This window comes from Bombina bombina, chromosome 4, assembly GCF_027579735.1.
Source record: "Bombina bombina isolate aBomBom1 chromosome 4, aBomBom1.pri, whole genome shotgun sequence".
Taxonomy (NCBI): Eukaryota; Metazoa; Chordata; class Amphibia; order Anura; family Bombinatoridae; genus Bombina; species Bombina bombina.
This window is the reverse complement of record NC_069502.1, coordinates 752,712,275-752,784,363: the sequence shown is the minus strand read 5'-3', so window position 1 is coordinate 752,784,363 and position 72,089 is coordinate 752,712,275.

Sequence of the window (72,089 nt, the reverse complement as noted above, 5' to 3'; positions counted from 1 at the left end):
AGTGGTTCTAAAAGAGCGTCTTACTGCTGACGCGTTTCGCCCAGTTTGGGCGAAACGCGTCAGCAGTAAGACGCTCTTTTAGAACCATTCAGTTAAAATTTAGTAAAAATAATGATAACTATAATTCTAAATATATTAGTCTAACAGGACACGCGGGGGTAACTCGCTAAATTACTCGGCAATTACAGCCTGCTAACCTATAACGCTGAACCGAAGTCAGCGGTAACACATTGTTTAGTTAAGTAAAGAGACGTGACAATCTCCAATATAGTAAATGGTTATTTAACTAAGTACACAATATTATTAAGAAACGACACTATCAGTCGACGTACCATTCCTAGATTACTAGGCACTATACCGTACCTATCATTGTGTTAATACCGGGATACTATATCTAACTCGAGGGGAGATCCATTAGTCTCTCAGTTACACATAGCGGTATTCTATATAACATTTACCTGATAGAAATCCGTCAGATATCTGCAATACCCATCCAGGAGTACCGACGTTCTTTAAAGTTAATCTATCCAACAATATAGTTGGACTAATGTGATTCAAAACCGTAGCTGATTTAAAAGCAATATTGTTGCACAAAGAGGTTTATGAAAATATTGTAAGCACTTTTATTTTTCTATACAGAATTTGGATCATAGATGGAGATAGGTTAATATTTAGGCATCAATCATACCAAGAAGTTTTAGCGCTCTGACCGCCACTGATATATGACTCTATCAAGATATTGTAGAACTATAATAAACATATTACTGTCTAGAAACCATCTGATAAAGTAATCCAATTCTCTTATAGCTATTTAGAAAGGCTCAGTGCTCATAAAAGAAACCCTTAACTGAGATACAATATATCACTAAGGAGTTTGAATCATACGAAAGATACTGACAGATAGATACGGATAGATACTGTGATCATACACAGACAAGGCACACAATTAGTCCTGTGTTTCTGAGAATCAATATATTAACAGGGACTCTCCTATGTAGGTACCAAACTAAGTTAATAGATATGAATCATTGATGTAAAACCTATAACCTGTGTACATATATTAACAGGGACTTTCCTATGTCGGTACCAAACTAAGTTAATAGATATGAATCATTGATGTAAAACCTATAACCTGTGTTCATAAACAGGAAAATATTATATGATCGAAGAATCTGAGTGGGTGTTAAACAGAATCAACTCTGTGCAAAAAAGATGCAAAACTTATAACCTGTATACATAAACAGGAATATAGTATATGATCTAAGAATCTGAGTGGGTATTAAACAGAATCAACTCTGTGCAACAAAGACTTTATTGTATTTCTGGCATGTGATGAGATATCATATTACTAAGTACCGTTTACCTAGAAGGTACAACGAAAACACAATCCTTTTAGATTCTCACACACACAACATTACAAATATTGAATCAATCTAACCCAGATAACCCCTAACAACCAGAATAATATTCTTTATCCATTCAGAGTGAAACCAATGGTCACCCATTGAATGTATTAACTTAGGAAGCTGACTCAATCTTAATGTGCACAATAATTTTCAGTGGATCATCACAAGTTACCCCATACTGAATGGTATAGGTGCCAATACATATACTTATTTACTTAAGGTGTCTGGTACCAGGGTATCCCAAACTCACAGAATTACCAGTTAGAGATACTTAATCTATTACAATATTTAGCATTGGTTTTTCTGTGAGACCCACTGTGACAGATATTGTGTACATCACATTACTGACAGGCATCTACATGTTGGGGAGCTGAGCTAAAACTTAGCATATATAAATATACATTTGATATTTTTAATATTAGTAAGTAAGGTCTGTCTCTCTCCACCATAGTTACCTGATTTTAGGTGACCAGTGGGAGTCCCCCAATTTACTAAATTTTCAATATTATATTTCTATAGGTGACGGCATTACATATCTTAGGCCCATATTAGTACTAGATAGCCATCACCCTTATATAGAATCATCAAACTGAGTGGTTATTTTAATATATGTTTGTATGTTTGTGCGTATTTTAACAATTTATTAATAAAAGTTATGTTTTAACTATATCCGGATCGCACGCCTTCCAGCCTAGGCATAGAGTGCTACTTGCATTCTGTCAGTGGATCTCTATCCACTTTTTGTTTGCTATAATCTTGATTTCTGTACATAACTTTTGCCTTGCTATAATAATATATTTAAAGGGACATTTTACTCAAAATTTTTCTCCCCTTTAATTTGTTCCCAATGATCTACTTTACCTGCTGGAGTGTATTCAATTGTTTACAAGTAGCTCCTTTATCCTTATATTGGTATTTGAAATAGTTGATTTAGCATGTGGTATCCCCACCTATTCTGAAAGTTTGTGGCCGCAGGTCCAAGCTATAGATAAGCTGTGTAAGCACAGCCAGCATAATAAATTACACTCCCAGTAGGATATAGCAGATATAAGGTAATAAAATGTTGATTTTCCATTCTCTCCAAGTACTGGTGATTGGTTTACGGACAGATATAAGATAAAAAAAAATGTATATGTAAGACAATGTAATACAGTAATGAGATCTGATTATACCTACAAGTTCGACCCATTTTATTAGGTTGTGGCTTCAACACACAAAGTCAGAGCTTTAATATACGCAAATAACCCTTAAAAGCTAATGTTCATAAATTTTTTACTCTGCAATTGGTAAAAAAATGCAATTTTAAACACATTAATGGAAAAACTATTTTACAGTATACTGTCTCTTTAAAAGTGTACAGTTAGCAATATTTATGGGAAGTTTAGAAGCAGAGCAATGGAGAACTGCTTTTAATGAGAAAGGAGATATCAAGTTAGATTTAATGTTCGCAAAAGAAACATACTGTTTCTCTGTACTCCAGTCGAACACAAATTTGCAGAGACAGATAGTTATAAAATTGTATATTTGGAAATATCAACCCATCATAGGCTTTAGGGAGTGAGAGAGTAAAAAGTGAAATTCGAGGTTTCTTCCCTTGCCATATAAAATTCAGACAATTTTTTTTTATGGAGGGCAGCAATATCCTTTTTATGTAATATTAATAGTAGATTCTGAAGAAGATACAGTATTTTTGGAAATAACATGGGTTTAATTAACATGATTCGTGCTGATATTGAAATAGGGAGATTGCTGCTAAGCTGCAACTTGTTCTTACATTTTTCTAAACAATTATAGAAATTCAGGTTGTACCAGAGGGAGGGATTTTTACTGATAACAATACCCAAATATTTAACATGAGTGGGTTCTTTAAAAGGGTGTGAGATTTGTTTTGAAGATTTCTGAATCCGTAATAGCTCAGATTTCTCTGTGTTGATTTTGTACCTGGAAAAGGAACTATATATTTTAATAATCTAAAGGGCCTGGGGAATAGTTTTTTTTGTGTTACTTAAAAATAACAATTGGTCATCTGCAAATAATGATAAGACCACTTCCTCTTCTCCCACTCTTATCCCTTTCAGCTCTTTCCGTAGGAAAATTGCCAGTGGTTCCAGAGCTAGGTTAAAAAGTAATAGTGAGAGAGAAGGCACCCCTGACGTGTTCCTCAATTCAAAATTAATTGATCCGTAATATCTCTATTAAAAATAATCGAGGAAGCTGGGGACTGATATATTAGAATAAACTGATCAAATTGGCCTGTAAACCCAAAAACCTTCAAGAGAGGAGAATAGGTGGTCTCAGACTATCGAGTCAAATGCCTTTCCCCGCATCAACAGTGAGTAAGGCTAGATCCGTTTTGAGAAAGGACTTTTTTTTTTTTTTTTTAAATTCACGCAATACAAATAAAAGTATTACAGAGCATGTAGCTTCAAACAAGTTATGTTCAATTCTATGTCCATGCAACACTAAATCAGTTCTTGATAGTAAGTATTCACTCTGAATTATCCATTTTCAATAATAAAAAAAAAAGATAAAATCAAAACTTAACAAAGAAACACCAGATCTATTTGCTTAGGAGTAAAAAACTTAATATTTCACCACTTCAGTCATGTGTCAAATTAGCATATATGTTATGAGATTCATTGGGTTGAGAAGGGAGAGAAGGGATGGGAAGGAAGGGAATGGGGGGGTGGGTGGTGGAGACAAGATCATAACTCTTTTCATAGTTTCTGTTAATGAAATAAGAAGATATGGGGGACCCTCATGTAATACTAGAATCTTGTGAAAACGTCTTAAGTTGTGTGTCTTCCTATATGAATTTCATGTCATGAAAAAAATGTTAGATTGTTGGATCTAAAGTAACTATTTTCTTCCATTACAAGTGTATTTTCCATATGTGTAAGCCATTTGTTAAAAGTGGGGCTTAATTGGGACTTTCAAGCCTTAGCGATCAAAGATCTGGCAGAATTCAGAGTCATTTGAATTAATCTGAGTCTTAAGTTACAATTGCGTTTAGTTAGTGAGTTAAGGAGTGCCGTCGGTTTTAATGTGAAATGTACGTCTAGGCCTATTAAGTTTTTTATAATGTTTTGTATATTTTCCCAGAAAGCTTTCAGTTTGGGGCAGTCCCACCAAATGTGCATTAATGTGCATTTTTTTCCCAAACCCCCTCCAGCACATATCTGAGGAAGTTGGGAAGATACTTTTTAATCTAGTTGGGGTAAGGTACAACCTTGTAAGGAGTATGAAGTTGGTTTCTAGGAATTCGGTGGATGAGGAATAACTCCTCATGTTATTAAAAATGTTTTTCCACTCTGTATTCTTAAGTGTCTTGCCCATTTCTCTGTGCCATCTTTCTATGTAGTCTGGGTGGTTAGGATTTTGAACTATCATTAGTATTTTCTGGCCTATGATAGGGTATGACGAGCCGGAAGCTCTGTAAGGCATATCCGTTCGAAAGGAGTCGAGTTTCTTGTTAGTGCCTCTCTATAGGGATGTGTGTTAATAAAATGGTGTATCTGACTATAATGCAACAATTTTGAAAAGGCCCCCCCAAATACATCTGTGAGGTCATGTCTTTAAGTTTACCTTCTCTAAACAATGTGTAAATCGGGACCGTATATCCCATTTCCCATTAATTCAAGTTCAATACCCCCTTGGAGTTCAGCGTTCGGAGATATAGGGGACATAGGAGACCTCAACGTTGAGATATCCTTATCTTTTCTCACAATGGTATCCCATAACTCAGAGATGTGAGTATATGGGGTATGCTTTTATCCACGGCAGTCTATTTTATTTCGCTACCCAACACAAAGCCCCAGGTGATGGAGTCTGTAATAAGTGAGAATCCATTGGGATCCATGCTTTTGTGTCACTCTTTCTGTGCCAATCAATAATTCTTTGTAGACAGGTAGCTTGCTAATGTTTCTATGTTGAGTAATCCTAACCCGCCTTCCCTGACTGGTCTATACATAGTCAGTTTCTTTACTCTAGGCTTTATGGTTCCCCACACAAATGAGTTTAATGTCTTTTGTGTTTGTAGAATGAAAGAATGTGGTAAGTAGATCGGAGTTGCCTGAATTGCGTATAAAAGTCTAGGGAGGATATTCATGTTCAAGATTTGTAATCGACAAATAAACGATCTTTATTGATCCTTTGGAGTAGATTAGAAAAAATTAAATCCAGAAGTGTTTTTGGATGCGGAGTAAGAAATATTGCAAGGTATTTTATCGCTTTAGGTTGATGTTTAAACTGGTAATATTGTAAAAGAGATTGGAATTCCGCTTTTGGAAGGGTAATGTTTAATATTTCAGATTTTTGTTCGCTTATCAAAAAGTTGGAAAGGATGCCAAATTGTGTCAGCTCCTTTTGTACTGCCGGTATTGAAGTTTTGGGGGGAAGAAAGGGTAAAAAGACGTCATTGGAATAAAGGGAGAGCTTGTATTCTAAAGGCCCTAAATTTATTCCTAAAATTTGTGGGTTAGATCTAATTTTTTGGGCTAATACCTCCATGCTAATAATAAATAAAATGGGAGAGAGAGGGCAGCCCTGTCTCGTGCCATTATGGATCGAGAAGGGCTCAGATAGCATACTGTTAACTCAGACTTTCCGCTGTGGGCATTATATATAAACTTTGGATTCTACAGATCATTTTTTCTACTATTCCTACTTTTTTTAGGGTAGCAAATAAAAACTTCCAATTTAGTCGATCAAATGCCTTTTCGGCATCGGTTAAGATTACCATCTCAGTTTTAGTAAATTTGACATGGTCTATTAACTAAAGTGTTCTAATTGTATTGTCTCTGGCTTCACTACCAGGTACAAAGCCTGCTTGATCTGAATGGATGATTTGCAGTACAGTTTTATTGAGCCTATTTGCTAATATTTTGGTATAAATGTTCAAATCCGTATTTAACAGAGAGATGGGTCTACAGTTGCTAGTGAGATTAGGGGGTTTACCTGGCTTGGGTATTACTGACACATGGGCTTCAAGACATTCAGGTGGGAGTTGGCTAGTTTCATTTATTTGTGTGTAGACTGCTAAGAGTTGTGGGGCTAACGTTTCTCTATATAATTTATAGTATTTGTTAGAGAAACCGCCTGGGCCCGGGCTTTTTTTTCAAAGGTAGATCATTTATAGCTTTTTGTATCTCTTGTAAAAAAGATGGGTTCCTCCAAGGCTTCCATATCACTTATTTGGATTTTGTTTAAATCTGTATTCTGCAGGTATAGGTCTAGTTTGTGAACTTGTGTTGGAGTGTCTCGTCCTGGGAGATCATATAGATCCCCATAATAATCCTTAAAGGATTTAGCTATTAATTCGGATTCTGAGGCTTCCTGTCCTTGAGTGTCTGTTTTATTGAAAATATAGTTATTTTAAAAATTGCATTTCAATGCTCTAGCAAGCAAATGTTCTTGCTATGTTGCCCCCATGATAATAAATTTTGTTAAGGTAAAGTGCTTTTTTGCAAGCTTCTTTGTGCAAATGTTCTCTTAGAAGTTCTCTCGATTTTCTTAGCGCCTGTAACAGATCTCTCCTTTGGGGATTATTTCTGTAGGTTTTGTATGAGTGTTATATTTTGCTGTTATTCTACGTTTGTGTATAGCTTTCTGTTTCAGTAGGATACCCCTAATTACCACTTTATGTGCTCGCCAAGTTATTGGGGCTTTGATTGAAGTGTTGGAGTTTAGATGAAAATATTCTGAGATGGCGTTTTGGATCTGTTCCTTATTAATGGGGTCATGTAACATTGCTTCATCTATTCTCCACAAGAATGGGAGAATGGGGGTCGAAGGCCATGCTAATTTAATTGATACTGAGGAGTGATCCAACCAAGATATTGTTGAAATATAGGAATTTTTTTATCAGGGGTAAATTACTATGGTCTATAAACCAATAGTCAATACGCAAATAAGAATGGGCAGGATTAGAATAAAATGAATAATTACGTGTTGTGGGATGATATGTATGCAATGTATTCATAAGGGTGAGACTTCCTAGGGTGTTCGCAATTGAATTTCTTGTACTAGGTGTAACCAAACTAAGTCCCTGGGAACAGGTCTCATCCTAATTATAAGATTCCCTTCTTTACTTCTAACAATTTATTACACACTCTCTTCAAAAACTGTGCTTGACCTGTGTTTGGGACATAAATGTTAGCAAGTGTGACTGGTCTATTAAATAATAATGCCACTAAAATGAGAAACCTACCCTCTTTATCAACATGTTTTTCTAAAAGTTGAAATTGTGTGTGCCTATCTAGTAAAATGCCACCCCCATTGTTTTTTTTTTTTTGGTGTGGGAGTACAGAAAAGATGTGAGGAAGTCTTGAGAATGAAAAGTAGGTTCTTTGTTATTAAGAAAATGTGTCTCCTGTATAAATATGTTAGCCCTCTTTCAGTAACCAATTTAGTGCAATTGTTCGCTTAGTGGGGGAGTTTAATCCTTTACAGTTTTGGGAGATCAGTATTAGATCTTTAAATGATGTACCCATTAGAGTAGATGTTGGTGTAATCGCTTACCCTGTGAGTCCATGAGTAATCTAAAGTGCATACTTGGTATGATTCTTTTATATTCTATTAAACCCGTTATTAACATAGGGTCTGTGGAAGCCTCGCCTCCATCCGGGGAGAAATATAGGAAGGTGGGATAGGAAGTCACAAGCATATATAATGACTGGTGTACCTTTAAATCACAATGAAGAGAGAAAAACATATTAATGATCTAAATATAACATATAAAACATTTTACAAACAAAATAACATAGCCAAAACAAAAAAGTCTCCAATTTGGAGAAGGGAATCATGAGGCTGTTGCCTAAACCAAAAAGGGGTTAGATTGCAACTAGGGAGTAAAGAAAAATTAAGTGGAGAGATACACTGTGCATACTTCACATTTAGCTTTGAACATTGCTTGATACCTGAGTTCTCAAAACACCTGAGAACATCTGAATCTAGCGTAATTAACAAAACAGAGCTATGACCCACCACCTAAGGAGAAAGTGAAAATTATATATACAAGGTAACCTCTTATACCTTTCATAGTTGGCATTAGTGATAGTTTGATCGTTGGATTCTCAGACGACCTGAAAACAGAACAAACATTGTATAATATACAACAACATAACTCAACAAACCAGTATAAAGGGTAGTCCTGTTTTGCAGGTTTTCCCTGAGGAGGCCTGCAGAGGCAGCTCTCACTACCATTATAGTTCCTTGAAAAGTGGATCGCTGTGTCATTAAATCAGCCTAAATCAAGATTGGTTGTTACAGTTTGCTTAGTAGGTGGAGTGTCTCTTGCTTTTTTCTTAGCTGCTTTTATCCAATGTGAGCATTGGGTTCTTGGTTGACTGTCTGCCCCATGTGGGTCGCATCTTCGGAAGTGTCCAAGGAGGATAGTGATGGGGTGGGGATGTCCAATAGGTGACATATTTTCTAGGTCATCTGGGAGCGGTAAGTCATGTCAGGGTATCTGTGAATGTTCTTAAATAATATATTTTTATATATACATATATATAATATTTAATATATATATGGCTGTCTACACCAAATGATTAATTTATTTAGGAAACTAGTTAAAGCAGTTATATTTACTCTGCCAAATGATTCTTGGCTGTGTAAACCAACCCCCCTCTCTCATTCATAAATGAAATTGTTTGCATAGTTATCTCAAAAAGAACAAAGAAATAAACATTTATTTCAATTAGAAAAAGGCAAGTTATTTCAAAGAGAAGCATATGCCAAGAGACATGATGTCTGAGGATTTCTTTTGATGAATTATCAGATTCAGAAAGGCCAGTTTGGAAGAAATGACTAAGTGTCACCTAGGTGTTATATTGCCCTTGCCGTGTTGAATCCACAAATTCTAGACGTTATGTTTAGATGAAAAAAACAATAATAGCTAAACAGAAACACATGTTACATTGTAGCTGTTTAAATTCATTTTTGAAATGTCAGAGTATATGAATATTATGATGAATATTACATATGTATACATATATATGTATATATATATGTATATTTTATACACTGTATATATTAAATGAGACATCAGAATTAATTGAACATGAATTTGTTGAACACAGCTTCTAATCCACAGGTGGTCCCATCCCCCTACCAGATGGGAGCTGGGTGACAACACGTTTATCAGGATTGAGGATCAGCCTAGCTTTTGAAGCATGACTTCCTGCTGTGTAAGCACGCAGACAAATTTTCCTAAAAGCAACTAACTCAGTGACCATGCTCATTTGACTATATGCAGAGTTTTATGACTCTTAGACATTTGGTCTACCCAATTTAAGACCATCACTTAAAAGGATAAAATCTAAAATAGTTGGATAAGCATAGTACTTACAGGAAATGTGCTGTATTAAGACTTTTACAACTACTCGTGGATTGACCCCATGTGGGTCAATGAAGGCCTTGGGAAACAAAAGACAGATGCTGAGGTGTGACTCTGAAACTCATTAAAACAGATAACAAATAAACATTTTTTTTTCTCTCTCTTTGAATGCATGCCCCAGAATGTATTAAATATAGAAATTTGGGGAATTGTCTAATCCTCTATTATTTGCTAAGCTGGGAGGTAACTGTTTTAGTCAGTCAAAAATATTTAATAACCTCTGTGTTTTTAAAAATATAAATAGATGTTTGTGGACCTAAAAGTAAATGATTAATAATACTTAATTTTATTTCAGATGGACCATAGACATATGAAATGCTTGGATCCCTTCTAATAATTATTTCTATTTTTATTGCAGACAACCATTGGTCATGAGCATCAATCTATGCACTTAGAAAGAGATGGAATGCCTGCATGAAATGAAATGTCATATCATATGAATGTGCAATAAATGTTTATAAAGTTTTAAATACATCTCTTAAAATATAGTGAGATGAAGATATGGAAGTTACTTTGATGTGATATGACTATGAGATATAAATTTTCTGTTAGGCTAAATGAAATATAAATTATTTTAATATAATGTTAGATATATGTGATGTTTCATATCAAAATGATCAGAAAATTCATTAAGATATAACTTATCTAAAGCAAATATTGTGAATAGTTGTTGCAGTAAATTATGGTAAAATGAATAACCATTTCATAGAAATACTGATTTAAGTTGTTTCAAATGTTGCTGTGTCTGTTTGTGATGCCACCCGGTGTTGCCATGAGAGAGCTACAGCCAGAAAGCTTTTTGGCTTTTGGAAATGGGATATTCAGATTATCCAATAGAGGGACAAGGTTTTGAAGGGCCACCCATATTTCACACCTATGATTAGACAATACGTTGTATGCAGAAGGAAGAAGAGACACACTGGCTGCAGAGTTTTGTAACTGACTGAAACTGTTTTGCGTGTGACACAGTCAAACTATAAAAACAAAGTGGGCCATACTTCTCCTATTCCATTGCAATTACACTTATTTTATATGAGGTGTGAAAAAATCTTGAAGTTGGATATCATTTTGGTAACGTATATATATATAGAGTATAAGAAAAGGGCTGCTAATTACATGTGATATTTTAAAGTCACTGCAGTTTAAAGATACAGTTTTCTGGGTTTTGTAAGATAAGTCATATGCATAGCCTTTACAGTTAATAGATTTAAAGAGCAGATTATACTTTTAAACTGTGTGTCATTGTCCTAGATAGATCTTAGCCTACCTATTTGTATGCAAGCATTTAAAATAAACAATTACTATTGCTGGGCCTGGCAGAGTCAAATAAATAAATTGTATTTTAAATTGGTAATCCCAGCCTAGGTATTATTTAAATTTGTATCTGGTAGACTAAGTGATTTATCTGTGAAAGTTCTGGTGTTTTAAGTCAATATTGTATTAGGATAAATTGCAGTTAAATAGCAGAATATATATATTATCCTATTGTTTAAGAACACTGTAAAATTGTATTGCTTGGATGTTAAAGGTTATTTATAAATAAGGTGAGTTTTTAAGATAAGCGTGTATGAATTTTGCATAGCATATTTAAATAGTTTTCAAGCGCATAAAAAGTTATTTCATTTCCTTTTATTGCAAATATACTTCAATATGTTCATGGATATTATCTAAATAAAAGAGTTCAGGTATTTATATTAATTGTATGGTCTAGTAGATGCATGGTTGATTAGGGTTTCTATTTTTAAGGAAAATTATTATAAGATTGTGTTTATAACCCTGCCATAAACTGATATATTATTTGGATAGCACTACTAAGATTTTCATAAATATACTGACAGAAATACAACTGGTATAATTTTAAATACTGTATAAAAATGTATAATTCTCAAACATTTAATATGTGCCTCAGACTATGAAATAATAGGTTCAAAACAATGGATATGAAATTATCTATTTGTATAACATTAAATATGAATACTTGCTGAATTTAATAAGTAGCAATACAGTCAATGTCCAATTTTAATAACCTATTTCTTTATATTTTTCAGGCATCTAATAAGTACATATATAATTGGTATTTTAAATAATATCCTATGTTTTATACACTCAAAAAGAAATATACAGATATGAAATATAAATCTGTATGGGATAGTCATCCAATGTAGATATAATTATATGAAAATTACATCTGTTTGCTGATCTCAAGGTATGTATGTCATATTAAGATGGTAACTGAAAAAGTAATTAAATCCATGATGAAGATATTATAATCCTTTTAAATCGTTCCATAGAAAATATGATTTTAAATGCATTTTAATATATTATAAGTGGAATATATTCACATTTGGTCTTAAAATGATGAGAGAAGATGACACTGTGCTGACCATATATGAAACATAATTTATTAATACAAGAGATTATAATATGTTGGATAAAGATTTTAAGGTTAAATAATTAGACTGTTAGAAATATTTGATGATGGGGCTGCATTCCAGGGTGTCTGTTGCCACCTATAGATCAGAAACGGTATTACAGCCAAAAGACATTTGGCTGCTCAGGGAGGCGTTTCCCAAAATGAGATGTTCAGATCCAAGGGCGAATTAGGGACAAGCTCCGCAAGGGCGAATCACAGACAAGCTTCCGAAGGGCCTATCATATCTTTTCACTGATGATTTAAAGAAGATGGAATGCAAAAGGATAAAAACTGGCTGGCTGACTTTGCTGAACTGGTGACTGAATAACTTGCTGCGTTGGGACACAGTCACTATAAGCAACATTTTGCTACCTTTTTATTATCCATATTGCAATACCCTTTCATATGAGGTGAAACAAGAAGTTCTGGAAGCTGAATTATCGATTTGGTTATTTTGGTGAAGTATACGCGATTGATAAATCTATATTTTAATTTTTAAATCACAGATATTTGGTAACTATAACTAAATTGCAGTTAGAAATTTTAGTTTGCATTCATAGTCCTGTGTAGTCATAACTAGTCACTCTTGTATGCTAAGCAATTTATTTGCTAGATAAATATTCTTTGTGTTGCATATTCCTTAGTCAGGCCCATTATTGTAAGTACTACAATGTACGTAGGGGTCTCCCCATAGTGAATATAGGGCAGATAAGAGATGCTCCAGCCCCAAAAATAAGGCTCCTAGGAAAGCCAGAGATACGTCTAATATGGTATATGACACCCCTAAAATCTTTAAAAAAAAATTTTGTTGAAATAATTTTTATTTATGGAGTAACATAGCATATTCAATGACATCTTTTGTAAACATAAAAAAAGAACAGATATGACATAACATTTTGGTTTCACAGAGATTGCAATACAACCATGCTGGACCACTAGACTTATATCGGTCTCACATATCATATATAACAACCCCCTTCATTGGCATTATGCTGTCCGTCATGACTGGGAAGTATCCCCAGACAATATAAATCATGGAGAATGCAAACCTTTTTTCTATACTAGTATATTTTTTATATAAAGAAGTAATGAGATTAAGAAAGAATAGATAAGATAGAGACAAGAAATCTCAGAGTTAGTATAGAGTAAATAAGAAGAAGAATGAAGAACATGTGTCACTCGTGGTTACCCCCTCTCTGTCTTATGTCATCCGTGTGCCCTATTTATGTGGATTGGATGCTACGCCTGTTAGCCATCTGTTGCTTATCTGTCCAAACTATCCAGTCTTCCCAGACCTGAAGAAACTCTATTCCAGTACTAAGCAAAGCAGAGGAAATCTCCGCCATTTTATAATAATATTTGATTTTTATTAAGTATTAAATCGTAGCTTGGTACCGAGGATTTCCAAAACCTTGCGATTGTGGTCTTAACAGCTGTGCAAATCATTCCCACTAACTTTAATTTAGCTTTGGTGAGGCCCTCAATCGGGAAGTGTAATAGTGCCTGTAATCTGGTTAAAATAATTTGCTTGCTAAATATCTCGGAAAGGAGATTGTTAGTTTGGAACCAAAGTTTTTGCACCTCTGCACATTACCACCACATATGTGTGTAGGAACCAATGTCTCTGCATCCTTGATAACAATTCTTGGGGGTTTTGTCTGACCATTGTGTTCTGCTTGGGTGCAGGTACCACCTATATGCTACTTTGATATAGCTTTCTTTTAAATTTGCACTAATAGAACATGCCTGTCCCTTTTTCAGAGTATCTGCCCATTCTACCTGATCCTTTACAAATTGCCCCTCATCCTCCCATTTCTTCATATAATGCAATTTGTCTTCTGAGCTATTTGTATTCAGAAAAGTGTACAAAATTGTTATAGCTCCCTTAGTTCTTGATTTTGATGTGCATAGTTTCTCAAAGGGAGTATGTTCTGAGTATGTAGGTGGCCTGCCTATCTCCCGCAACCTAGATTTTAACTGAATGTATTAGAACCAAGAGTCCGGTGACACCGGATGTAAAGAGTTATATTTCTCAAAGGGAATAATCTTTGAGTCTATCCAAATATCTGCAATTCGATATAGCCCTTTATTCGCCCAGATGTTACTTATTGTTTTTGAGATCTGAACAGATGGCAAGAGAAGTGGTGTCGCCACAGAGCTAGCAGTGTGAAGGTTGGACCTCATCTGTATATTGTCCCATATTTTAATAGTGTGTGTTATTTTGATGGTCTCTCTCTTTTGGCTGTCCATAGGATTTGCTATATTGGATACAGTTGCAGCATATCACTTTCCAATTTTACCCATACGATATCGTCCCCCGCAAGACTCCATAGTGAGGTTTGCGCTAATCTGGCTGCCCAGAAATAATTTTGTAAATTTGGTACCCCTAATCCCCCTCGCTCTTTATTTTGTAGTAGTGTTTTCCTATTGATTCTGGCCTTTTTATTAACCCAGATAAACTTTAGCATGTATCTTTGCATGTCATTCAGATCTTCCTTGGGGACAGTGATAGGCAATGCTCTAAACAGATAGAGCAGTTTGGGTAAAATTATCATTTTTGTGACAACCATTCTCCCATAAAAGGACATTATAAGATGACCAAGTCATCATTTTTTTTTTAAGATTTGCAAATATTTTTTTATAGTTTAGTCTATATAGGTTATCTAAATTGTTTGGTATGGCGATGCCTAAATATGTAGTTGCTGGGGAAGCCCATTTAAAGTCAAAGTTTATCTCAAGTAGTTTTTTTGTTGCGTCGGGAAGGTGAGTCCCAAGGGCCTCGCATTTGTCGTTATTTATCTTATAGCCGGATAGCTTTCCAAAGTCTGATAATAGGTCATAAAGTGGAGGGAGGGACAACATGGGTTTAGTAATAGTCATTATAACATCATCAGCAAACAACGCAAGTTTATGTATCGTGTTGCCAATTTGAATTCCTGATATATCTGTCTTGTTCCTGATGGTTGCTGCTAACGGCTCTATACAAAGGGCAAATAGTAATGGGGAAAGGGGACACCCCTGTCTTGTTCCATTTCGAATTTTGATTGTTTTGGATTGATAACCAGAAAGTCTGATAAATGCTAATGGGGTTGTGTATAATACTTGGATTGCCTTTAAAAACTTTCCCTTAATCTCAAACTGTTGCAGCGTCAGGAACATATAGTCCCAATATATCCTATCAAACGCCTTCTCTGCGTCCAACAAGAGGAACAGAGAAGGCATTCTTTCTTTGTGTTCATAGTTCAGTAAATCTATTATTTTTCTAACATTATCAGGAGCTTCCCTCCCTCTTATAAAACCTACCTGGTCAGGCTTAATCAATTTGGTCAGAAGCGGATTTAATCTGTTGGCCAGTATTTTAGTGAAAAGTTTCAAATCTAAATTTATTAATGATATGGGTCTATAGTTTTTGCAATGGAATTTATCTTTACCTGGTTTGGGTACCACACAGATTCTTGCCGATAGGAGTTCTGGTGGAATATAGCCTCCCTGAAGTATATAGTTAAAGGAGTCAACCAAGTGTGGGACCAAGTGTACCGAAAACTTTTTATAAAATCCACCCGAGTACCCATCTGGCCCTGGGGCTTTATTGCTTTTAACCTGTTTAATTGCAGTCATAACCTCCCTGGGCGAGATTGGGGCCTCTAGCTGGCATGAATGTTCCTCAGATAGTTGTGGGACGTTGCTTTCCTTCAGAAAGGTTCTAATTTGTGTGTCTCTATGTGGGGTCTGATCTATTTTAAGATTATACAGGGACTGGTAAAAGTCAGCAAAAGCATTGGCTATTTGTGATGGGTCATTAAGAATATGTCCCTCTGGCGCTTGGAGTTGGGGGACAGAGGAGGATCTGGTTATGTTTCTAATTTTTCTAGCCAGCATACGGTCAGGCTTATTAGCGTATATAAAGTAATGCGCTTCTAAAATTCTTAAAGAAGACAGTGCCTCTTCTTTCAGCAAATTGTCTATTTCTGCTTTTTTAGCTATGATTGCTTTACCCCCCTCCTCTGATCTATTTTTAATATGGAGCCTCTGGAGCCTCTCTAGTTCTGATTTTTTTTGCTGGAGGATATCTTTCTTCTTTTTTGCTATAACAGCCTTTTCTCTAATGAGTATACCTCGAAGATATGATTTAAAAGCTCCCCAAGCAAATAATGGATTATCTGTGGATCCTTTATTTATTCGCCAAAAGTCTTTAATGGACTCGGACACTTTCTGTGAGATTAATTCATCTTTTAACAAATGTAAATCTAATGTCCAGTTTCTCTGTCTTGAGGGGTCAAAAAACCCCTGTAGGGAGATCTCTACAATGGAGTGATCAGACCAGGATGTTTGTGATATGTTTGTATTTACTAATAAGGGGCATAAAATTTGGCTAATAAAGATGTAGTCAATCCTAGAGTAGGACTGGTGTACAGCTGAATAATAAGTAAAGCATTTTGCTGTTCGATTACAAATGCGCCAGACGTCTATTAGGTTATGATCTAATATTAAGTCACTTAGGATTTTAGAAGAAGCTTTGTGTGGCGCTGGGATCTGTCTACTTGGTCATTAACGGTAAGATTAAAGTCCCCTCCGAGAATTATCTTATATTTCTTCCATGAAGTTAAAATTTTGCTGATTTTAGCTATGAATCTTCCCTGGTCTTCATTGGGGGCATAGATATTACCTAGAACTATTGAACTACCCTGAATCTTACCTTTTAAGATCAGGAATCTCCCCTCTGGGTCCCTAATCACTTCCTCCTCCTGGAACCCAAGGGTAGCTTGCATTAAGATGGAAACCCCTTTTTGTTTTTTTGCTCCTACTGCGTGATATTGGATTGGAAAAGCTGCGTCCCAATATTTTGGTGTTGTAGTGCTAGTGAAGTGTGTTTCCTGAAGCATAATCACCTGAGCCTTTAGTGACTTGTATTCTGCTATAGCTTTTTTCCTTTTAATGTGCGAGTGTAGGCCTCTTACATTGTGGGATATTATTTTAAAAGACATTGTCTATTTTGTGTGTTGTAATATGATAAAATGTACTTATCTGTATCCATCTGTTTATGCTGTTTGTACTCCTGGGAAAATCATAATGAGTGAAAGCTTTTGTAATTACACCAGGGCTCTCAGACCCGGATGACTCACGAGTGACCATGGAAGGAAAGAACCATAGAAAGAAAAGAAGAGATTGAAAGGTTAAAACAGAACAACAACAAAGACAAAACAATTGTATCTGTAAGTGATACATAACCAACAGTGATTTAGAACATTTCCCCTCCCCAGGGGGTGCATCTTGTTTTCTGATATATTCATATCAGCATATAATCAAGTAAAACCTAACTGTTACTAGGCAGGACTAGTAATACATCTCAAAGCATTGCGACAAACTTAACTTTTGATTAAAGCATTCTCTTAATCCAATGTCGACCCATTTTGAGGGAACAATAACCTAGTTTTAATTAAAAACATTTTTTTTTATAACTAGCTCATTCATTACCTATTATAGCAAACTTCATGAGTTTCTATCAGACCATCGGGTTAAATAGACTTATACACATTACTAATCAATATTAAACCAATCAGTAACTTTTATAGCATCTATATCTTTCTTTGGACCTCCCAAGTCCCGAGAGAGTCAATTTGTATGTGTGAGTTCATGTATTCCCCGAATCCCTTGGGTTAGACCAGGGGGGGAATATAGAGTAATGTGTGATTAAGGACTTACATTTTAATTAGCCAGGATCATCATTACCATTTAACTGTGAGCGCTTTCTTGGGGTTTGTGGTCTTATTTCTTTGTCCCAGATCCTCTGGGTTCTTTTCTTCTGTTCTCTTTGAGGTAGCGGCTCTTCTTGATCTTCTATCGATAAATTCATATGTTTCACCATCTTTATTCCTTCCTCCAGATTGGTGCAAGAGTACGTTGTGTTATGGTGTATGCATACGAGCCTGAAAGAGAAAGACCATCTGTACTTCAACTTAGCTTTCTGTAATGCTATAATAACTGGCTTTAGATCCCTACGTTTCCTTAGGGTAGTAGGTGAAAGGTCTGAATAGAATTTTGTGACCCTCAAATTCAAATTGCAGGAGCTTCCTAGAGGCCTGGACTATCTTCTCTTTGGTAGAGTAGTAATGGAATTTGATAATGATATCTCTAGGTATGCCGGTATTTTGAGGCTTGTTTAGGGCTCTGTGTGCTCTATCCATCAGCAAGAGATTTTCTTCTATGTCAGGGATGAGTTTCCGGAAAACAGCGGGTAGTACTTCTGGAAGGTTGTCAAATGACTCTGGTAGATTTCGGATCCTGATATTAGATCTCCTAGATCTATTCTCCAAGTCTTCAATTTGAGATTCTAGTACTGAGATCTGCTTTTCCTGCGCTGACATAGTGGAATGAACTTCTGTCAGATCCTCTATAACTTCATCCACTTTGTCCTCAATTACCGAGGTTCTGTTACCAATACTCAGGATATCTGACTTCAGCTCTGCTATCGCCGATCTCAGTTCTGTTTGAAATACCTCCCTTATTTGTCCCACTAAAGTAGAAGAGGGAGCATCTATTTGATCTCCTTGGGAGTCTTCAGATAGGTTTTCTTGATCTGCAGTTGATGTCATAGCCGCCAAATGTGCAGCTTTACGATTTTTTTTTGCTTGTGCTCTAGATAGACAGTCCTTGACTGTTTGATGTTATCCTTCCATATTGAAGCATAAACTGATACAAAGCTAATCTCCGGTAAACTCACTTGAAGGCTGTTACTGTGCAATCTCTTACAGGTTATATTGTATTAATGCAAACGTGCTTCTGTATTGTAGCCCCACATTAGGTACTTAACTTTTATTATAGAAATTACTTGTAGGTGATCATTCTGCACCCCCACAGGTTGGGACCCTTATTCAAAAGGCATGTTTCCTAATTTGTTGGTTTGAGAAAAGCAACAGGATTCTCTCCCTCTAGAGCAGTTCTCCGCTTTTGTACCTCAAGCTCTAAGCATCTTCCGCTATGGGAGATCAAGAAAGGGCTCATGCTCCAGAAAAATGGTAATGTGAGAGTTCAGTCGCAAAGTAGTGTTAAGTAAATCACATTAACCCATTGTAATTTTATAAGGCAATAGGAAAGTGCCCAAGAGAAAGAGAAATATGTACAATTTTTACTATATTTGGCTATATTCTACTACTTTATATATGATTACATTCCTGAATTGGTCACCACTAGTCTAAGAGGCTACCTCTCAGCTTGGGGAAAGGGGATACGACTCAAAGGAAGGGGAAAATGGAAGTGGAAGTGACCGACCTAGACTAGCTAGGCCGGAAAGGGAGAGCCTTGAGGAGCAGCTACTAACGTAAATGCTGATTTAGATTTTAGCATAAAACACTTTTGCAACAGTGACCTGTGAAGAAAAGAGTAATTGGTTAAAGCAGCAGGAAAACAAAATAACACAACACTCCACTTTGGATTAGTAACCCAAAGGTACATATGCTGTCGCAGCAGCAGTGAACCAAACTGTAACAGTAATCACAATAAAGACTGCTTGTTAATTGTTCCTGATATTTAGTATGGAGAGATGCTGGCCCAAAGATAATACAGTGGCGCTTGTGAATAAAGACTCTGTAATATCTCTATAAACCACTAAGTTCCAGAGATTTCCAGCTTATGCCAGAGGGAAAATATAGTAAAATCTCTCACATATCCTGCAGAGAGTGTATATCCTTCACATTGCTCTTATTTATCTGTCCTCAAGCATGCATGATGTCGAAAAGGAGCTATGTAGGTGTCAGTTTATTTTGCAAGAGCTCCTTTAAATAGCTGCAAGGATTAAGGCAAGATTGCAAAACTATGAAATGTCCTGCTGTATAATCCCAGACCAGATAAAGGCCAGGACCGTACAGCTGACAGAGTTTGTAGTTGTGATTAACAGAGTATTTGTATGAATACTGATCTCTGCAGCAGTGCTGATGACTATAATGCTTTGTATATATGTCAAGCCTGGACAGAGCTTTAGTGGGATTTGTTTGCAGTATTATTTTCCTACAGCCTTAGTTATGGGGCCGGTCACACCAGTCCAATAGTCCAGATCCAAGGGCCCCATAGAGCTTTTTATACTATAGTGGGTTGCGTATATAGGTCAGATCGGCTTATGAAGTGGCCGCTTTAGAGTCCCCACACTGAATTTTCAATGTTAAATCAATCCCCTAATTGGTGGTCAGTGTTTGCAGTGTTCCGGAGCAGAGCCCCGACCCTCCGGAACAAGCTGTGTAGTGTGCTGCTTGCGTGTGTCACCTTACCCAAGAGCCGACTAAGTACCAGTTTGACCACAGGCTCCTCCAACTGACCTGGCGGGGTGTCTGCTGATGAAGGGCAACTCACCCTAGTGCTCCGGTAAGCAGTCTTCTGTTACCACTGTCCAGAACGGAGGGCGCCTTCTTTACCGCCGATGTCCGATGACGTCACCCGGCATTGGCGGGTTTTCGCGCTCTTTCGTCCCGGTTCTGGGTTTAAAGTTGCGACTACTGAAGGAAGCCTCCCTAGCTCCCAGTATCGCACCCCAACTTGTCTCCAATGTGTTCTGGGTCTCGCAGCGGTCCCTCCGTCTTGCTCATGAGAATCCTTGAGCCAGGCCGATGCAGTTCTCAATCGCCTCTTCTCCTATGCCAGTACCTTTAGTGGGGGAAATAATGGTCAAATCCTCAGGATGATGGTAGGACCAAGCTTCTCCCTCCTCCACAGGTTTAGCGGCTTGGTGGAGGATATATTTTTAGGAAGGAAAATGTCTATTATAGCTATTTTGAGTAATAGTATGCAGGAGCTCTGAACAGTTGCAGCCGCTCGCTACTCAGGCTAGCTCCGCCCCCCAAATCTTTAAATTTTTAAGTTATGCAGTTCCTAAGTTCTCCAACAAGGGAACCAATTCTATAATTGACCACTTAGAGGCTTTTGAAAATGCTTTATCCATAATGAATGTTACAAGTGAGCAGTCAAAATTTTTAAGGTAAATATCACAAATTCTTTGCTTCACTAAAGGATATGAATATTCATTCCTGGAATGAAACAAAAAGACAGTGCAGAAAAGAATTTGGGCAATATAACACTAAAACTGCTGCAAAAATAGCTGTATACGGTTTAAAATGTAGTGCGAATCAAAGCCCTATAGAATTCCTTTCTGTACTGAAAAGTGCGTACAGTATGGCCAAAGACTACCCCATATTTGAAAGCCCAGAATTTGTGAATTTATTTTTCGAAGCATTGCCCGCGCACATCAAAGTTAATTTAGCTAGAGATTTTAATGAGCACTGCTCATTGGACTGGCTGATCAAAGAGAGTACAAAATTATATTCTATTCAGCAGTCTGGTGAACAGGGGGTTAAAAGGGAACCAAAACCTAGTCCCAATATTGTGGCAGAAACTAGGGTGTCACCTAGCCCCCTCAATTTGGAGTCTAAAAGTAAAACCTATGCGGAGGTGGCCGGAGAAAACAGGCCATCCCCACAAAGTTTTAACTCTGCCCCTCCCCCAACACGGGTTGAGGCGCAGAGAGACTATACCCAATATGGGGGGCATACCCAGGTAAATAATTATCCCCAAAGAGATGAAAATCCACAAAATAATTGGTATCCCCGTAAAAATAAATACCAAAAATGGTGAAAATACTCTCAGGGTAACCAGACATCCCAAGTAAATAGTGCTCCCCAAAATAATAACGCTGAACAAGTTGAAGACAAGCACGTCAAAATTGGAGAAATAGCTATGATTCTGAGGGATCTGAAGGATCCAGGAATCAATACCCTGGGACATAAAAAAATCGGTCCATGGGTAAAGATAGCTTGTCCATTCAAGAGGGCCAACTCAGCACACAAGTTAGTCAACTATGTACACTATTTACTAATATGAGTCAAACTTTTATGGCTCATCAACCTAACAATACCTTTTTAGGGGTACAGCTAGTAGCCAGCAGTGGGCCACAGGAAAAGTCATAAATACTGCAGTATTACCTGAGAGAGGGGGGAGAGATATACCAAATTAAATGATAAATGTCAATAATGGTACTAATCATATTCTCTCCCTACAGACTGGAAATGGACGATTTAGCTGTGATGACGAGCAACCTCGGCCTGAAAGCTCTAACCAATCTCTTCCTTTGCAGTATTCTCTTAACCTTATTTCTACAGACGCAGTACACAAGAACCCAGTCGACCCTATTATAGAGGGAACCGGTAAGAATGAAGTTTCTTCTGCATTAGGTAACGGGGCAGATTCAGGTAACACGTGGTGAATGCCAATTTTATGTGTGAAATGGTAGAAACTGCAGGGGGATATTATGTATTAGCTGAGCTCCAGGATTCTGTTTTCAACCCTATCATGGGATTAATTGATACTGGATCTCAGGCAACTATTTTATCCCACAGGTACTACACACAGCTACATGAGCTAACACCCCACAAATCTAATATAAAATAATATGATGGTTCACTAATAGGTGTTGGGGGTGACTCTCTAAAAGTCTACGGTACTGCATGGGTAAAATTTAAACTGGGGAACAGGGTAGTAAGACACCCTGTCATTATAGTGGATCTGCCAACTGATCTTTTAATAATTAGTAGTGATCTCCTGAAGCGATTAAGCACCATAATTGATTGCATAAATAATGTAATTTTGTCACAAGTAAAAAGACCTATTAATTATGAGCGATCCGATATGTCTCGCACCCGACATAACTATCACGTGGTGGAAGAGAAGCCAGATGCTATGGAGATTCATTTCAGGAATGACTCTATACCTGAAATCACTATCCTACAAATGGATGATCAGACTCCTTTAAGGGGCTCTGATGGTAATAATTTTAAAATTTCGTCTGAAAAGATAGCAATTATTTCCTTAGACGTGATGTATTAACCATATCTCTCCACAAGGGGGACCCTAAATCCCCTAAAGGGGAGGCCACACTTAATACCTCGCAGGAATTGAGAGAGTTAAGGATGATCTATTTATCCCTATGCAAGTACATGACCTTGGGAAAACCAAATATGCCAAATTGAACTTAAAACAGGAAGCTAGCTACATAAGCGAAGGCTTATTGGCGCAAATAGCTGAACCTAAAGTGATTAAATATCTTTTTACCCAAGACCACTGTGTCCACGTCCTGGATGACAGGTCTGAAAGCTATAATATCACGGCTAAGTGTCTATTATCTTTCTCTATAGGTAATAAATCAGCAAAACACTTGTTTTTAGTTTTAAATACTCCCCATTGCCATACAAATTTATTTGATTAACTCTAAAGGGGGATCCTGAAGTAATTATTATCCCTGCTGGGGTTGACAGTTTCCTCTTACCCTTACAGGTAAAAAGAGGTCAGAAAAAAAACCTTCTGAAACACTAATATGCATCTCCCATAGAATGCAAAATCTGGGTATAACAATGACCCATACTCCTACGTTAAATATTGGAACTATTCCAATACATGTTATTGTGCATAACATGACCACACAGGATATAACCTTATTCAAGGGAATTACCATAGGATATGTGCTGGAATCAAGTTATTACACTTTTGGATTCCAAAATAATGTAATTGGGCTAATACCTGAAGGATACTTAACTGAAGAACAATTAATAGAACAATCCTTTGCATCTATACAGCCTCCCTGGTGTTTGATAAACCGATCAAACAGCAAAACTACCCTAATACCCAGAGTCATGGGGGCAATATAAATAATAATCAAGGGGACCTCACCTCTAGGTTGGAAGAAGCCTATGAAATAGGTCAGCCTGAAATCTTTCCAGGATAGTCGAAGAGCAAATATCTTAAGCTAATATCTGTTCCAGCGATGATGAACGCCAACAGCTACAAGAACTTCTGATGGAGTACAAGGATATTTTTGCTAGGGATTCTTATGACTGTGGGACTACAGACTTGCACATTGCAAGAATCCAAACAGATCCCAATGCATCACCTGTCTTTGTTAAACAAAACAGGAAGAAAAGAGGTATTATCAGACAGGTGCATAGCTTAATCCTATTCTAGGTGTTCTTAAGCCCAATGGACAATGGCGTTTGTGTGCTGACAGCTAAACAAACGAGTGTCCGTGTCTGGCTGGCCTGTGCCATAAATTGACTAGTGTCTAGCGCAGATGCAGGGATCCAAAATATTCACTGCCATTGATTGTGCACAGGGATATTGGACCATAAAGGTACATGAGGAGGACCAGTATAAGCTGGTATTCTCATTCCAAAAGGTCCAATGTGCATTCCAGAGATTCCCGTTTGGATACATAAATTCAGGACATGAATTTGCAGTATTCATGCTTAAGGCTATGCCTGATGCACTGGAAAGGGGGTCCTTATCTTATGTTGATGATGTTTTAATCAAAAGCACAGACTTTGAAAAACACATCACAGAGCTTAAACATGTCCTCAGCCAACTTAAAAGGGCAGGTGTCAAATTATCCCTACAAAAAGCTCAATGGTGCCGCTCTCCTGTAAACTTCTTGAGACATGAAGTTACTTCTGAAGGGTTAAATCCTCAGAATAAAAAGGTGGAAGCTATAATAAATTCTAAGAACACAACTAACTTAAAGGAATTAAGATAATTCCTGAATATGACAAATTACTCTCTCAATTACTCTCTCAAATGACGAATTACTCTCTCAAATTTATGCAGAATTAGCTAAACCACTTCTACTAAAGAAGGATATGAAATGGCACTGGAGTGAAGCTCAAGAGACAGCCATCAAGGAACTGAAGAGAAAACTCACTCAAGCACCTTGCTTAGCATACCCTGAGGGTGATAAACCTTTCTACTTAGAAACAGGTTACACAGATATAAGCATGAGTGCTGTTTTATACCAAAAGCATGATAATTTAAGCAAAGTCATTGCTTATGCGAGCAAAACTCTATCCCCAGTAGAAATAGAATTTAGCGATTGCGAAAAAGCCCTCTTATCTACTGTATGGGCGCTACAAAATTTCCGCAGCTATATACAGGGCGAGAAAATTATTGTAGAAAAGGCCCACCAGCCTTTGCTATATCTGCAAAGTGAGAGAATAAGAGATGGGAATTTGTCTAATAGCCGCATAACAGCTTGGACTTTCCTTACAAGGCTGGCCTTTAGAAATTTGCTACAAGCAGAATAAAAAGAATCCAGTCGCACAGGGGCTTGCTAAGCTCCACGACTGTACTGCTAAGGATCATGGGGAAGAGTTATTAGAAGATGATTTCCTGGAGGAACAATTGCTTTCCCCATATAAAATATATAAGGACCATTGTCAGACATTACCATGGGTATATATTGAAGGTTGTTCCTACCATGCCACTATTGATAATGAGCGCAGATTGGTCGCTGGCATTGGTATAACTTGGGCAAGCGGATTCCCAAATAATTCTGTAGGTTTCAACATTGGACCAAGATCCAGTCAAGTTGCAGACGTAACTGGCTATTGAACATGGTATTTATGAATTTGTGATCATTACTGACTCAAATTATGTGCTTAACAGTTTTGTTGAATACCTGCCAACTTGGAAAAGAAATTGCATGGAGAAAACTAACAACAAACCAGTCAAACATGGCAAGTTGTTCGGCGAAATTAATAATCTAGTGGTATTCAATGATTTAACCATACACTGGAAGAAAACCAAGGGTTATTCCAGAGTTCTAGGTCCTGAAAAGGAAGGCAATGATCTTGCGGATTCATTAGCCAAACAAGGAGCCATAACTGGAGAACTCCTTATTATCGACCACTTAATGGGTATAATTCAGGTAGAAGCCATTACCAGAATCCAGGCTAAACAACAGAGTGAGCCTAAGTTGGTACAATGGAGTCAGGATTCTCCTAGTGAGGACCTGATCACTAGTCAAAAAGAGGACCCCATTGTAGGCATCTTTTATAAACACATAGAAGATCCTGAAAACAACCCCATCTCAAAAGATGATTGTATTGGCAAGGAAGATCTTAGAATCTTAATGAAATCCAGTTCACAATTCAAGTTACAGGATGGTTTGTTAATTAGAACTTCCAAAACTGGCATCCAGCAATGGGTGGTACCCACCAAGTTCAGAGGTCTCATGCTTCAACATGACCATGATGCCCCCACATCTGGTCACCGTGGCTCCAAATTAACGTATGAAATATTGCGTGATTACACCTTTTGGCCACACATGTTGAAAGATGTTCAAACTTACTGTCAAAGTTGTTTAATCTGTCCACAGTTCCAACCCATTGCACCAACGCATAGAGCGCTATTGCAAAAAAAAAAAGGGGGATGGTAATGCCATGGTCAGATATACAAATTGATTTTATTGGTCCAGTGACTAGGTCATCAAAAGATAACAAATACATGTTGACAGTAACATGCCTTCTCACCAAATGGGTAGAGTGCATCAGTGCACCTAACAATAGTGCTGAAACATGCGCAGCATTGCTCTTTAACCACGTTTTCCAGATTTGGTTTGCCCCAAACAATCGAATCCGATCGGGGAACCCACTTCACTAGCGAAGTGATGACCAAAATGTGGAAAATACTAGGGGTCAAAAGAAAGCTCCATATTGCATATAGAGCTGCCTCAAGTGGTGGTGTAGAGCGTTACAACCAGTACATCGTGAAAATCCTCAAAAAGTTTATGAGTGAAACGGGTAAAGACTGGTAGAGGAATGGTTCTACCTCATCTACTGTACCGTACATTTTATCCAGAATTTGATAAAACGCCGCCAATACGCATCAATATGTGGAGAACCTAAGAAAGCACCTGCAATATGCCTTTGGATTTGCTCAAAGGAACTTAGAAAAGGCTGCAACTGCCACTAGAACCTATTATGATCTCAAAACGTCCAAAAAGGAATATGAAATAAATGATAAAGTTTATCTTTATATCTTCGGAAGAGATCAGGTTAAAGGGACAGTATACTATAACATTGTTTTTCCCTTAATGTGTTGCCAATTACATTTTTACCAGCTGCAGAGTATACAATGTATAAGATTTTCTTTTTTAAGGCTTATTTGTGTATATGAATGAGCTGATTTTGTGTTTTGAAGCCACAACCTAATAAAATGGGTTGAGCTTGTAGGCATAATCGGATCTCATTACGTTATCACATTGTGTACACATAACTGCTTCTTTATCTTATATCTGTCCATAAACCAATCAACAATACTTGTAGGGAACAATGGAAAATTAACATTTTATTACCTTATCTCTTCTATAACCCACTGGGAGTGTAATTTCTTCTACTGGCTGTGTTAACACAGCTTGCCCTCGAGCCCGAAAACTTTCCGGATGGGTGGGGATACCACAGGCTAATATAAGGGTAATGGAAATACTTGTAAACAATTTAATACTGATTAATATGGACCCATTTATCCATAAAATTATCATTTTTGGGTATCCTAATTTTATAGCCGACTGGAGATATTTTGTCAGTAACGACAAAAGGACCAGCAGATAAAGTGGATCATTGGGACAAATTAAAGTGGATCATTTTTTGAGTAAACTGTCCCTTTAAGGAGAAGAAATTTCTTCCATCATGGAAGGGTCCTTTTGTCGTTACTGACAAAATATCTCCAGTCGGCTATAAAATTAGGATACCCAAAAATGATACTTTTATGGATAAATGGGTCCATATTAATCAGTTGCGAGCGTGCCATCCTAGATCCCAACTACAAGTCATAGAGGGAGAATGAAGTGTCATATCCCCAAATGCACTAAAGAAATATTGTAGTTTAAAGATACCTAGCCAATGAGCATGAGGGCTCAAAAATAACGGACTCTCTTCATAGAAGCCTATGATGCATACTGTCAATACACCAAGTACCACTGACTTTAAGCCAATTCAAATACAGATGGCCCTAGGTTTACGCTGGTTCAATATGCGCAGTTTCAGAATAACAACCTTTTTTTCAGTCGTGACTGCTATTGAAAAACTTTGGAAAGCAAAGTGCACTAATTAAAATAGCCTGTAGTTGGAGATGTCCGCTTGTTTTGCAGCAAAGTTATGTAACTTAACAGACTGAAATTGATCTGTGTACACAGAGCAGACATTAGCTATCGAGCAACAAAATTTAGCACCCACTTCCCTATTATCTTCCTGTCCAGCTGCTTGAGGTGAGGGTGCCTAACTGCCTATTAATCACTGCAGATTGAAATGCATAGAATAGGTGCAGACCCAATATTATTTAACACGCTAACAATGCAGAGAACTGATTGCCGAAAAATGCAAGTAAAAAATTTTTTTTGTTCATTAAACTTAGTTTGATGATGATGTATTCTGTTGTGTGATTATTTAATTAGGTACTGTTAGCAAATGTTTTTGTTCATTAAACTTAGTTTGATGATGATACAATCTATATTATTAGGTATATAATGCTGTGTTTAGCAGTCTTCATTTCAAAGCTTTAAAATAATGTGCTAGGTGTTACTTATGACAATTTTGAGAGGGGCCTGGAACCTAATCCCCTAACTTCCCATTGACTTACATTATAAACTGGGTTTCAATTTACAACGGTTTCGATTTACAACCATTCATCCTGGAACCTAACCCCAGCATAAACTGAGGGCTACCTCAGGTGGCCCTCGGTTTACCACGGTTCAATTTGCACCTTTTCAGAAGAACAACCTTTTTTTTCAGTCACTTGACTGCTATTGAAAAGCATTGAGAAGCAGTGCATTGATTAAAATAGCCAGTAGGTGGAGCTGTCCGCTTATGTTGCAGCTAAGATATGCAAGCCAAGCCAGCTAAAATTAATCATTTTAACCAGACCTGAGCTATCGAGCAGCTTGCAAAGGAACACGATCTGTCTGTAAATCAGTCCAGATTGGAATGCATAGAAAGAACTGTTTGCAGAAAAATGCACGTAAAGTCTGTGTTGTGTGATTATTTTAGTAGGTTTATAATGCTGTTTAGCATTTCAAGTGATGGTAAACTCTCCCCTTTTTAAAATCAGATCTGGAATGTAAGCGCTATTTTAGATGGAGTTTAATTCATTAGCTGTAATGAAGATGCAGTATAATTTACTTTTTAATATAGATATGAAATTCAAATACTGCATGCTCCTCCGCCCACTTCAAAAGTCAAATTTTCTGTGAGCTAACAGATTGAATTGTTGTCCAATCAGCGCTTTCCCCATATGGCACTTTTGTTGTAGCTAGAGCATTGATTGGAGAGTAGTTCAATCATTTAGCTGACAGGAAAATTGACTTTTGAAGTGGGCGGAGGAGCATGCAGTATTTGAATTTCATATCTATATTAAAAAGTAAATTATACTGCATCTTCATTACAGCTAATGAATTAAACTCCATCTAAAATAGCGCTTACATTCCAGATCTGATTTTAAAAAGGGGAGAGTTTACCATCACTTGAAATGCTAAACAGCATTATAAACCTAATAAAATAATTGAATTGTTGTCCAATCAGCGCTCTCCCCATATGGCACTTTTGTTGTAGCTAGAGCATTGATTGGAGAGTAGTTCAATCATTTAGCTGACAGGAAAATTGACTTTTGAAGTGGGTGGTGTAACGTGGGGTATTTGAATTTCATATCTATATTAATAACTAAGTTATAGCGCATCTTCATTACAGCTAATGAATTAAACTCCATCTAAAATATTGCTTACATTCCGGACTACCTGTATTCACATTTGGTCTTAAAATGATTACACTGCGGACCATATATAAAACATATGATTTATTAATACAAGAGATTATAATATGCTGGATAAACATTTTAAGGTTAATTAATTAGACTGTTAGAAATATTTGATGGTGTGGCTGCATTCCTGGATGTCTGCTGCCACCTATAGATCAGAAACAATATTACAGCCAAAAAACATTTGGTTGCTCAGGGAGGCGTTTCCCAAAATAACCTATGAGATGTTGAGATCCAAGGGCGAATCAGGGACAAGCTCCGCAAGGGGCGAATCAGAGACAAGCTTCCGAAGGGCCTATCATATCGTTTTACTGATGATTAAAGGAAGATGGAATGCAAAAGGATAAAAACTGGCTGACTGACTTTTTGCTGAACTGGTGACTGAATAACTTGCTGCGTTGGGACACAGTCACTATAAGCAAAATTGGGCTACCTTTTTATTATCAATATTGCAATACCCTTATTTCATATGAGGTGAAACAAGAAGTTCTGGAAGCTGAATTATCGATTTGGTTATTTTGGTGAAGTATACGCAATTGATAAATCTATATTTTAATATTTAAATCAAAGGTATTTGGTAACTATAACTAAATTGCAGTTAGAAATTTTAAAAGGGCACTTTGTATTTTAGCTTGCATTCATAGTCCTGTGTAGTCTTAACTAGTCACTTTTGTATGTTAAGTAATTAATTTATTTGCTAAATAAATATCCTTTGTGTTGCATATTCCTTAGTCAGGCCCATTATTGTAAGTAAATCTTTCTGGTGTGCATTAAGTTATTGGTAACTATATTATATTTTAGAACTTGCCTTAAATAAGAGTTGATTTCAGCTCAGAGAAATGTACTGCTAAAGCATCTTGTTATATCGTTTAACTAGGCACTTTTAGGTTGGTGACCCATATTGTGGTATTTCATAGTGGTGATGTAATGCAATTCAATTGTGAATATGGTTAATTCTAAAGATATATTTGGTTTGCTTTGAAAAGAATATTGCAACAGTTTACGGTTGTGTAGTTTGATTCATAACCTGGTTCCTATAAATATAATTCAATGTGTCTATGAATTTTAACTAATATAAAAAAATTAGGAATTTTAATTGTTTGTATATGCATTTTATTGGGGGTTTGTTTAAAGTATAATTATTAAATATATTGTATTATAACCCGGCCATATACTGACAGTCACCATCTTGTTATTCTTCATCACTTTCACGCAGAAAGGGAATCCCCCCTGTATTTACCTTTATCCCATAGATGTTGAGTGAGAAATCTCACCTTTTCCGTTTTGTAACGTTAGTGGACTAAGGTCTGCAAAAAATTGTAATTTGACTTAATCAATTTTAAAGGATTGTTGTGCCCTTGTCGCAGTCATGATCTTTTCTTCCCTGGGAGGTTCATTGGTTCTGGGAATGGGCCTCAATGCCCTTTGTGCCTTATCCATTTCTATTTCTGTTAATTGTTGGTCATTCATTAGTTGTTTGAATATTTTTTGAATAAAAGGTTGGAGGTTGTAGGAAGATATGTGTTCAGGAATACTCCTGACGCGTAAGTTTTGCCTCCTGCGCCTATTATCCAGGTCCTCCAATTTTCATTGTAGAAATTCAATTTGAGACTCTTGGGTTTCCATTGTTCTGCACATAGCAGAATATGTTCTATGTATTTCTAAATAGATATTCATATATATATATATATCTGTATATATCTATATAGATAGATATATATTGTACAAAAATACCATCAGATATAAATAAAAATATGAATTTATGAATAAATAGAACATATTCTGCTATGTGAAGAACATATGAATATTATATTCTAACTTTGGCTTTTTGCGCTCGTCAAGTTAGCACGAGAGTGAAAAAGTTTACTTTCAACTCATAATACGAGCGCAAAAATCTAACTTCTAGCGCAATTAATGCTCACGCAAACCAGGATTCTTTGAACTGGGAGAACTTCCGAGGATTGGAAGGGATTGATTGTAGTGAAGAGTGGAGAGGGATGAAACCACTTTTCAATAAGTCTTCATGATTAGTTGGTAACTGAAACCAAACAAAACGTTAATAATGAGAAACAATAAGGGAGGTTACATACAGAGGTGGGAAAATACTCATCTCTGTGTCTTTAATAAAATCTAGATTATACCTTCACAAGCTAGGATAATCGGAATTTTATTACAAGACCAGAGACTCCTATTTTGCTAGTTTAAAGCAAATATTAAATAAGTAAATTGTTAGCTGGATGAAGAATGGGTTTGAAATAAAATTGTTTGAAAATAGAGTCTGAAGACCAATCTGCAGAAAATAAAATTTGTTGTAATGGGGCCGCTTTAAGGAAGGCTTTAGAAGCAGCGTAACCTCTAACCGACTGAGCAGAAAAAATTGAAATATCAATACCAGCTTCTTTCATAACCCACTTCACCCAGCGGGAAATAGAAGTATTAGTGACAGGAGCATGAGGAGGAGCAAAAGAGATAAAAAGTTGATTAGAAGATGGAGATCTGAAAAGAGAAGTTCTAGATTCATACTCTTGGAGACATTTAACCACACAAATGGAAGTTTCAGAAGGTAAATAAGGGTAGAAAATAGAAGAAGAAAAAGTTTTTGTTCTACGAGATGAGAAAACCTTAGAATTAAAATCTAAAGCACCAACATCAGAAACCCTACGAAAAGAAATAGTAAAGTAGCTAATTTAGCAGAAAGTTGTTTCAGGGAAAGAAGGTTATTATAAGGCCAAGAAAGAATTATATTTAGGAGTAGGACGTTGTTTCAGTCTAATGGCTTTTAAAAGTCTACAAATAAGGGTATGTTGTCCAATAGAAAAATTATTTAATGAAGTGTGTTTAGCCGAAATAGCAGATCGATATAAATTTATAGATCTGTATGCTAAACCTGATTCAAAAAGAGAGGTCAAGAAATTGATAATATGATTTATATCAGCTGAAAGGGGATCCAAGTTCCTAGCCAAGCACCAGCAAGACCACTTTGTCCATGCGTAAAAATAAGATTTTCGGGTGCCTGGGGCCCAAGATTCTTGCATGAGAGATTTAGCTCCTTCAGAAAGTCCTTCGAGAGGACAGGAATCCCCGAAATTGACCAAGCGATGAGACGGAGTGAGTCTTGAAGAATGAGTTTGTGAAAATCTCCTTCCGGATTGGACAGCAAATGAGGAAGATGAGGAAGGAGAATAGGAAGTTTGAATGACATTTCCAGAAGAGAAGGGTACCACGGTTGAGTTGGGGAAAGGGGGGGTTATTAGCAGGAGAGAAATTTTGTCCCTGCGAACCACAGAAATTGTTCTCAAAATCATCGAGAAAGGAGGGAAGGCATATGCTCCTTGAGGAGGCCAGAGTTGGAGAAAGGCATCTACTGCTTCTGGATCCGGTCTCCAACTGTAATAAGGGAGAATCTGAAAATGTAGACGAGATGCAAAAAGATCGAGATTGAAGGGACCTCTGAGGTGAGAAAGAGAAAAACTTTCTTGTAGAGTCTCCAGTTGCTGTAATCCATCAGAAAACGGGAACCCCAGTCCGCCGCTGTGCTTGAGAGACCCGGAATGTATTCTGCTTTCACAGAAATATTCCTGTCTAAACACAAATGGATGAATTCTTTGGTAATATTGGAAAGATCTCTGGATTTCGTACCTCCCAAATGGTTCAGATAACGAACTGCAGAGATATTGTGCATGCGAAGTAAAATGGTAACTGGAGAAGAGTTTTTTTTACAAGACTCTTGACAGCGAAAGAACCGCTAGCAGTTCTAGACAATTTATATGGAATCGCTTTTTTCTGACAGAGACCATTTTCCTCCTGTGATGGAAGGACCGCAGCAAGCACCCCAGCTGGACCTGCTGGCGTCTGATTCGATGATAAGGTCTAGGGAGTTGCCAAAAATAGCTCTCCCATTCCATACTTCCATATGAGAGAACCACCAGGAGAGTTCCTCCTTGGCTTCTGGTGAGAGTTGAATTAAGTGAGAGTACGAAAATCCTTTTTGTAAATGGCAAATTTTGAGACGTTGTTATTCCCGATAGTGTAGAGGAGCAGGAAATATAGCCTGAATGGAGGATGAAAGTAACCCTACTATCCTGGCTATATTCTTGATAGGAATAAATTGAGCTGAAAGGGTACGAGATATTTCTTTCTTGATGTTCTTTATTTTGTCTGGAGGTAAACTGAGGGTAGATTTGGAAGTATCTATGGAGAAACCCAGAAAAATTAGAGATTGGGTAGGAGTCAGGACAGATTTCTGTTTGTTTATTATAAAACCTAGATTCTCCAGAAGATGAATGGTAAGGGATAATTGATTTTGAAGAGAAATGAAACTCTGGTTCATAATCCGAATGTCGTCTAAGTAAATAATTAGATGGACTCCTTTGAGTCTTAACCAGGCCATAACTGGTTTTAACAATTTTTTTAAATATCCAAGGAGCTGAAGAAAGACCAAAAGGAAGACAAGTAAAACTCCAAAATTGGTCTTTCCAAGGAAAAGTTAGGAATTTCCGATGTTCCGGGGCAATTGGAACGGTGAGGTAAGCATCTGTAAGGTATAAACGAATTAACCAATCGTTTTCTCTGAGACAGTCTCTTAACAGATGAATTCCTTCCATCTTGAAATGATGATAGGAAACAAAGGAGTTTAATTCTCTTAAGTTTATGACAGGACGGAATTGTCCGTTTTTCTTTTTTACAAGGAAAAGATTTCTGATGAATAAATCCTGAGAAAATTTTGTGCTTTGTATGGCTTGTTTTTGAAAAAGACTTAAAACCTCTGATTGAACCAGATTTTGATCCTCTATTGAAAATTGAATGGGACGAGGTCTTAAGATCTGAACAGGAGGGGTAGAAAATTCTATCAGAACACCTTGAACCGATTGAAGAATCCAAGGGTCTGATGTTATTAGATTCTAATTTTGAACAAAGAGAGAGAGTCTGCCACCAAGATTTTCTGGGAAAGAAGGAAGAAAAGAAGGAAAAAGTGGACTTACTTGTAGGGGGGCGAGATCTTGCTCTGGAACGCTGACCCCCTTGGAACCATGGTCTGGATCGGGATGGAAAGAACTGTGAGGTGGAAGGATCTTGAAAAGATTGATGGAAGGGTTGTTGAAATTGCTGCTGATGCTGGATTTGATGTCTTGTCTGATAGTTTGTGTGGCCAGGAAAGCGACCTCTGCCTTTCCCGGCCCTGTCGGAAAAACTATTAGGGTAAAAAATTTTACGAACTGAAGTTCTGACTTAATTGAGATTAGAAAAAGTGTTAATATAGTTATTAAGGTCCTTTAGGAAAATGTCCCCTAAAAGAAGACCATTAGCATCAGAGTCTAATTCGTTATTAGCATTGTCACAAATCTTGGGATCGATTTTTCGTAATTTTTTTTTTCTACGTTCGAAGATAATTGCTGAATTAGCATTTCCAATAAATGAAAGGATTCTTTGAACCCATTCCCTGACTAAAAAGGGATCTAGAGGGGAATTATCTAATACAGCCTGCTCTGAAATTTCGAAAAGTTTGGAAATTGGGCCAACTGAGTCTAAAAGTTTATCTTGGCATGTTTTCCATGCCCGATCCATGCCCTTCTTGACTTTATAACCAGGGGAACCTATAAATTTTATAATTTTGGAGTCAGTTTCAGGAGTTATGCAGGAATCCTTAGGAAGAAGAGGACGAGGGCATTCAGCTCTCATTTTGTTGCGAGAGTCTTTTTTGAGGGGAAATTTTAATTGGAAATCAATAAAATTGGCTATGTCTAAAGAAGGGCACCATTCGGAGGATCTCGGGTGGTGTAGGTCATTTGCACAAAATCTTGGGTTACCAAGACAATCAAAAAATTTTGAACTCTCATTTTTTGAGGATTTAGATTTTTTAAGAGATTTTTTACATTTTTTAGCTTTAGGGGAATCTGATAAATTATCCGATATATCCTCAAAATCAGAGTTGGAAACTTCTTCTGTAGAAGAATCAGAGTTTGAAGATAAGACCACTTTTTTAGATTTTTTCATAGATAAAGTCTCAGAAATTTTTTATCCCATTTGTAACCCCTTGGGATTAGGGGAAGGTTTAGCGGATTTTTTCCTTCCTTTGCCGCCAGGAGTTGAAGAGTCAGTTAAAGTCTGACGAGACTTAGACAGTAATTTTTTGCTTGCTAAAACAGAGGCAGAAAAGGGTCTTTTCCTTTTAAAAATTGCTTTAGGATTAGGCTGTTGGGATAGGAGTTTAGTCATATGAGACATCATTTTTCCCATAGAATTGTCAATCATAGATTGAACAGATTGTGCAGTAAGAGCTTCATTAGGTTCAGATATTTGTGACATGTTAAATAAAATTTATTTAAAATATTGAAAATATTTTTTTAAAAAAAATAGCTATAGACAGAACTTCAGTTAATAAAATAAACACCTCAATATTGTAGGCAAAAAACGTTATATGTTTAAAATTCAATTCCTACAAACTTGCTGAGAAAATAGAAAATAAATGCAATACTATTACAATAGTATAACAGCATCTAGTGGCAATAAATGTATAATCACTTTGACAAAATGGATACTAAATTAGCCAGAGTATCCGGTGTATTACTCGTTGAGACAGGAGCCCAGCTGAAGTGAAGTGAGAGGAGACGGTTACGTCAGAGGGCGGGAAACCAGGAGGCGGGAACATAGAAGGGAGAGATGACGCAGCAAGATGGCGAACGACTGCACGAGCCGACAACTGAAATTCAAATAATGAAGCAAAAGGTAAACTGAAAGTTACGATAGAGGGGAAAATGAAAATACCGGGTAGTGTGGCGGTAGCGAAAATGAAGGGATAAACAAAGGAAAAATATAATAAGTAAAAGGATATAAAAATTAAATGAAATTGGTCATAAAAATGCACAATAAGGGGAATAATATAGTGAAAAGAATACAAATATAAAGGGGAATAATTTATATAAGAATATAAAACGAATATCAACAGTAATGGGTATCTTAATAAGAGCAAACTTATCAGAAACTTATCTTGCAATGAGAAGCAAAAGAAAGAGGAAGTTGGGGAACGTATTGGACAGTTTATGGAAGCTATGACACATCCTATTGGTCCATTTTTTCTGTTTTCTCAAAAGTACCCATTTCATTGGCTACTTATGTTTACCATGTTTTATCTGTGTTGTTTTAATGTTTTATTCACTTCTGTATCATCACTTTAAAATGCTGCATTGAGTAGTATAAAGAAAGAGAAGGCAAAATAGTAGTCTCTGGTCTTGTAATAAAATCTGGAAGAAGATAAAGTGCTGATTCGCAAACTTGGATTTTTTTTATTATTCTCGGATGCAGTGATCTTGTTTATCCAGGGTCACAGCCCAACGCTGCTATGCACAAAGATCAGGTTATACACTGTCCCCTAGGGATATTCTTCATGTGGGTTTCAGGGATTTCCCTATATGATAAAGGCTTTAATATCCCTATGAGGAAGGTTGTGGCTTGTCTAATATGGATTTCAGTCCCGGCCTGTAATGGTGGGCTTTGTGTTTAGTTATTTTCTTATTTATATATTTATCTTTATTTAGCTGTTGGTTGTCCTCCCCCTCTTGTCTGTTATTTGCAAGAGTTCTGATAGGGGTTTTATAAAGCTGTAAGCTAGTTGGAAATGCCTCTTTTAGTGGTTGAGACTCCTGTTTTATTTGACACTGTGGTGATATTGTGCGTATTAGAAAGTTGCTTACCTCCTCAAGCTGACAGCCCACTGGGAAAAAGGTAGAATCTGCAGTGTCAGGTAGTTTTCCCTGTGCCCACCTGTGTGATTCCTTGTCCTTGGTGATCCGACATCCACTCTTATGAAACAAGTAGTGCCCTTGGCCTCTGCTGCATTAGAAAGCTACGCAGCACAAAATCCACTTACGGGGTTCCCTGGGCCGAGCAGCAGGGGTGCGATTAATAAAAGTATATATATGCGCTATTTTAGCTCCATTCTCAGGGTATTTTGACGTTTTGATGTCTTCATATGTTTAGGTGTACCATACTTCGGTTTAAGTAGTTCTCATCCCTGTGAGACCGATATAATTCCCCTGTGGTGCAGGAATAGATACGGAGCATTAAGTACAAGTGGCCATTTCAAGAAATGGTCGGCTCCGCCCCCCAAGATAGGACTTTTTACTTGTTTCCAGAAATAATTATTGTATTAGCATAACTTTGTGTAGGTTTCTAAACGGATTTCTCCCTGGCATAAACCCAATTCAAACAAGATGTAAGTCTTTTAGAAATGATAGATGTTAGTAGTTTAGTAGTCTGTTAGTAGTTTATAGTCTTGGTTTAATAGAGATATTGATCTATATGATGTAGTAGATTTTGGGTTTTGTCTTTTTTAATTATCAGAACAGTATTAGAAGATGTAAAATATAGGGACTGAAATATCCATTGAAAACGGGAGGAGTATATGTAAAAGTTGGTCATGTAAGAGTTTAGAAAATTCAGCCAGGAGAGCGTCTGGGCCTGGGGTCTTATTTCGTTTTTAATTTTTAATGGCTTCAGTTATCTTGGATAAGGTGATTGGCTCATTTAACCGTAGGAGGTCATCGTGCGCAATCTGCGGGAGATTTAAGTTTGCCAAAATGTCTCTTTGTTTATGACATTCATTTTACCTGGCGAGTAAACTTCCTGGAAAAATTCTAAAAATGCTTGTCTTTAGCATTAGTGAATATTTTATTTCCACATCTCACTGTGGCTATATAATTCTTCTGATTTCTATTCCTAACTATTCTAGAGAGAAATTTTGCTGATTTCCCAAATTGTCCACTATAGAAGGCTTTTTGTTTCTGTTCCTCTATGGACACAGATTGTTTAAAAAAAAGATCTCTTGTTAGTCTAGCGCTATGGTAACTATTCCATAATTGCTGTGATGGATTATTAATATAATTTTTGAAGCTATTTATAATAGAGTTAGACAACTGTTCTTCCCGGTATTGGCTTTTCTTCAATTTGAACACATAGGCCTTAATTTCACCTCTAAGGACAGACTGCTGATTTCCACCAAAAATTCTGGTTTACTAACGCATTAATTGTTAAAGCCATAGAACTCCTATTTACTTTGTAACAATTTTTTGAATTTAAAATTGTGTATAATATATTGTGGAAAGAAAAACCTTAACTTATTTACCTGGAAAAAAAATATTAGCCTTAAACTCTGGGGAGATAATATCCAATTTGATCTAGCTACCTCTTCTATGTATGCCTAATTTCCAATCCCAGCATGTTGCTGGAGATTAAGAAAAAGTCTATTCTTGAGAACAATTTACAGGATTTAAACTCAAATGTAAATTTCCTAGAGTCTGGGTTCTGTAAACGCCATATATCCATTTATGCAAGCTTGCAACAGCAATTCTGAAGGATTTTCCTACCATAACTTAATAACCACAATTATGATAATGGTATATGTTCATAAATTAATTGATATGTCTGATTTCATTAAATGTTTGAAATCTAGGTTTGATCCTTTTATTTGTAAATTTGAATTCCAATTTAATTTAATAACAATTATGCTTTTTTATCTTGCTATTCCTATTTTCATTACAATCCTAGGTAGGCTCACATGCTATTTTTTTAGATTTTGTAAGTCTGCCTCTTATGTTAAAGGAACAGTCTAGTCAAAATTAATCTTTCATGATTCAGATAGGGAATGCAATTGTAAACAACTTTCAAATTTGCTTTGTTCTCTTGGTATTCTTTGTTGAAAGCTAAACGTAGGTTGCCTCATATGCTAATATCTAATCCTTAAAGTCCACATTTGGCAGTATTTCACAGCTAGTGGGCGTAAATTCTTGTGTGCTATTCAGATAACGTGACCACGCCCGTGGATTTACAAGTGAGAGCACTGATTGGTTAAAGGTAAGTCTGTCAAAAGAAAAGAACTGGGATAAGAGGACAGTCTGCAAAGGCTTAGATACACGGTAATCACAGAGGTGAAAGGTGTATTATTATAAATGTTTGGTTTATGCAAAACAGTGTAATTTGAATTAAAGGGATCATCTATATTTTTTACATACAAAATGATGTTGACTGCCCCTTTAGGTAATTTTATATATACTTGCATTGACATCAATTGTTAGAGATTTTGCTGTCATTATTTAATTGTCTATTCCTAGTATAGATCATTTTAGTTTTAATCTTTAAAATCCTGATACTGTATTTTTAAATATTCTAATCAAAATTAATTTATACATTTGAGCAACATGTAGAAAGTAATGCCACTGTAACATTTAACTCATGTTCAGGTATCAGCGCAATTATGTTCTCTATGAGCATTGCCCAATAATTACAATCGTAATTGCGCATCCGTGATTGTAAATTTCTTTGGATTTAGTGGTGTATTGATTATATTCTAGCTATGTTTTTAATATATTAACAATTGTGTGAATTCCGAATTTTATATATAATGTTTCAAAAAAATTAAATATGCAAAAAATTGATTACAAGTTAGGTAGTAATTATAGAGGGATCAGTAATCGGGAAATATTGAACTTCTTCACAAGTTCTGTTAATCAATCAGAAATGCCAGGTTAGGTCTGACGTAGTTTTAATCCCGCCTTGAGATGCTTAATTATGCTGATTAAGCAAAACAGACCAACATCAGTACATAGTTGCGTGTTGAATATTTATATGCCAAGCAACTTTGCATAAATGGCCGACTTAAAAATGAAACAATATGTCACAGTCTCTTTTATGTACAGCAATATCCGTGAATCCAGGTCCTTATAAGCACATCAATTATAGAAAAACAATTGCAGCTACAAAAAAAACCTCCGTAATTTTAGGAGGATATCCTCTATTTCATAATCTCCTCAGTGAAACACGAAGCTGCCGCCTACTCACGTTTCATCCCCTTCTTTGCCAGGGACTTCCTTAGGCCTAACGTCACTGAGTATTAGGAAGCCTTTAATAGGCTTAAAACCAAAACGCCCATGGGAATGATGAAAGTTTCTTAATAGCATTCACAATATATACAAATTCAACTATTGCCTCAACAATATGCCTAAATAGGAAAAACCTAAAATAACCATCATAACGATTGTAAAGGCAATTGAAAATGAAAAATATTTTAAAATACAAAGTATTTATGAGCGGAACAAATTGAGCGAGAGTCCCCCCTCCAAAACTTCATAATCCTAAAAAGTTTCAATATATTGTTAGAGTTGCTTTTTACACCTGAGTCTTTTATGTCTCTATATCTCAACTGTGTTTTTATAAACATCATTATCAGTTACAAAAACTCTACATTTAGCTAATATTTCTAGAAGCTAAATTAGGTTTTGAACCTGAGGATCTAAAATCAACCTATGCTTGTTATCTTAACCAGGCACTAACCACCTGCACTACAATAGAAGCACCACATATGGTAACTATTGAAAAAGGCAGGATATCCCTAAAAAATTATAATGTCTTAATACATTATTTAAACACTCAGTTAATTTATTAGACATGATTTCCATCTAAACCATTATCCCTACCCTAAAAAGTTAGAATTAAAAAATAAATAAAAATAAAAAGCAACAGATTAAATCTGTAAACACATTACATAGTCTGCAGAAAGGGGGCAAATTGCAGTTTCTCATTTAAACCACCAGGGGTACATGTACGTAGACAATAAATCCACCCTGCTTCCTTTTGAAGGAGATATTTATCTTGGTCTCCTCCTCTCTTGTGGGTAAGCCCTAAATCTATCCCAATAAATTTAAGCAACTCAGGATTTGCATCATGACTTGCTTTAAAATGTCGGGCAACAGTACTAGTCATTTTAAGATTTTTTTACATCATCCCTATGTTCTCTTACCCTATCCAGAAGCTGTCTTTTTGTTTTCCCAACATAGTACATGGGACATGGACAAAATAGAAAATATATAACTCCAAATGTTTGACAATTTATCTTGTGATTAATGCGGAATGTTTTCTCTCCTGTTGTAAAAGTATCAGTTTTAACAATAAAGCTACATGTGACACATTTTCCACATGGAGAGCTTCCTTTCTGTGATTGATGCATAGTAAACCAATTTTGTTTTGGGGTCTTATGAAATGGCTTCTCACAAGACAATCTTTAAGACATAAAGCTTTCCTAGCAGTAAGGAGAGGTCGCTCTCTTAGTCTATCTGCAATTTTCTTATCTGCTGATAAAAAATGTGAATTCTTAGTTAGAATATGGCCAACTTTATCCCAATGACAGCTGTATTGTGTAATAAATCTTAAATTAGCTTCTCTTTATTTAGTTCTCTGTGAATAAAGGAGTCCACTCCTTCATGAGGCAAACTTTTTTACGCAAGTGCAACCTCATATCTCTGAATCTCCTGCTCATTTGCAAGGGTGTCCTCTGGATGTCTGCAACTTCATTAACTGAGATAGTGACAGACATCCAGATGGCATTTTTGTGGGCCACAGTCGTTAACCTCCTTCGAGCCCCATAAAGCTGCAGATAATGCTCCTCCACCGCGTAGACCAGTGCCGCACTTTCCTCTCTGGTGAACCTGGGAAGCACCATGTTGCCACACACGGTTAAGAGAACTGACAAAAATGGCTACGTGCAATGGACCTTTATATAAGGATGTAAACATTTGTAATACTCTGTATTGTTTCTTTAAGACTGGCACCTCCTTTTCATCTCCCTATTAAAGGTCTCTTCCTCTTACCAACGTTGCTTGCTTATTTTATTCCCTATAAATCTCTTCGGATTAACTTTAAAGCCTTGTGTTCTTTGCATTAGTTTTGCTACTCCTGTCCGGAGTTAATATAATTTTATTCTGCTGTTTTCACCTTCCACTCATTGCTGTACTTTTGTTACCTGTGTGCTGATATTTGTATATTCATCCTCTGTTGTTATCACGACTTACCAAGTAATCCAGATTTGCAACTTCTTCTTACATGCTGCTTCACTTCTCTGCTCACCTATCACGCTGTTTACACAGCCTCATTAGTTCCTCTCACCTGACACGCTGTTCAGACAGTGACCGGAGCACCACTCAGCTAACCACGCTGTTCATACTGCTACAATCCTCTCAGCTGACACCCTGCTCATACGGCCTTCCAGACGCCAGTCAGATATTGGAACACATCTACTCAGAAAAACTGCAAGTATACCTGCAGTCTGCAGAGTATTGTTCTATTCAACTACCGTCTCTCTTTTAAGTATACAAATGACCGTTACCTTGAACTATGCTTACTAATCATTGCTTACTAAGTTTATAATCAAGAACTTTATCATAAGTACTGCTTATAATACCTTTTAACAACTATCATATTTATTAACAAAGAATCAACATTAACAGTGAATTTTCTCATATTTGAATACTTTGTTACAATCCTCTCCAGTCTGGTTTACTTCATATTTAAAGCCACATACACTTAACAAATACTTCTGTGTATGTAAACTTTCTCATGTAACAAATGCTTATAACAATTTATACTCATTTAATCCATCTCTATTATTTTGGTTTATGTTATTAGCAACAAAACACAAATTTTGCTCGAGGTCTTTAATCAAGACCTTACAACATTAGATACACCATGGGAGATGATATCTGTACATCTCATGTCTGTGAGGCCATACTGACTAAAGCCATGTTTGTGTGAGAAACTCTTATTGGCCGTTACTTAATGGTTCATGGATTAATATCTTTGTAGCTTACATACACATATTTCATAGGGGTGCCATGATTAAATTGGGAAAGTAGATATTTCTTTATATTTATGATTATGTAATGCGTATGCGATGCATAAATAATTTATTGCATCCGTTAACTATTATGCTATTTTGTTTACATTTGACTTTAAATGATATATTATTGAATATTTATCAAATAAATATTAACCAATCACATTAGTAAAAGTTTATTTAAACATGTATGGTATAATTTTACATTTTAAAGTTAAAGATTGATTAATAGATGTGTAACATTGTTTAATACATTTTGGACTATGTTGATAATTTATTCAAATCCTGAATGTTAATATTGTATGTAATCATTTTTTATTCTATAAAAAAATATCGTGACTCATTGTCAAGTGGTGACAGTGCTTTGTTTTTAATGTTATTACAATTCCAGCAATACACATCGATTGTGTGCTAAGTGACTGTGTGTGAAGTTATATTAAAAATATTTCGAAATGCTAATCAACATTTTTTTTTTGATGATTCAAATAGAGCATGTGTTTTTAATAAGATTTCAAATTTACTTATTTTATCCAATTTGCTTCATTCTCATGGTATTATTTTGTTAAGGAGCAGCTATGCACTACTGGGAGCTATCTAAGGACATCTGAAGAACCAATTAAAATAGGCATTTTTGGGCACCCAGAAATCAGCAGCTACTTCCCAGTAATGCTTTTCTGCTCATGAGCTTATCTAGATATGCTTTTCAATGAAGGATACCAAGAGAATGAAGCAATTTAGATAATAGAAGCACATTTTAATCTTTTTATAAATAATATGCTCTGTCTGAATCATGAACGATATAAATTTTGGGTTTCATGTCCCTTTAAAATAAAATATAATTAATAAATGCGAATCTCCTGCGATTTACATAAACACATGAAAACCAAAAAATAAAATGTTATTAAAATTACATTATTGTAATTATCACTGATTAATGCATGTAATACACACTATTCTAAATGTAAATATGCATAGGTAATGTTTGGGAAAAAAAGATTTATATGAACTCATGTATTAAAATCAACCAAAAAGGAGTTAGAAGCAACAGTCGAGTGAAATAAAACTTAAACTTTTATTTAGGTAAAATATAAAAATCCATGGAGGATGCGTGTACAAAAATAGAACACAGTATACGCGTTTCGGCTGAATGCCGTACTCACTACTGTTTAAAAACTATTGCACATATGATCATTTAAAAAGGGTGTACTCTACACCCATTGGTAAAACAAAACACACCTTTGTAATGACATTGCACTAAGTACCGGGCTATAGAACGCCTCGTAACTTAAACTCCCTATTACCTGGTGATTCAGATTAACCCTTTTCTTGACCCTTAAGATTATAGGTAGTTTAATTCACAAATGGCTTTGCCAAATAAATGAATTAAGTACAAGACATAATATCATAAGTAATGTACAAAGAGCACAGAACAATTGTGGAGCTAAGCATAGTAATGTAAGGACACAAAATATGTTTTTTGCACATACACGAACAGAGACTGAATGGGTTAAATGTCACGTGTATGGACAGGATATTGATTGGATAACACTTGACCATCCCAATATTTGGGTTTTCAAATGCTATCATAATGAATCTATGTTTACATTATCAACCATCAGATAAGTATATAAACCACAAGCGCAAAGTCCGTGAATTATAGTTGCTTAACCAGAGCTCAGAGTATTAAAAAATCTCTCCAATCCACAAAAAATATGCAATCTGTAGCAATTGAGATAAAGATATGTACATGCAAAATATTCTAACTTTAAATTTAAAATCACTGTAAGCCTATATGAACCTAAATGAACACATGTAACTTAGGTTTCAATCTCAAGGGCAATGGCTAAAGTGTGTTATGGCTCACTAATTTAATCAAAATGAAAAAGCTGGTATCCATTCAGGATGTTAATCCTGAGTATGCAATGGTAAACATTAAATCTGGAATGAAAAACTGCAGTAAAAACTAAAGATAATTAAAGTAACAGTAAACATAAATCTGATGTTACAATTAAGTTGCAAAATGTACTTTTGCACTAAATGTATGTTGTGGAAGTGAAACCAAAAATGACATACATGACCAAAGCCTAATCCCAAAAATGTATGAGATCAAACTCTGCATTAAGGCCTAAAGGAATTTTGGTTGACAATTTGAAAATCCAAAGCATTGTTCGCTTTTCTAAAAGTCTCTGCCTATCTCCACCCCTCTTGGGGTATGGAATATGATCTATCGCTAACCATCTAAATGAGGACACATCTTTCAGATGTTTAGTTACAAAGTGTTGTACTATTGGTGAAGTGGATTTGCCTACATTGATGGTAGACAAATGTTCCCTGATGTCTCTGGTGGTGAGACCCACATATTGGACATTGCAAAGAAATCAAGTATATTACATGATGTGAGGTACAATTTAGACAATAATTGATGTCATACGATTTATGTGTGACAGCTGAGGTAAAGGTATTGGCGATGGTGATATAGTCACAGGCTTTACATCTGTTGCTCCCACATCTAAACATACCCTTGTTTGTGAGCCAAGAACTAGCTATGGCTCTAGGATTGTTTAAAACAGTGAGTGATAAATAATTAGACAGGGTCTTGTTTCGACGATAGGAGCACCTTATGCCCTCTGAGACACAGTCAACCAATTTGTCATCTGCCACAAGTAACTTAAAGTGTTTCTTTACTATTTCACAGATGGATTGATAATCAGAACTGAAGTCAGTAACAAAGGTAACCTGACTCTTATTTTGATGAGTGTGGTTACTCTTCTTATCTTCTAATAAGTACATTCGTTCAATGGTCTTTACCTCTCTAACTGCTCTGTTCAACACTTTTTTCGGGTATCCCCTTTTTTTTAGACGATCTAAAAGATCTTCCTGATGTTCCACAAATATTTTATTTGTGGAGCAATTTTTCTTGGCCCTGATCAATTGACCCTTTGCTATGGAGTATGTCACATTTTCTGGGTGACAACTACGGACATGTAGTACCGAATTTCCCGAAATGGGTTTTCTGTAATTACTACTCTCTATCTTTCTTGATTTAGTACCTGTTAGCGAAATTTCTAAGAAATTGATGGTGGTCTTCTGTACTTCAGAAGTGAATTGAAGATTAAGACTATTCTGATTGATGTAAACCAGGATCTCAGAGATATCTTCAACCTCACCATTCCATATGAGTAACAAGTCGTCAATGAAACAACCATAGTATGAGATATTGGATCTGAAGGGGTTCCCATCTCCATAGATGTGGGACAGAAAATTTTGCCCCCATAGTTGTCCCACTCCCCTGGAGATAGAAAACCCCCTTAAATTCAAAGTAGTTGTGACTCAGTAAGAACCTGGTAACCTCAACAACATATTCCTGAAATTCCAGTCCCAAATTAGAATAGTTAGAATAAACCGTAATGCTGTGAGACTTTGCTCATGGGGTATGGAGGAATACAAGGCAGTTACGTCAACTGTCACCCAAAAATTTGAAGGATCCCATTTTAGATTATTCATGGTTCTGAGCACATGCTTGGTGTCTTGTAAATAGCTTGGGAGTACTTGAACTAGTGGACACAAAATAGCATCAACCCACTCAGACATTTGTTCGAAAAGGGACCCAATCCCACTCACAATCGGACGGCCCTTAACTTCCACTAAGGACTTATTCACCTTCGGGAGGTGATGGAACACAGGAATCACTGGATGTTCTACATACAAGTAATCCACGGTGTCCTTATCTAGGAAACCTGCTTCTAAACCATCGTCCAGAAGGTGCATAAGTTCCGTTTGAAAACGTCTAGTGGGATTGGTTAGAAGAACAGAATATTGTGTGGAATCAGTAAGTTGTCGTAAAGTCTCAGTTCTATATGCCGTTTTATCCTGTACCACAACAGAGCCACCCTTGTCGGCTGCCTTGATTACAATATTCTTATTATTTTGTAATTCTTCAAGGGCTTGTCTCTCTAACCTAGAGAGATTCTCATGAGACGGATTCCTGGCTTTCATGGCCAATAACTTGAAATCCTTTTCAATTCTATTGTAAAATTTCTCGACAAGGGGACCTCTGCTGTGGATGGGATAAAATGTAGAAGCTTTTTTGAAATGCCCATATTTAACAATCTGACTGTCAGTAGGATCAATCTGTCCATCTCTGGCCAGGCTATCCATTGAAATGACATTGCATGTCTCAGAGAAAGTAAAATCAGTGTTTAAATTAATTCTAGGCATTTGCACTTGTTTATCTACTTATTTGATGGTTGATATTGTAAACATAGATTTATTATGACAGCATTTGAAAACCCAAATATTGGGATGGTCAAGTGTTATCCAATCAATATCCTGTCCATACACGTGACATTTAACCCATTCAGTCCCTGTTCGTGTATGTGTATAAAACATTTTGTGTCCTTACATTACTATGCTTAGCTCCACAATTGTTCTGTGCTCTTTGTACATTACTTATGATATTATGTCTTGTACTTAATTCATTTATGTGTCAAAGTCATTTGTGAATTAAACTACCTATAATCTTAAGGGTCAAGAAAAGGTTTAATTTGAATCACCAGGTAATAGGGAGTTTAAGTTACGAGGCGTTCTATAGCCCGGGTACTTAGTGCAACATCATTACAGAGGTGTGTTCTGTTTTACCAATGGGTGTAGAGTACACCCTTTTTAAATGATCATATGTGCAATAGTTTTTAAGCAGTAGTGAGTACGGCATTCAGCCGAAACGCGTATACTGTGTTCTATTTTTGTACCCGCATCCTCCATGGATTTTTGTACTTTACCTAAATAAAAGTTTAAGTTTTATTTCACTCGGCTGTTGCTTCTAACTCCTTTTTAGTTGATATTGACTTTTGCCTATTTGGAGCAACCCAGCCTTCAACGTGAATACCCCTCATTTGGTTATACCGGGACTGTCAGCAGTTTATCACCGAACGTATTGCAGTGGATTTGAGCCGTTTACCTCTCTGCATTGATCAAGGTCCGTAAGATGTGAGGAGAACTTCCGGTTGTTTGCCCGCTAGGAGCGGAAGTACCGGACAAAGTACACGGATACCGTGACCCCACAGGACCGATTGCAACAATGAGGATTATTTGCGGATGCCTTACCTTGGGCTGTTGAGGTTCGCTAACAGATTAAGACCCACAGTGATGTCACAAGCCGACAAGCTGCAGGGGAGACAAGTACTGCAAGCTGCAGGAATCCTGCCTCCTACAGTCTTGGTCCATACATTGTGTAAGCTTACCATCTGAAGGTGTCTTTAGATTTTATTGTTGAAGTCACCACACTTGAAAGACAATGCTACAGACATCTCTCATTGCTATTCTTCACTTTCAGTCTGTAGATGAAGTAAATCTCCCTAATAGAAAATAAATTAAATATAAATATAATAGTGGTACATAGTTCTGCATCCCACCCCCCCAAACACAAAGGATTTTTACTAAATGTTTCTTATCAATAGCTTAATTAGCGTATGTGGCCTCCTCTGTGTTATGTTATTACAACCATCAAGTGTCAAGCTGAGTCACATACATTGTGCAAACTCACCCTCTGATTAAGGAATTTGACAATTCGATGTGCTGCAAAGTTTCCTTTTATCTGCATTATCTGTCACATTCATCCCTGCAGATTATATAAATTCTGATAAATTAAAAAAAAGAAAAGAAATTTAAGTGTGTGCTTTTGATATTGTAATTTCTTGAACAATCCTAACATGTTCACACGATTATACCTTCATTGACCTAAAACTGACATTTTCGACCTGCTCAAATATATCTTAGTATTTACCTTCGGAAATGGTTGTTAATGATGTTATCTCTGACATTGACCCCCTCATTTTGGTAGAGGCCCTCTTATTCGTTGTCCTGTTCTCTTAGTAGGACTTGGGGGCATTTGGATGTTTTGCAGCATCCCTGCCTGTTGGGCTATATTATGAAGGACGCTGCAGGCTATACTAATCTTCACTACCTTCTAAGGGCTGTATTGGAGGGCTCCCCCAGACCTATCTAGACATTTATAGCCCTGGTGCACCTGATTGTAGCACTCCTGTGCCTCGTTGGTGGGGTTATGGAGAGGCGTTATGAGCTAATTACTGCTTATGTAACCCAAATCACCTATAGATTTCAAAGAAACAAAAAATATAAGACAAAAGAAAAGAAAATTTGAAAGAAAGAACATTTAAAAATAACCAAACATGTCAAAATACAGTCTCGTTATCGTGTACATTGTAATATATCGATTTCCTTTTACAATGAACTTAGAATGCACAATTTAAAATAATAAATAAAAAACTAATAAAGGATGACTCGTAATCGATATAAAAAAACTATACAATGCATTTGTGTATACGAAAATGGCAAAACAGCTATATATTTTGAACAATACGGTAAACGTTTACATAACAGCTAAAATGTTAAAAAGTAAAAATCGTTGATTGCTGTGCTAGTGACTGATGATTTGAAAGTCTTTTAAACTGCTAAACTGTTGTATATGTCAGTTATGTTTGAAAGAGCTACACTGTCCCTTTAAATGTATTGTGAAGCCTATCACCTGCAGAATTTCTGTTTTGAGCTAAACCTGTCTAGACACATTTGCTGAGAGACAATTAAAGGGTTATACATCATTCTATAGATGCACATTTTGCACATTACACAAACACATCTGTATGAGAGCATTAAAGATTGCAATTTTACAAATTATTAACCAATGTAGGCACGAGTACTCACCAACGAGCCACCCGTGAGGAAACTATCTGTCCTCAAACTGACGCCTGAGTGAGTATATAGGCGTCGTGAGCAGCGCCACCGTGATTCAAAAATCGTTGATTGCTGTGCTAGTGACTGATGATTTGAAAGTCTTTTAAACTGCTAAACTGTTGTATATGTCAGTTATGTTTGAAAGAGCTACACTTTCCCTTTAAATGTATTGTGAAGCCTATCACCTGCAGAATTTCTGTTTTGAGCTAAACCTGTCTAGACACATTTGCTGAGAGACAATTAAAGGGTTATACATCATTCTATAGATGCACATTTTGCACATTACACAAACACATCTGTATGAGAGCATTAAAGATTGCAATTGTACAAATTATTAACCAATGTAGGCACGAGTACTCACCAACGAGCCACCCGTGAGGAAACTATCTGTCCTCAAACTGACGCCTGAGTGAGTATATAGGCGTCGTGAGCAGCGCCACCGTGATTCAAAAACACGTTAATATTTTGCATCCGTGCGTCGCAAATGAACTGCACGTTCAAAGAATGAAAGTGTTTGAGATTTCGGTACTGATCCTTCTCTGCCATTGGAGCACGCAGAGCAACATGGGTGCAATCTATTGTTCCTAAAACATTAGACATTGCAGCTATATTATAGAATTCACTCTAGAGGTCTCTCCATTCGCCTCATTTTAAGGGAATCCTATAAAAAGCTGAGTTTTTTTTGATGGCTTTCAAAAACCACAGAGAAGGTGCCTTGAGCCAAGCCGGACAAGTAACCCTCTGTGGATTGAAAGTTTCCAGAGGCCATAGCATGTATACATCAAAGCATCTTGAACTTGCCAGGGATTGCATTGCGCATACGCTTGCCTGGCTCCAAGTATGGTTTTATGACATCGTAAAGGCTTAATAGCTGCTGCCCATTGAGCCAATACATGTCATAAACCTGGGCATCGCTCAAGTTGTCCAAGATGAGCCTCACCCTGTGAACTGGAGGAGCCCTAATCCTTAGATGTAGCCCCCTCCTCTCTTCGAGACGTTGGGCCTGCCTGAATCTGTTGCACATAAATTGTCCAACGGCACCAGCACAAGATAACAGACAGTTTTCCATATTTGCAGAGCCAAGTAGCAGTAGCCAAATAGCAAAGCAAACATGCAATGATAAACAATGTAATCAAACACACAAGCGATCTGATACAATGTCGATAATAAGGGACGTATTGGCGATGGTGTTTGCAAGATTTATAGTGCAAAATGTCCAATGGTAGCATGTTAGTAATGATTGCTTATTGTATACACCTGATTGTATCTAAAAGCTCTAAGCGGCGCAAATGCTTTCCAAGTGGACATAATATGCCTAAAAAATACTTTGTAAACGCGAAACTTATTCAAAGTGCATACTTGTCTATAATGTGTGCATAAACATGCCATAGAATTGGATTGAGCAGTGTTGCTGCAAAATTGTTCTAAAAAGATAAAGTAAAGCCTGACACACACACACACACACATAGATATATATATATATATATATATATATATATAGTAGTACCAACCGATCGAAATACCCTGTTGCAGAGTGACAGTTTTCATCCGATCCAGCTAAAGACGGGAATCATCAAATCCCAGTTCCTGAGGGTTATTCGCAACAATTCAGATCCAACAAAGAGATTCACTCAACTTAATGAAATGAAGTTGAAATTCTTGGAAAGGGGTTACAGTCTGAAGAAAGTGACTGATATAATGGATGAGGTAACCCATTTGGATCAGGCCACTCTTATCCAAAGGAAACAAAAACCTGATGAAGAATCCAGTAGTCCACAAATAAACCTTATTACTGGGTTTAGCTCAGCCACTAAGCAAATTGGGGAAATAGTCAGTAGGAACAGGCATCTCATCAAAGGAGATCTAACGCTACCTTTTAAGGAGACACCGCCTCCCAGAATGGTTCATAGGAGTGGCTGTAGTCTCAGAACTTTATTGATGAAGACTTATCCCTGGCGTAGCGCCAAGACCTGGTTAGCCAAGACGAAGTTGGGCTGCTATAAATGCGGTAATTGTGTTACGTGTAATTCTTTGCTGACTGGACAAAAGTTCCATCACCCACATTCCACCAAAACGTACGTGATTAGGCATAGACTGACCTGTACATCCCAGTTTGTGGTATACTTCCTCACATGCACTTGCGGGAGATATTACGTAGGTAAAACTAGTACCACCTTTCGAGAAAGATTGGCAAACCATAAGAGTACCATCAGGGCCGCATTGAAAGAAGGACTTTCTGATCAACCAGTAGCCCGCCATTTTCTGGAGTCTAATCATCCTATATCCTCCCTTAGAGCTATGCTGATTGATATGGTAGTGCCGCCTAGGAGAGGTGGTGATAGACACAAAGAACTATTATGCTGTGAGAGTAGGTGGATCTACAGGCTCACACACTTAGCCCCCATGGGCTTAATGTACACTTGGACAATTGTGTGTGTGTAAATTACTTTTCTGAAAAAATGGCAAAACCAGGTTTGCCCTGTGCAATGTCTTTAGTCCCTTAGCCACAAGTACATAAGGTGCAGTGTGCTATTCCCCTTTTTATATAGCAAGCTTTATATGAACTACAGGTACAGGTTGCTAAATGCGGTTAGATACACTCTCACTCACCCCGCTCTTCATGCGGCAGCCTCACTTAGTCTGTCCTCCCGGATCTGACTCCTTTCAAAGCAGAAGGAAGAGGTCTTACCTGGTGTAGAGTGTCTGCTTGCAACCTCCACAGTCGCGGTTCCTGTTGCGTCCCAAATTTCACAGCTCGCCCGGTCACAGCTGCACCTGATGCTGCCTTTCAATTTGGGATGTGATCCTGAGAGCAAACTCCTTCCTGTTTGCAAGTTACATGAAGTAGAAAAGAAGAGGCGTATCCATCCAATACTTCCAAAACACTGTGAATTTATTGTAGCAATTTTCTTTCACAAACAATTGTTGCAAAAAACTAAGGAGACACACACTTAAAACCATAGGAGCTGATGTGAGGTCCGGTTTCAGTCTTACATGTTTCGGCGGATCCTGACCGCAACAATTGTTTGTGAAAGAAAATTGCTACAATAAATTCACAGTGTTTTGGAAGTATTGGATGGATCCGCCTCTTCTTTTCTACTTTGTGTAACCCTTAACGCCCGAGGACGTGCAGGGTACGTCCTCTAAAGGATGTCAGTTAACGACCAAGGACGTACCCTGCACGTCCTCGGTGTGGAAAGCAGCTGGAAGCGATCCTGCTCGCTTCCAGCTGCTTTCCGGTTATTGCATCGATGCCTCGATATCGTGGCATCCTGCAATAACACTGTCTGGCCATCCGATGCAGAGAGAGCCACTCTGTGGCCCTCTCTGCACCGGACATCGATGGCCGGTATCGTTGGTGGGTGGGAGCCGACTTGGGAGGCGGGTGGGCGGCCATCGGTGAGTTGCGTAAGGTGGAGGGGGGCGGGATCGGAAGCGGAGCCGACGGGGGCGCGCACGGGGGGTGGCGGGCGGGCGCGTGCACGGGGCGGGAGAGGGTGGGAACCGCTACACTACAGAAAAGTAAAAAAGTAAAAGTAAAAAAAAAATTAAATAAACTTTTTTTTCTAACCATCTAAGGGATCTGGAAGGGGTGGGGGGTTGGTCTTGGGGGGAAGCTACACTACAGAAAAGGGACATTTTTTATTTAAAAAAAGCATTTTTTTTCACTAAACTGGGTACTGGCAGACAGCTGCCAGTACCCAAGATGGCGCACATTAAGTCAGAGGGGGAGGGTTAGAGAGCTGTTTAGTGGGGGATCAGTGAGGTTGGGGGCTAAGGGGGATCCCTACACAGAAGCATATGTAAATATGCTAACAAAAAATGCACAAAAAAGCCCAAATATACCTTTTATTTTAGTACTGGCAGAGTTTCTGCCAGTACTTAAGATGGCGGGGACATTTGTGGTGTAGGGGAGGGAAGAGAGATGTTTGGGAGGGATCAGGGGGTCTGATGTTTCAGGTGGGAGGCTGATCTTTACACTAAAGCTAAAATTAACCCTGCAAGCTCCCTACAAGCTACCTAATTAACCCCTTCACTGCTAGCCATAATACACGTGTGATGCGCAGCGCCATTTAGCAGCATTCTAATTACCAAAAAGCAACTCCAAAGTCATATATGTCTGCTATTTCTGAACAAAGGGGATCCCAGAGAAGCATTTACAACCATTTGTGCCATAATTGCAGAAGCAGTATGTAAATAATTTCAGTGAGAAACTGAAAGTTTGTGAAAAAAATTGTGAAAAAGTGAACAATTTTTTGTATTTGATCGCATTTGGCGGTGAAATGGTGGCATGAAATATACCAAAATGGGCCTAGATCAATAATTTGGGATGTCTTCTAAAAAAAAATATATACATGTCAATGGATATTCAGGGATTCCTGAAAGATATTAGTGTTCTAATGTAACTAGCGTTAATTTTGAAAAAAAAATGGTTTGAAAATAGCAAAGTGCTACTTGTATTTATGGCCCTATAAGTTACAAAAAAAGCAAAGAAGATGTAAACATTGGGTATTTCTAAACTCAGGACAAAATTTAGAAACAATTTAGCATGGGTGTTTTTTGGTGGTTGTAGATATGTAACAGATTTTGGGGTTCAAAGTTAGAAAAAGTGTGTTTTTTTCCATTTTTCCTCATATTTTATAATTTTTTTTTATAGTAAATGATAAGATATGATGAAAATAATGGTATTTTTAGAAAGTCCATTTAATGGCGAGAAAAACGGTATATAATATGTGTGGGTACAGTAAATGAGTAAGAGGAAAATTTCAGCTAAACACAAATACCGCAGAAATGTAAAAATAGCCTTGGTCCCAAACGGACAGAAAATGGAAAAGTGCTCTGGTCACTAAGGGGGTAAATTACTATTTGGCTTGTCTTAGGTATCTTGCATTTTTATTGGTTGTATGTCATTTCTACTTTTATTTCCATTATGATTATTTTCCAATTTTATTTTATTTTATTTTACACTTATTATTATTTTTGTTTTACTGTTTTTTATTTTTCCATATTTTGTTTATTTTGACAGTCTTATTTTCTGCTATCTAGTTCTTTTCTGTTTTTGTTTACTCTACCATTGACATAGCTAAGTATTATTATATCCTTAGTCGCCCTGGTGCTGCTATAGCGTATGTTTAAACACCTGACCATTATTTGACTTTGGCCAATTCTCTTTTGCATTTTATCCATGCAAGGTTATTACTTTGTATAGTCCATTGTGCAGTCTGGCTATGCGTTGCCCTGATGTGCTGGTGTCTAATTTGTGGTCTCGGTGACTGGTGCATTTTTCTAATGTAGGTGGTAAGGTTTGTAGCCCAGGTTCCTATTGGTCAAAATGTTACATCTTACTAGGAGGGCTTCGTAGTAATTTCTATGATATAACTCTGTAAAGGGTGTTTCTGGGATACCCCTATACTATTGGGTTGGTTATGCTGCATGCTTGTTTTGTTTGATTCCCGATATAAGTGCATGCAGCACACTCTGTGGGAGATGGTTGCCTAGCAACACTGACGCTGTCAAGAGCTTGCTATACGTTACATTTTCTATCCCTCTTTTTGGAGTTTGCGTGTGGTACTTAGTGTGATAACATGTCACTATGACAATTTTTTGTGCTCTTGTGTTTATATCACGCTGCGATGTTACTGGAGTGTTTACTGTTGTGAACTTGCGCTGAATGCGCATGTGCGGTATGTGTTTGGTCTTCGGCTGTGCTCTATGATAGTATCCAAAGTGAGACAGCTGATGTGGCTGCGTAGTTGCGCACACCCTCGAATTGGACCAATAGAATGGTCTCCCTGTTGTTTTTAAAGCCCCTCCGGTGTTTCAGTAGATACGTAATTTCCTGCTTGTGGAGCACGGCTACGAAATGAGGTAACGTTGTTTACTTTTCTATCCGTGGTATGAATCCTATGATGTTTTATGTGATTTGACTGTTACTTTAACTTTAATTATCACACCGTATTGTTATGCTGTTAAATACTGTATTTTGCGGCCACTTTGGTTATTTGCAGGTGGTTGAATACACCAATTTGTTCTGTGGGTTCAGCGTTCTCCGTTATTTCAAGGTATGCAGTTGTATTTGAAATAATAGCTTTAAGTAATTTTACTCTAAGCAGCTATGTGCCGTTTGGAGACTTGAAGGGTCTGTTCTTCTGTCAGAGCTCACTTTTTATCTGTTATTGCTTAGGGTATGGCATTAATATGTCCAGGTTATTATACATTGTACATGCTACACAGTAACGTTGCAGTTCTTTTTTGTTGCTAAAGCTCTGGTTTACATAGTAGCCCTCTAATATGGAGTGCTGATAAACTAATTATGTTATTTATAGTGACATTATAACTGGATTCTATATATGTGTAACTTTAGTACTTAATTATATTTTTAACTATGGCTTGGATTACAGTTGTCTAAATATTGGTTTGCTTAATATGGCATAAAATATGTGTATTGGTCTGGTATATGTTTCGCTCTTATACTCATTGTAGTATAACTACATGGATAATATTAACAGTAATGTATACATTTCTGGCACACCCTGTGTTAACGGTTCTGGCATCATGATATGAGACATGGCTTTTTGTATTCAATAATTGTGGCTACACTTAGTATTTAGTACTATGGTATTTCTCATGGTATCTATGTTCAGTATTCTGGGCTTATGTGTCCTGTTCTTTCTTCTGGAGTCTGACTTGACGTAGTATTGTTCAGTTTTTACTTCGTCTAACATACTAGCATTCTCTTGATTTATTTCAAATTCTTAAATAGTGATTGGTTTTTCAGTTTGTTTTTGTATGCATTTTCTCCTGACAGCTATATGGTAATTTTATACGCAGTTTGGCTTATTTTGATCCCCATCCTCTGGTTGTAACTAACTGGTACCTGTTTGACCTGATTAGGTGTCATTCAAATGGTGTTTCCATCAGTCTAAGAATTATACTTGGTTGGTGTTTTGTGTGGTTTAGGGCTCGGCCTGGTGTCAATGGACTAGAACTCAAGTTTATCCTTTTACATGATTTTAAATTAATAAATAAATGGTGGTGGGTGTATATATTTTTTCACTTTAGTTTGTAAAAGTGTGTTTGTATATATTGGTTGTCTTTTCTTTTATTCAACAGATGTTGTTTGTCTTGAAGAAGGCTTCTAAGAAAGCCGAAACGTCGACTTTGAAGATTTGTTATCTGAAATAAATATCTTTTGCAATTTCATAAATCCTGAGAGTGCCCTTCACTCAATAAGTACTACTATATATGTTTTTCAAGGACTGCACCCAGGTTTTTGATGAAACACCTGATATTTCTTATATATATATATATATATATATATATATATATATATATATATATATATATATATATATATATATATATATATATATATATATATATTTATTTATATATATATATTTATATGATTGGCGATATTTACATTTTTGCCCTTGTACCATTTAAATCGTAATAATAATTAAAATATTCCAAACCTCTCGTCTACGTATATGTAAAATTGAGTGAGAATCAGCTTAAAGGGGCATTTGTAGAAAGCAGACAAGCACCCTTACTACCACTTTCTCAGGAGCATATTGAGGAGTGTCTCCTGATTCATCCAAACATCTAAAGCGACATTTGAGAATTCCAAAGGTCCTCTCAATTACACTCCTTGTGGTTTTGTGGGCATCATTGCATCAATTGCATCATTATACACAGTGCAGCTCGCTCCTGCTGTCAGACAGAGCAGGAACAAGCTGCACTTAGTGTTATGGCACGGTCGGGCCGGGCTTTGACTATACAGCTGGCTTGATGCGCTGTGTGAAAGAAACAGACCCGCTCAAAAGAGCACAGAGAGCGGGTCTGTAAAACAGCCGTTTTTTAAAAAAATTCAAAGGGTATATTATGTTTTACAACGTTTGTGCTAATATACGGCTAGATTTAGAGTTTTGTCGGTAACGACCCGAAAAGCTAACGCCGGCTTTTTTCTGGCCGCACCATAAAAATAACTCTGGTATTGAGAGTCCACATAAAGGCTGCGTTAGGCTCCAAAAAAGGAGCGTAGAGCATATTTAACGCAGCTTCAACTCTCGATACCAGAGTTGCTTACGCAAGCGGCCAGCCTCAAAAACGTGCTCGTGCACGATTCCCCCATAGGAAACAATGGGGCTGTTTGAGCTGAAAAAAAAACCTAACACCTGCAAAAAAGCCGCGTTCAGCTCCTAACGCAGCACAATTGTTTCCTATGGGGAAACACTTCCTACGTCTGCACCTAACACTCTAACATGTACCCCGAGTCTAAACACCCCTAACCTTACACTTATTAACCCCTATTCTGCCGCCCCCGCTATCGCTGACCCCTGCATATTATTATTAACCCCTAATCTGCCGCTCCGTAAACCGCCGCTACTTACATTATCCCTATGTACCCCTAATCTGCTGCCCCTAACACCGCCGACCCCTATATTATATTTATTAACCCCTAATCTGCCCCCCACAACGTCGCCTCCACCTGCCTACACTTATTAACCCCTAATCCGCCTCACTAACCCTATAATAAATAGTATTAACCCCTAATCTGCTCTCCCTAACATCGCCGACACCTAACTTCAATTATTAACCCCTAATCTGCCGACTGGAGCTCACCGCTATTCTAATAAATGTATTAACCCCTAAAGCTAAGTCTAACCCTAACACTAACACCCCCCTAAGTTAAATATAATTTACATCTAACGAAATTAATTATCTCTTATTAAATAAATTATTCCTATTTAAAGCTAAATACTTACCTGTAAAATAAATCCTAATATAGCTACAATATAAATTATAATTATATTATAGCTATTTTAGGATTAATATTTATTTTACAGGTAACTTTGTAATTATTTTAACCAGGTACAATAGCTATTAAATAGTTAAGAACTATTTAATAGTTACCTAGTTAAAATAATTACAAAATTACCTGTAAAATAAATCCTAACCTAAGTTACAATTAAACCTAACGCTACACTATCATTAAATTAATTAAATAAAATATCTACAATTACCTACAATTAAACCTAACACTACACTATCAATACATTAATTAAATACAATATCTACAAATAACTACAATGAAATAAACTAACTAAAGTACAAAAAATAAAAAAGAACTAAGTTACAAAAATAAAAAAATATTTACAAACATAAGGAAAATCTTACAACAATTTTAAACTAATTACACCTACTCTAAGCCCCCTAATAAAATAACAAAGCCCCCCAAAATAAAAAATGCCCTACCCTATTCTAAATTACTAAAGTTCAAAGCTCTTTTACCTTACCAGCCCTGAACAGGGCCCTTTGCGGGGCATGCCCCAAGAAGTTCAGCTCTTTTGCCTGTAAAAAAAAACATACAATACCCCCCCCCCCCAACATTACAACCCACCACCCACATACCCCTAATCTAACCCAAACCCCCCTTAAATAAACCTAACACTAAGCCCCTGAAGATCATCCTACCTTGTCTTCACCTCACCGGGTATCACCGATCCGTCCTGGCTCCGATATCTTCATCCAACCCAAGCGGGGGCTAGACATCCACTGAAGAAGTCCAGAAGAGGGTCCAAAGTCTTCATCCTATCCGGGAAGAAGAGTAGATCCGGACGGCAACCATCATCTTCCAAGCGGCATCTTCTATCTCCATCCGATGAGGACCGGCTCCATCCTGAAGACCTCCACCGCGGACCCATCTTCATCCGGCGACGTCCAACTGAAGAATGACGGTTCCTTTAAGGGACGTCATCCAAGATGGCGTCCCTCGAATTCCGATTGGCTGATAGGATTCTATCAGCCAATCGGAATTAAGGTAGGAATATTCTGATTGGCTGATGGAATCAGCCAATCAGAATCAAGTTCAATCCGATTGGCTGATTGGATCAGGCAATCGGATTGATCTTGATTCTGATTGGCTGATTCCATCAGCCAATCAGAATATTCCTACCTTAATTCCGATTGGCTGATAGAATCCTATCAGCCAATCGGAATTCGAGGGACGCCATCTTGGATGACGTCCCTTAAAGGAACCGTCATTCTTCAGTTGGACGTCCCCGGATGAAGATGGGTCGGCGGTGGAGGTCTTCAGGATGGAGCCGGTCCTCATCGGATGAAGATAGAAGATGCCGCTTGGAAGATGATGGTTGCCGGTCCGGATCTACTCTTCTTCCCGGATAGGATGAAGACTTTGGACCCTCTTCTGGACTTCTTCAGTGGATGTCTAGCCCCCGCTTGGGTTGGATGAAGATATCGGAGCCAGGACGGATCGGTGATACCCGGTGAGGTGAAGACAAGGTAGGATGATCTTCAGGGGCTTAGTGTTAGGTTTATTTAAGGGGGGTTTGGGTTAGATTAGGGGTATGTGGGTGGTGGGTTGTAATGTTGGGGGGGGGGGTATTGTATGTTTTTTTTTACAGGCAAAAGAGCTGAACTTCTTGGGGCATGCCCCGCAAAGGGCCCTGTTCAGGGCTGGTAAGGTAAAAGAGCTTTGAACTTAAGTAATTTAGAATAGGGTAGGGCATTTTTTATTTTGGGGGGCTTTGTTATTTTATTAGGGGGCTTAGAGTAGGTGTAATTAGTTTCAAATTGTTGTAAGATTTTCCTTATGTTTGTAAATATTTTTTTATTTTTTGTAACTTAGTTCTTTTTTATTTTTTGTACTTTAGTTAGTTTATTTCATTGTAGTTATTTGTAGGTATTGTATTTAATTAATTTATTGATAGTGTAGTGTTAGGTTTAATTGTAGGTAATTGTAGGTATTGTATTTAATTAATTTATTGATAGTGTAGTGTTAGGTTTAATTGTAACTTAGGTTAGGATTTATTTTACAGGTAAATTTGTAATTATTTTAACTATTTTAGCTATTAAATAGTTCTTAACTATTTATTAGCTATTGTACCTGGTTAAAATAAATACAAAGTTACCTGTAAAATAAATATTAATCCTAAAATAGCTATAATATAATTATTATTTATGTTGTAGCTATATTAGGATTTATTTTACAGGTAAGTATTTAGCTTTAAATAGGAATAATTTATTTAATAAGAGTGAATTAATTTCGTTAGATTAAAATTATATTTAACTTAGGGGGGTGTTAGTGTTAGGGTTAGACTTAGCTTTAGGGGTTAATACATTTATTAGAATAGCGGCGAGATTCGGTCGGCAGATTAGGGGTTAATAATTGAAGGTAGGTTTCGGCGATGTTAGGGAGGGCAGGTTAGGGGTTAATAAATATAATATAGGGGTCGGCGGTGTTAGGGGCAGCAGATTAGGGGTACATAGCTGTAATGTAGCTGGCGGCTCTTTGCGGTCGGCAGATTAGGGGTTAATTATTGTAGGTAGGTGGCGGCGACGTTGTGGGGGGCAGGTTAGGGGTTAATAAATATAATATAGGGGTCGGCGATGTTAGGGCAGCAGATTAGGGGTACATAGGGATAATGTAGCTGGCGGCGGCGTGCGGACGGCAGATTAGGGGTTAATAAGTGTAGGTAGCTGGCGGGGATGTTGTGGGGGGCAGATTAGGGGTTAATAAATATAATATAGGGGTCGGCGGTGTTAGGGGCAGCAGATTAGGGGTACATAAGGATAACGTAGGTGGCGGTCGGCAGATTAGGGGTTAAAAAAATTTAATCGAGTTGCAGCGATGTGGGGGGACCTCGGTTTAGGGGTACATAGTTAGTTTATGGGTGTTAGTGTACTTTAGAGTACAGTAGTTAAGAGCTTTATAAACCGGCGTTAGCCCAGAAAGCTCTTAACTACTGACTTTTTTTCCTGCGGCTGGAGTTTTGTCGTTAGATTTCTAACGCTCACTTCAGCCACGACTCTAAATACCGGAGTTAGAAAAATCCCATTGAAAAGATAGGATACGCAATTTACGTAAGGGGATCTGCGGTATGGAAAAGTCGCGGCTGAAAAGTGAGCGTTAGACCCTTTTTTGAGTGACTCCAAATACCGGAGGTAGCCTAAAACCAGCGTTAGGAGCCTCTAACGCTGGTTTTCACGGCTACCGCCAAACTCTAAATCTAGGCCATAATGTTATATAATTCTGCACTATGTGCAGAATTATATAACATTATTTTTAAGGTTTACTGACACTTTAATGATACATTCTCTATTGTTCAAGATTAGAATGATGTAAATTAGATTAGCTACATGCCTGTCTACTTTCAAAATCTTTGTTCTCTTGTTTGCAGCATTATTAATGTGTGATCATTAAAAAGATGAATGTGTGTTTCTTTCATGTAATTAGCAAGAGTCCATGAGCTAGTGACGTATGGGATATACATTCCTACCAGGAGGGGCAAAGTTTCCCAAACCTCAAAATGCCTACAAATACACCCCTCACCACACCCACAAATCAGTTTTACAAACTTTGCCTCCTATGGAGGTGGTGAAGTAAGTTTGTGCTAGATTCTACGTTGATATGCGCTCCGCAGCAGGTTGGAGCCCGGTTTTCCTCTCAGCGTGCAGTGAATGTCAGAGGGATGTGAGGAGAGTATTGCCTGTTTGAATTCAATGATCTTCTTCTACGGGGTCTATTTCATAGGTTCTCTGTTATCGGTCGTAGAGATTCATCTCTTACCTCCCTTTTCAGATCGACGATATACTCTTATATATATATACCATTACCTCTGCTGATTTTCGTTTCAGTACTGGTTTGGCTTTCTACAAACATGTAGATGAGTGTCCTGGGGTAAGTAAGTCTTATTTTCTGTGACACTCTAAGCTATGGTTGGGCACTTTTTTAATAAAGTTCTAAATATATGTATTCAAACATTTATTTGCCTTGACTCAGGATGTTCAACATTCCTTATTTTCAGACAGTCAGTTTCATATTTGGGATAATGCACTTGAATCTTTTTTTTTTTTTTTTTTTCTTACCTTAAAAATTTGACTTTTTTCCCTGTGGGCTGTTAGGCTCGCGGGGGCTGAAAATGCTTCATTTTATTGCGTCATTCTTGGCGCGGACTTTTTTGGCGCAAAAAATCTTTTCTGTTTCCGGCGTCATACGTGTCGCCGGAAGTTGCTTCATTTTTGACGTTCTTTTGCGCCAAAAATGTCGGCGTTCCTGACGTGGCGTCATTTTTGGCACCAAAAGCATTTAGGCGCCAAATAATGTGGGCGTCTTATTTGGTGCTAAAAAAATATGGGCGTCGCTTTTGTCTCCACATTATTTAAGTCTCATTTTTCTTTGCTTCTGGTTGCTAGAAGCTTGTTCCTTGGCATTTTTTCCCTTTCCTGAAACTGTCATTTAAGGAATTTGATCAATTTTGCTTTATATGTTGTTTTTTCTCTTACATATTGCAAGATGTCTCACGTTGCATCTGAGTTAGAAGATACTTCAGGAAAATCGCTGTCTGGTGCTGGAACTACCAAAGCTAAGTGTATCTGCTGTAAACTTTTGGTAGCTGTTCCTCCAGCTGTTGTTTGTATTAATTGTCATGACAAACTTATTAATGCAGATAATATTTCCTTTAGTAATGTACCATTACCTGTTGCAGTTCCATCAACATCTAATGTTCAGAATGTTCCTGATAACATAAGAGATTTTGTTTTTGAATCCATCAAGAAGGCTATGTCTGTTATTCCTCCTTCTAGTAAACATAAAAAATCTTTTAAAACTTCTCTTTATACAGATGAATTTTTAAATGAACATCATCATTCTGATTCTAATGACTCTTCTGGTTCAGAGGATTCTGTCTCAGAGGTTGATGCTGATAAATCTTCATATTTATTTAAAATGGAATTTATTCGTTCTTTACTTAAAGAAGTACTTATTGCTTTAGAAATTGAGGATTCTGGTCCTCTTGATACTAAATCTAAACGTTTAGATAAGGTCTTTAAATCTCCTGTGGTTATTCCAGAAGTTTTTCCTGTTCCTGGTGCTATTTCTGAAGTAATTTCCAGAGAATGGAATAATTTGGGTAATTCATTTACTCCTTCTAAACGTTTTAAGCAATTATATCCTGTGCCGTCTGACAGATTAGAATTTTGGGACAAAATCCCTAAAGTTGATGGGGCTATTTCTACCCTTGCTAAACTTTATTTTGGGTGTGGATTATTTTCAGCAGGAATTGGCTGTCTTTATTTTATCCCTCCCTCTCTAGTGACTCTTGCGTGGAAAGATCCACGTCTTGGGTAGTCATTATCCCATACGTCACTAGCTCATGGACTCTTGCTAATTACATGAAAGAAAACATAATTTATGTAAGAACTTACCTGATAAATTAATTTCTTTCATATTAGCAAGAGTCCATGAGGCCCGCCCTTTTTTGTGGTGGTTATGATTTTTTTGTATAAAGCACAATTATTCCAATTCCTTATTTTATATGCTTTCACACTTTTTTCTTATCACCCCACTTCTTGGCTATTCGTTAAACTGATTTGTGGGTGTGGTGAGGGGTGTATTTGTAGGCATTTTGAGGTTTGGGAAACTTTGCCCCTCCTGGTAGGAATGTATATCCCATTCGTCACTAGCTCATGGACTCTTGCTAATATGAAAGAAATGAATTTATCAGGTAAGTTCTTACATAAATTATGTTTTTTTGTTGTTGTGTGATGTGTTATCTACATATGTATGTATTGTGATTATTTCCCACATGTGTTCATTTGTAGAAAGCAGTATAGCATTGGTGCTTCAAAAAAATTTGATAAATAGAATATTTTAGAATATTTTTTTATTTAACGAAATTACTAATAGTATAGTATGTTTAAATCCTGATTTTAAATAAGTGTTTATTACAAATAGTAAATGTCTATATAATCAAAATTAATATATGTTGTAACTATGTATAATGTAATGCAATGACAAATGTTGTTCTTATTAAATATGTTAAAACATTTATTTTTTTAACTAATATATTTATTTTAAATTCCCCCCCCCCCCCACCTCTAGGCCTTTATTTTTTGGGGCATTATTTTTCATTGGAATTAATTTGTAATTATAATGATGATATTAGCATAATATTTGTCGTAATTTATACTTAATATAATGTAATTATATTCACCCATGTAAAACACATAACTACAATGACAAAACGTACATTTCGTGATCTATTTGTTATTGCAGTACCTGCGCAAGAATTAATCTTTTCTTCAAAACGTAGGTCTCCCGTATTATAAGTTGAAAAACTAGATACGTTTCATGTGCGTTACGGATTGTAACCGAAAGAGGCAGATCGCGTGCACAAGCACAAGCACGTTTTACCAATAGAAAAAAACCCATTTAAACCCTCCTGTTTTGCCTAAAGTGAATGACGTCATGTCATTCTTGGAAAGTGTACATGAAATTGTAAATATTTCATATTGCAAGAATGTTTTGTAAACGTAATCAGTTCTATATTGTTTGTAAGTAAATATTTCTGTATATATGTGATAATATTTGTACAGAGATATATCTAAATGCCTTGTTCTGTCTGTATGTGTATGTCAGTCAAAGTAAAATCCCTATGTCGACATTTTTGTTTGCAATATTTTTTTTAATTTTTATTTGACAGTGTTAATATGAGTATAAGTGTACTTTGTACTGTATTTTTGAGGTGATTTGTGGCTGGATTGGTAAAAGGCAGAGAGCTCCAGTCCGACTCAGACGCCAGCAAGGTGGAGGTGGAGTACTGGTTTGGGCTGGTATCATCAAAGATAAGCTTGTGGGGCCTTTTCGGGTTGAGGATGGAGTCAAGCTCAACTCCCAGTCCTACTGCCAGTTTCTGGAAGACACCTTCTTCAAGCAGTGGTACAGGAAGAAGTCTGCATCCTTCAAGAAAAACATGATTTTCATGCAGGACAATGCTCCATCACACGTGTCCAAGTACTCCACAGCGTGGCTGGCAAGAAAGGGTATAAAAGAAGAAAATCTAATGACATGGCCTCCTTGTTCACCTGATCTGAACCCCATTGAGAACCTGTGGTCCATCATCAAATGTGAGATTTACAAGGAGGGAAAACAGTACACCTCTCTGAACAGTGTCTGGGAGGCTGTGGTTGCTGCTGCACGCAATGTTGATGGTGAACAGATCAAAACACTGACAGAATCCATGGATGGCAGGCTTTTGAGTGTCCTTGCAAAGAAAGGTGGCTATATTGGTCACTGATTTGTTTTTGTTTTGTTTTTGAATGTCAGAAATGTATATTTGTGAATGTTGAGATGTTATATTGGTTTCACTGGTAAAAATAAATAATTGAAATGGGTATATATTTGTTTTTTGTTAAGTTGCCTAATAATTATGCACAGTAATAGTCACCTGCACACACAGATATCCCCCTAAAATAGCTATAACTAAAAACAAACTAAAAACTACTTCCAAAACTATTCAGCTTTGATATTAATGAGGTTTTTGGGTTCATTGAGAACATGGTTGTTGTTCAATAATAAAATTAATCCTCAAAAATACAACTTGCCTAATAATTCTGCACTCCCTGTATATATATATATATATATATATATATATATATATATATATATATATATATACTGTGTGTATATATATATATATATATATATATATATATATATATATATATATATATATATATATATATATATATATATATATATCAAGATTGCACTCACTGGATTAGTAAAAAAATCACAAAATGTAATAGTACATGGTGACATTTTGGGGTTCACAAACCCCTTCCTCAGACTAAACAATGTGCCAAACTCAAAACTTAAATACCCATGAGCCCCACCGCCTTCAAATTCAAAAATTGCACCAAAATGGTTACAATAGTGATATGTGTAATAGTGTACATAGAATTAAACTAGTAAGACAAGTCATAGCCTGATCAATAGGTGTCCAGAAAAATATATATCATAATAATAGTCAAATTGTGACAGTATTAATAGATGTAAATGAATGTTAAGTGCTTGTGGTGCATCTAGTGTATAGAGACAGTCCCTCCCGGATTATATTGTAACATCAACCTTATTTAGTGTCTTACTCTTTTCGATTTCAATTTCAACATAATATCAAGTGTTCGAGGTGTTATGTTTTAGTAAGTTGTTAGTTGCGCTTACCTTATTCTTACACTTGTCTTAATATTGGTTATACACATCTATTTTTGCGTTGTTGATTTCACATCTGCAGTGTGTAACTGCAAGTGGCATGTTGCGATAGCGTATTAGGAGCCAAGCTATACTTTGCGCGTGCATATTGCGTCACTGTCACGTGGCTAATTAGCATATGTAAAAAGTACACTACTGATAAGTCAATTATGTCACATCATCACTAAGCTAATATATTATTGGAACAAGAAAGCAGAGACATGCGCAGCCCGATTCAAGTGCAGCAAATTTTATTAAGGGTAACTGCACATAGACAAATGGCTACTTACAGGATAAGACATATAAAACAGCATTAAAAACATAATTTCCAGACTAAGTTTCCACTGGTGTAGGAAGGGAGTCCTCTATGCGATATGGCACCCCGGCCGTAGTTGAAAACCAAGAGTGGCAATTGCTAATGGATGATCCTCCATGATGTAAAACAGACACAGTTAGTCTGTCTGGAACCAAAGTCCATAAATTTAAAAGTCTCTACGCGTTTCGTCTGAGGACGCTCAGACTTTTTCAAGATAAATGACAAAAATAACACAATGGGCTCCAACCGGCTTTTTAAAGGAGCCAATGAGTGCAAGGTCTGGTTATTAGCCAGTCAATGCCTAGAAGGGTGAAGATGACCTATTGAATATGCTGGCTAAGCCAATTTTGGGTAGAAAGCATATACATATCACATAACATTTCATATCTTAATGCAATAGTATAAAAATATACATTAAAAAATTTGGAATAAAACCATATATGAAATAACCATGAATTGATACTGTAAATGTTTAAAACCATACATTCAAACTGAATAAAAAATAACATATTTAACATTTTAAATGTCTCATGAGTGATAGCAATTGATTAAAAACACAGGTTAAGACAATTGATTTGCACAAATAATGAGGTGGAGATTCATAAAAGAGATGGATAAAACAGAGATTGCATAGAGTACTGTCACAATCATAACCATAATAATAAGGTTCTGGACTAATATAAAAAACTAACTAAAATTATGTTCCATATCACAATTATTAAAAAAGGATTTTTGATGAAGTGTGTTGTGGGGTACTAATAGGTAATAGCTATATGAATGCTTGCAGGTCAAGTTCTATATTTAACCCTGCTGGATGCATAGCATCTAATTGGTAGATCCAAAATGATTCCCTACGTCTAAGTGTTAGTAATCTGTTTGAAAATTTGTTAGGGCGTATCCAGTCTATGACCTGGATTTTGAGACATGAGGGGTCAGAATTGTGGAAAAGTTTAAAGTGTTCAGGCACACTGTGTGTGTTTAAACCATTTTTAATATTATTAACATGTTCCCCTAGTCTTGTTCGGATATTCCTTTTTGTTCTTCCTATATAGATCATTTTGCAACTGCAGCTCAACAAGTATATGACGTATGTAGTGCTGCAGTTGCTTCTGAACTTTTGTTTAAAAACTTTATTTCCCCTTGAATTGGTGAACGTAGCCTCTTTATTTACATATTTGCACATACCACATCTAGGTACCCCACATTTATAAGTGCCAGGTTTTTGTTGAAGCCAGTGTGTTCTCTCTGTGATATTTTGTTGTTTCACTGTTTCTCACAACTTAGTAGGTGCTAAAATGTTTTTAAAATCTGTGTTTTTTCTAAAAGTGACAAGTGGTTTATCTGGTAAATTACTTCCCAATATTGGGTCAGCCTTTAAAATTCCCCAATGTTTCCTCAGAATGTTTTGGATGTCTCTAGAGCCTTGACTGTAGGTTGTGATAAATCTAACGTTATTGTGTGTGTTCAATTGTTTTTTTGTTGTTAATTTCTTAGTAGGTTGTAGAAGTATTTTTCTATCCATTAATGATACCTTTTCTTTTGCATGTTCCAAGGTCTTAGCTTCATAACCTTTCTCTTTAAACCTAGAGTCTAGCACTGCCGCTTCCTGATTGTAGTCGCTTAACTTAGTACAATTTCTTTTCACTCTTTGGTATTGACCCAGGGGAATGTTTGTTTTCCACCTGGGTAAGTGACCACTACTAGCATTAAGGAACTCATTCTTATCAGTTTGCTTCCTGAAATTTCTTACTGCTACTTTATTGTTATCGTCTACATATAAGACTAGGTCGAGGAACTAAATCTGTTTATTATCTATTTTAGATGTAAATTTTAGATTATAGTTGTTAGTATTCATGTAATTGATGAATTCTTGGCTAGTCGTTTCGTTACCACGCCATATAATGATTGCGTCATCTATATATCTAAAATAATGTATCAGATGATCGTTATATGGATCATTGGACCAGATGTGATTCTCCTCAAAATTGTGCATATAAAGGTTTGCATACGATGGGGCAAATGTGGTCCCCATCGCAGTGCCCTGTATTTGTCTGTAAAACTGCTTCTCAAAAGTGAAATAATTATGTGAAAGTATAAATTTGATACCTGTTAGAATGAACTCTAGGTGCAATTGGGAGGAAAAATCTTTACTGAGTATTTCCTTGATTGCTTTGATACCTTGATCGTGCGGGATGCATGTGTACAGTGATGATACATCACAGGATACCCATAAGAACTCATTGGACCAATCCAAACCCTCAAAGGTGTTAATTGTGTGTATAGTATCCCTAAGGTAAGCTTTGGTGGACTGTACTACGGGTTGTAAGTAATAGTCAATATAAACTGACAAATTGTTGGTTAGTGACCCAATCCCAGAGATTATGGGCCTGCCTGGTGGGGATACTAAGGTCTTATGCACCTTAGGCAGGTGGTAAAATGTTGGTATGGTAGGGTAATTTCCGGTAAGGAAATGAAATTCATCATTATTGAGAACATTGTTATTTTTGGCTTCTTTGAGGAAAACACTAAGTTCTTTTTTGAATTTGAGAGTGGGGTCAAAATCAAGTCTTTTGTATGTACTTTGGTCGTTTAGGATGTTGTAGGCCTTTGCTAAATAGTCCTCCCTATTTTGTATCACCACCTCACCCCCCTTGTCTGCTGCCCTAATTATATTTTGATTATTTTTTAAGGTTTTTCTCTCATCCATTGATAAATTATCATTGTATTTGTGTATCCAATTATTACCTTTTCTTTCCCAGAGTTTGGTAAGATCACCACATACAAGTTTGTTAAAAGTATTTACAAATTCACCCTGAGCTGTATATGGATAAAAACTTGATTTACGTTTGAAATCACTATGTATAATAATTTCTTCAGAATCGTGAGTGCTGAGATCTAACAGATTCTGTTGGTTTTGAGAAAGTATGTTTGTATTAGTCTCGCTATTATTCAGGTCATTGAGTGTTTCGAGAGTCGACTGGTCTGAATGATCTAAAGAAATGAGAGGTGTCGCAGTAATTTTAGGTGTACTTTTTAAGAAAGTGGCAAAAAAGAAAAAGTGAGCACCACTGCTAGATAAAAACAACATTTTATTCCATATAATTAAAATGTAATTACAGGACAGCAGTATCTGGAAATATTTGGGTTAGGAAAGGCAAAGCATATAAAGGCTTACGCGTTTCAGCATGAAGCCGTAATCATAGTCTGATACTATGCTGACACCCTGCAGTTTAAAAGGCACATTCTAAAAGCTAATTGGGTATCTCAAAAACCTCCTCCTTAACCCTTTCACGGTATGTTTATTGCTGTGTGAATACAAACATGACAGGGAAATTTGTATAACCATTACCTTTAAGTGTAAAATTGGTTTTATATCCCTGAAATGTTCCAGTGCAAATTACCATGTTAAACAACTTGGAGAACAAGTATTTGTAGAAACTCAAGTATATAAACTTTAAATGTAGGATTTCTGGAACATAAGTGTGAATGGACCTGAGTGAGACCAACCTCACTAATATGGGAAGAAATGTAAATATTTTTTGTATATATCCTGTATAACAACGTCTACAGTTAAAGTTATACATGTGGATAATAGCACATAGTTCTCAATGCCCCTCGTAGTGGCTTTAGTAAATTTTGATGGTTAGTCTATTTCACTCTATTAATCATACTCTACCATAATATGTGGAGTCAAAACTCCCCATGTATCAAAACATGGAGAGTCCAGGTCCATGTATTATTGTCCTGTACCTACTGGTTCATACAAAAGAAAGAAAACAAACCTGACTGGAACTGAAGTTGATTAGCAACATATGGTATCATTAAGATAGAGTCATAATAATTTGTAAGAAAAATAAGTGGGAACAACTGGCCCTTGGACAGGTAGGTGCATTCTGGATATTAGAGGATGTTATTATATGAATACTCCTTTGTGGATCTATATGTCATGTGAATTGGGAAAATTGGGAGATTATGTAATATAACATCTGGATGTCTAGTTTTTAATCTGAACATCCAGAATGCCTCTCTTTTTGCTAAAAATTTATTTACATCACCTCCTCTTTTAGGTATTCTGATTTTCTCAATGGCACACCAACGTAACGTGTTGATGTCACCTTTGTGCTTTTCCTTGAAATGCAATACCAGAGGGGTATTTGATTTGCCTCTGCTGATAGTGGACAGGTGCTCCCTTATTCTGGATTTTATGTCTCTAGAAGTGAGGCCTATATACTGTAATCCACAGGTATTGCAATATAATAGGTAAATGACCTCTGTAGGACATTATCTTAAACGTTTCCCCTGTGATGTGTGAGGTGAACTGTTTAGTTTTTACTAAATGTTCACACGGTTTGCATTTATGGTGACCACAGGGGTACATACCTACACTGGTTAGCCAAGAGGAGGGTCTGTCTATTTCTGTTCGCAAAAGCGTAGGAGATAATTTTGTTCCCAAAGTTGGACACTTTTTGGAAATACATCTCAC